Source organism: Chamaea fasciata, unplaced genomic scaffold (assembly GCF_029207755.1).
Source record: "Chamaea fasciata isolate MVZ Bird 193981 ecotype frontalis unplaced genomic scaffold, bChaFas1.0.hap1 SCAF_1, whole genome shotgun sequence".
NCBI classification, from domain to species: domain Eukaryota; kingdom Metazoa; phylum Chordata; class Aves; order Passeriformes; family Sylviidae; genus Chamaea; species Chamaea fasciata.
In genome coordinates this window covers 85,259,012-85,331,100 of record NW_027094086.1, presented here as the reverse complement: position 1 = coordinate 85,331,100, position 72,089 = coordinate 85,259,012, and the positions used below count along the sequence as shown (strand labels likewise).

The following is a 72,089-nucleotide window of genomic DNA, read 5'->3' as shown; positions in this document are numbered from 1 at the left end:
GTACAGCCATGAACGAGTCTCATGTTGCTTTTAGCCCAAGAAATAGCTGGAAGAAAGCCCCACTATCAAATTGTACTTGGATAGGGACACCAGATTAACTCACAAATCCCAACAATATTGATAAATTCAAATAATCAGATTCCTATCCAGCATTTAAATCTTACCTTAATAGTATGGTTAATAAGTTAAGCTTCCAGTCAGCTGTAAAGTAAGCAAGCTTCTAGTTTGCCACGGTGTCAGATAAACCATTAATACACCTACCCTTGCTTTTGCATTACACAGCCTTGTAAATCCATTCAAACCCCGCCCAATCTCACCACATAAAATGCTGTGACCTAGGTTAGTTGCTTTTCCTTCCAAGTGAAACAAAGAACCCACAGCTCTTCTTCTCCTCTTTGCCCTACACCACACAAGTCTACATTTTCTTCCTATTCCCAGCTTTCAAGTGAAATTCATGGGCTGCAATGCCATTAATTCCACCTACCTTTCCCATGTGTATCTCTCTTGATCTGCAGTATTCCTCACTACATGATGACCTTCCAAATCCTGATATAAGGGAGGTGAGGGGCTTGCTTTCTTCAGCAGCAGTGACAGGGGTGAAGCCATGAAAAAAAACCTGATGTTTTCTTCCCATGCTGATCTGTCTTTGGAAAGTAGAGATCATAAGAAGCCTTCTTCCTCTTTCCTCTGAGAATATTTCTTAGAAAATGCCATAAGAAATCCAACACTGGTCATAAGGATAAACAGAAGTTTGAGAATTACCAGAAAGGGTGTAAAGAATGTAATAGAAAGCAGTTTCATGCTCCTATACGAATGCATGGTGCACTCACAGCCTAAAGAGTAAATGTATTTCTGATCATTCTAACCCATACATATTATAGTAGAATCAGACAAGGAATAGTACATGACAGAAAAGATGATAAAAACATTGAAAGGCTTTGCTCAGGCATAGACTGAGGCCCTTCAATCCAGAAAAAAGTACAATCCAAGGAGATTAGTAGATAAGTAAACTATCTTGAGTGGCAAGCAGAAGAACTATTCACTGTTTCTCAGAAAAAGAAGAAAGCAAGAGGCTCCCAGTGAAAATCACCAAGCCTCAGGATTCAGAAATCACAAAGGGAAGCGTTTACCATGGTCTGCAGAATGAAGCAGTGGGACTCACTGACACAGCATATAATGAAGGTCAAAAGGAAAATGGCTAAAAAGGACTAGTTCACTTCATAGAACAGTCTACTGAGTCCTGTTAAATGTGATGGCATGAATGTAAGACACAAATCTAAAAATCTCTCATCAGCTATTCTTAGAAAATAGAAAGGAAGACCACAGGAAGAGCATATTTACCTTGTTTATTATGTTTCCCTAAACATCCATTACCAGACTTTCTAATAGGCTGAAAGGTCACCTTGTGTGATTGGCCTTTCTTTCTTTCTTTCTTTCTTTCTTTCTTTCTTTCTTTCTTTCTTTCTTTCTGCCTGCCTGCCTGCCTGCCTGCCTGCCTTCCTGCCTTCCTGCCTTCCTGCCTTCCTGCCTTCCTGCCTTCCTTCCTTCCTTCCTTCCTTCCTTCCTTCCTTCCTTCCCCCCTTCCTTCCCCCTTTCCTTCCCCCTTTCCGACTAAAACTGGAAGATGTGGCAGAAGCTTCCTTTACTTAGTTTCCCAGAGGAAGGCATGCCAGTGGGACACTTTGGAGCAGAGCACTTGCTCTGAGAAGCTAGCAAACACTCTGCCTCATGACATGTGAAGGATGAATCCCAGAATATATAGGCTGCTGTCTCAGCTTTGCCCTTGGCCTGCTGCATGCCTCACTCAGTGATTATCCCAAAGCTTAGTATATTCTGTGTAACAGGGATTTACAAAAGAAAAAACACACCTATGTAACCAAGAAAATATGGATTGCCTATCATGGATGTCAGTACCTTGGGAGATTCCCAAGTAGAAGACTAATCCAGAGATTTAGGTTGATAACCTAAACACAGATGATTTTGTTACTTTGGAGTCACCCACTTCTGTGCCTAGGTTTTCAATCTAGAAGACAACAACAATTTTGGGCTGGGTGGTTTTTTTTTGTTATTGTTTTCTTTCCTTTTGCTTTTTAATCCTATAAAGGTTTTCTGTGGCCAAATATGTCAGATGTTTTGATAAAAACTGAGACAGAAACCATAAAAATACCTGAACTTATACTACATGTCTACAAATGGAGCTGATGTCCAGCTCTGACATTTCCAAATGGCTTTTGCTCTCCCCAATTTAATGCACAAAGCCTTTTTAAAAATAAAAGTGAAATCTAGCATGGTTCAGTAAGAGTACTTCTTTAGAAGCTAGAGGGTGGATTTGCCCCACTTCATATCAAACCGTTCATACCAGATGGTTGCAATGTCAATGTAAGGACAAAGTCAATGCAGATTTTAGAAAATAGCAATGTTGTGGAAAAAGTGCTCCCTCTGGTTATTTTGCTGGAGAATTATTTGCTTACAGCAGAAGAGAAGTAGGGCAGAGGGCAGTTGGGTTTACCTGCATTGTTTTCGCCATTACGGTCAGGACTAGAGTTGTTTGTCAAACGGGGTTTTGTTTCCCCCCCACGCCCCAGGGGCACACGTTTCTGACACGCTGTGTTAGTTTCCTGAAGAGGTGAGGGCTCTTTCCCAGAGGCCGTGCATTTTCTGGATGCAGTAGGGAGGGGAAGGACACGGATTCGTTACCAGTGTGGGTTTCAGTCATTCTTTTTACCTGCTACGCCATCCATGTTGTTTAGAAGCAGAGAGACCCAAAATGACAGACGTGACTGAGGCAGCTGCTGGAGCCGGCACAGCCTCCTTCAAACCCCCCTGATCCGACACAACAACAGTGCAGCGTGCTGGCAGCCCTGGAGGATTACAGCATCACCGCTGGCTCGCTGTTAACCCTTTGGAGCTCACAGCCAGCTGGACTATGGCATGAGCTGGCAGGTGACAAACATCGACGGCACCCAGCACCTGAAGGCAAAGCGCCTCTCCAGAGACAGGACCCTGAATAGCAACACACTTGCACAGTATTGCTGGTGTGGCACAGTCAGCTCTTACCTGCCTTAAATCAGTAACAAATCAGAAAACTGTCTTCCAAAATTTTGCAAATGGAAAGAAAAAACACAAACACGTCATTGTCAAGACATTGTGAGGAGGTAGCAGCAGTAACTTCAAGGGTTATCACTTCAGGAGGAGAGTTAGAATAAATTATTTGTGCATCCACACAGGGAAGTAGCATGGGCATGTTCTGGGCAATGTCATTTAGTCTGAGTCAGCAGATACAAAATATTCCAGTGTACTGTTCTTGATTGCTGAGGAGACCACACAAACTAGCGGTTGCTGTGTTGAAAAAAAAAAAAAAAAGTAGCGTCCATAAGAAGTGCTGAACTGAAACCCACAGATATTAAGAATAATTTCAAAATATGTCTTTGGGAGAGTGAAAAGTCTGGAGACCTCTGCACCACAACTATGTCATGATTGCAATTTGCCTTTCCAAGCTAGTGGATACCAAAGGGTATCATTATGATCCCTCCTAGTTCATGGCAATCACACCTCTGACCGCAATACTATTGCAGTCCAGAGCAAATGCAGAATGGCAGTGCTATGTCTACATTTTGTAGGGGTTAACACACTTCCCTGTAATGACAGTTTCTAACAGCAATACTCTACTGGCAACCTGAGCAAGGACCAGCAAGATGGACTTTTGCCTATAGCAAACCTGAGCTGCTTTTGGCTTTGACAGGATAGGCTGTTTTTCTCTTAATATGTGTTAATCATTGTATCCTCTATGCTATGCAGTGCAATAGAAAAATCATGGCCTTTTGTTACAGGCTGCACCTGTAACAATCTGCAATTCGTGATCAGGGAAAAAATGGCTGTTTTCTTGACAACCCATAGTGGATTTACAGATAACTAACATGGAAAGTCAAGACTATCCTACTGTCAGTCCTAGAACCTGTTTGGTTTCAGAATGTGAAATGTGATTTAACTGATACCTTTATTACTGTTTATTTGCTTGTCATCCTCTTTCTTCCTCCTTCTGCACCTAAATATCTACATATCAGCTGGTCCTTTTAAGTCTGTCATTCAACATCTTACCCCTTCTTTCTGTTCTTTGAGAAATTGTCTCCTCTTCCCTCTTTTTAGGGATGAGAGCTCAGTTCATTCCCCCTGCAAGGTTTGGTGGTTTTTTTTGTGGGTTTTTTTTTTTGGGTTTTTTTTGTTGTTTTTTTGTTGGTTTTTTTTTTTTTTTTTTTTTGCTTCTGGTCTGAAACTACTGGTAAAGATGACACAAATGATGTTGGGTAATGCTGGTTGAATAATATCATAGTACTAATTTGTCATAGGCCATCTGACATCCAAAACTTTTTTTTCCTTACATTTTTATTTGAAAAAGAAGACCTTTTCCCCAAACTCCCAAATGCACTAATCCATGAAGCATTCCAACAATAAGGAAATGAATATTTAATTACTTTAATTCTACTATCTTATTGGAAGTGCAATTTCAAACAAGTTCATTTTATGTGTGGTGATATTGAGGCAGTGAGTTTCAGTCCCCAGGTCTTGTCACAAGTGCTGAAGCCAAGAATAGATCTGGGTGTAAGTTGCATTGTTCTGGTACATTGAAATTCTGACTGTGTCTAGTTAGCATTGTTCCTAACAAGTGAAAACCAAAGCTCATCCTGTCCCTCAGAAAGAAAGAAAGAAAGAAAGAAAGAAAGAAAGAAAGAAAGAAAGAAAGAAAGAAAGAAAGAAAGAAAGAAAAGGCTTTGCACATTTTTGTTACAAACAAACTATATTGCAGTACATGCAGAGCACATCTACTGATTCTATATTCTGTCCAACCAAAATAGGTCAGTTAGGAAGCACTCCAAAGTTGCACAGAAGTTGGCATTTCTGATTATTCGGGCTGAACGATTCCAACGGGCCAGTTGTCAAGCACAATTTGCAAAGGCTCCTGGCACTTTGGCCAGGGGGGAGTTCCCCAATTTATGTTGTAACACAGACAACAGCAGTAACATTTTAATCAGACAGTCAAGCCTGCTGAGAAGCTCTGTTATAATCCATTGTTATGCCCAAAAGGACTGCAGTTAGATATGGATGGGGACTCTACAGTGGGCTGTGGTTCCTTAGCGCAGCCACCATGGATGTCAATGCAAAATTAAAGAAAAGATGTTTCCCCTCTCCCTTGACACACACTACAGTAAGCGACTGTAGTAAATTATTCCTTCTGCGCACTACTCTAAGCTATTTTAAGAGCTATCTGCTCTGCAATTAGATCAGGGAATACCTTGTATGTTAACAGGGGAAGTCACAATTAGAAAGCAGAGACAGAGATCTTTATCTGGAGGACTCATAAGACATTGGTGAAAGACAGATCCCAAGAGCTCACTTTGGGCAGTTAAATGCCTGTTAAACATGAGTTCTTCATCCATACCAAACTTCTAAGGTATGTTAGTCAATACATTATTGCAATCAAGACTTTAAAATCAAAATAAGGTTTTTGATTTGCTGTAATGTCAAAACCATTCTGTCTTTTAAAGATACTAAAGAATGGAAGGGCAACAATATCAGCCTTCACCTCATGGTCCACTTGAGGAGGCCTCAGTATAAAACCAAAATTCTTCAAGGAAAAGAGAGGAGGAGCAAGAAGAAAGAACTATATGACTATGGATTTTGCAGAAAAAGAAGTAGTGTATTTAAGAAAAAAAAAAACAACAAAACACTGTTCAAATGAAATTAAAAAATATATAACCTTGAAATTTGAATACTATAAGTACAATAGTTCCTAAGTTTATGTTTTAATTACATGAACTAGTATCTTTCTTGAAGCAATTATATTATGCCTAATTAAATTGTGGGTCTTTTACAGTAATATCAATTATCTCTTTAAAAACCACATTATTAATTTATCAAGAAGACAACTTGATAACATAGCAAAGGCAATGAAATAGATCAGTCTGTAACAACCATTGCTAGAGGGAACAGACTTCATTCAAAAGTAAATGGACAGTGAATCTCCACTAACTTCTGAGGACCTGCATAGATTCACCCCTCTCAGAATCAGATTTGCATTGTTAACATCACAACTTTCTTCTTTATCTGTTTTTTTTTTTGCCTGTTTTCTATACACACAAATATGGAGAAAATCATATTGTCACAGCTTATGGCGTGTAATGAGGCTGTATCATACTGGGTTTTTCTTTGCTGGAAAATGCATCTTACTGTGTCTGGGAGGAAGAAAGGTTTGGAGGGAGAATGAGAACTGAAATTAAAACAAACCAACCAAAACAAAATAAGAACTTCTTCACTGAAAAGTATTTTAGTTACTGACAACAAAGTTTCCAGATGATCCAGAAAATAAAGCAGTATGAGAAACACCTCTGGAAAGTATTTCTGAATAGCACAGAGATGTTTGCGATGGATTGTGTGTGTTTGACAGCAGCTACTCTTTGGAGTAATAAAGGAATACTAGACAAGCGTTTGATCTGCTGGTGGGTTTGGATGGCAGAGATGTGCACTCAGTGTGGCACTACTTTATGGGAAGGAAAAGATACAAATCCTCTGAAGAAGAGGAATACAAACAAACAGTGCAGAGGGAGAAGCATTAAAATCTTCCCCCAGTTCCACAGAATTATGCAGCTCCTTGCTTACCAAGCTATTACACCGGCAACTGTGTTGAGATAGATATAAATATAGATATAGATGTAGATAGAGATATAGATGTTAGTATTTCTCTCAGTTCTGTTTGCTACATGTCACCAATTTCATTACTCCTTTCTCTTTCTTCTTTCAACCAAATTTCTAACATCATTTCCTCTAAGCATTCTTCTAGAGACAATTTCTTCATCAGGGCCCCACAAACATCTTCCTGATTTGCGAAAGTGCCATCTGTATTTACATACATGTTTGTGGGTCAAAAACCAAGCTCCCAATCACTTCAGCATGTGCCTGCAAGGACTTGCTGATGTCGACATACATCTGCTTTGAGCCATGCACACAGAAAGTGCAACACAGAGCTCCATCTGCTGCTGGAGGGGCCTCTTGCTTGGATCATCACCACACAGTTTCCAGAAAATGCATGTAGGGAGGACACAAAGTCTGTGCCACTGAATGGTCTTTGGGAGTTCTACACAGTCTGCTATTCATGTAGACTTCCGCATGAGCCTTTCTGCTTTGTTCCCATGCCCAGGACACTTGGGCAACATTAAAAACACTGTAGAGGAACTCATTCTCTACCAAATGAAATGTCTGGAGCCACAGAATTCATATTTTCTGCAGGAAAACATCTGCATCACTGGAAAATCAATGAGAAAATTTCTCATTAATTTTAACAAAAAATTAAAGGTTTTGGAAAAAAACCACCTGAATCTTCTGTAATACAATGTAGGAAAATGATTCCCACTCTTCCAAATCTCTTTGAAAGAAAGAGGGGTATGCAGGCTAAAGTTAAAGTGGTAACTAGATATCTAGTTACTAGTGGTAACCAGATATCAGAGATCCATAAAATATTACTGCAGAAGCAAGACAAAAATAGACAGAAATTTAAAATATAATTTTTCTTTGTTAAAATTTTCTCACAGAACATTGTCTTTTTTTTACAAGGCATCATCTACCTCACAAGACTATTCCTGTTCTATTACAGATATCTGAAGAGAATGAAAATAAAACTATAAAAGCTGGAAGTACATATTTGGGAGCAAGGTTTTTGTACTCTAAATAGTCAAAGCAATAATATTGAGGAAACTAGATAAAAATTTTCAAGAAGAACAGATTTTTTACAAGACTTATCAAGAACTGTGCCTTCTAAATGATAGTAATAATAAAGAAATACAGCATGCTTAGGTAGAAAATTGTTTTCCTACTTTAAATTTGAAAATAATCACAATGTGGAACAATGACTTCAATACGGCTGATACTGTTTGTTGTTGTCCATTGTAGCATTCCAGATAATCAGATAAACTTCAAAGAGTTATGGGTTTGTATGAAAACTACCATTTCTGACAGGTTTGACCTATAAAACTCTGTATCTTCAGCCCATGTATCAAAAATTATGCATTTAATCTATCTTGTTTTGCAGTTAAGTCCCCAAATGTGACTTCTCATGCAACAGGATCAGGAGGCTGTAAGACTGTGAAAGACCTCTTGGGCAGCACAGGGCCAGCCTCTATCACAGTGCAGGGGATTGCAACACAATCTTGTGCAATACACCAAGAAGGGTGATAAAAAGAGGAGAAAGACCTACTAAGCTGAAATAAATGGGATAAGTACATAAATCAAATGCTCATTGCCAAACCATTTTTAACCAGATCCAGGAAAGATGGAAACAATTTTGCAAATGGCAGGCCTCCAAAACAGTGATACCTTACATATGGTACAGGGAATGTTGCCTTTGAAGTTAAAAGGCAGCCAAGTGTGAAATCTGTGATCAATAAAGGAAGCAGAAGGAAAAAGCTAACCAGACACAAACAAAAATTCCTGATGGCATTTTAATTTCACATGCGTTAGACAGTTCCCAGGGAAAAGACCAATAACTGTATATACTTTAAATAAACTGCATGCAAACTATGCAGTGTTCATCCTTAACAGTATACCTGCTTCCTTTACCAGTTAAGAGCTCCCTCATTTCCATTTTCTTTTGATTCTCTGAAATTTTGAAAGAATGAGATTTTATAAAATAAAATAAATTTATTCTTCTTTGCTAAGGAATATTGCTGATATTTTTTAGGAACATTCAGGAGATTGATGAAGGTACAAACAGTGATACAAATGCTCTTAAAGCATTTAGCAACTTTAGGAAGTATCATTAGCACTTAGAAGAAGAATGCATTAAATCTGGAATTAGATTAAACTTTGTACTATTCCCACTGAAATTTCTTGTGGTGTAATATCGGCTGCATGATTTCAAGAAGGCCTGGCTTCCAGTAATACAAATAATCCAGTTAGGGAATGCTTGGTGGATTGTCTGAAAACTTCCTAAAACAAATTTTCCCTCTGCTATGTCTTTCAGAAATGAAGTACTCTCAGCTTTGACTAGAGACAGATCTAAGGAACAAAGCTGGGCTCCAAAGATCAATTTTCCTCAAAACATGGCAAAAATTTCAGTTTGTTTTTCTGATTTGTTTTCTGAAAATGAGATACAAAATTTTTTAATATATCTTCTAGCTAATACCTGTGGTGTTGCCATTTAAAATGGGAGTGCTTCAGCAGCTCAACTGAACACATATTTAATATCCTGTCCATTTTTAAACAGGTGAACAGTATTATTGATATCCACAGTATCTCATATGTCTTTTAACAAGACAGAGAACAGAAGAATAGCTGACCCTCCCAGGGCGAACTCAAAACATACATAGCAGTTCTTTCTAATGTGCATTAAGCTGGAGTAGGCTGGGTAGGCATGGCAGGAGGCTGTTTTGGCAAATGTCACTCCCGTTTGATAAAGAAAGATTTGGGAAGCTACAGGCTGGTCAGTCTTGTCTCATTTCCTGAGAAGAAAAGGCAGCAAATCTTCCTGAACATCATTTTTGGACAAATGAAGGAGACAAAGGTGATGAGATTACTCATTCAGTAAATAAGGGTATGAAAGTGAATGTCATTTACCTTGCCTTTAGTAAAGGCTCCCAGAGAATCATTTCATCCTACCTGGAAAGGTATGGCTTATGAGCATGGAAAAGTAATTGGACTGCCAGCCTCACAGAGCTCAAAATCAAAGGGTAGTCAGTCACTAGCAATGCTTCTAAGTGTTGATCTTGGTACTGGTATTGCTTAACATCTGCCTTAAGAAACAGGGCACAACCAGTCACTGTCTGCTACCAACACACTGCTGGCAGTAGGAATAGTCTTGGCCACAGAGCCTCAAGGCTGCATGGAGATGGACACCATCTGAGTATAATGCTGTTGACTGGAGCAGCTAGTAGGCATATACAATAATTGCATAAAGAAACATAACAGCACACACCCAATCTGTAAAACTTACTTCATATTGACCTTGATTTATTTTCTTTTCATCTGCTTAGGCACATCACAGCAGGGAACAAAACTACCTTTTACTTTTTTGAAAACCAGCAGCAAGTGTCTGTTGTGACTGAGATCTTGGGGAAGTATCAGGAGCATGTTAAAGTACTTACAGCCGCAAATCAGGAATCCTTTCTCATTTTCATAAAATGGCCTCCTTGATTTAAGATTAGAAATTCAGGATGGGATTTTTTATGGCTAGGCAGGCTCATCAAAAATGTTTCAGATCTCTCAAATTTATAATATGTAATTTAATTTTCATGGATTTAATGCACTGTTTAGACACTTTTCTGTTGCAGAAGTAAATCCTGAATAAGCTAGATGAAAATCATCACTTTTCCTTTGTCTTCCTTTCACTCTTTCTTTCTCTGTCTTTTGGGTAACTATACGTGTCCTGAACATTTCCTAAATATGAGCTGGCACTGTGCTGTGCAAGTCAGGGCATCATATTTAGTTTTTTTAGCTTCTCTATTCTCAAGTGACCAAACACATTTGTCTAAGAATGTATACTGTACATATGAATATATATATGAAAATATGAAGGATTTATTGCGATTTTTCCATTTCTTTAAATATGTGAATAGTATCCTAAGATATCCTATCAAGTGTTAGTAGAAGCATTGGGAAGGAATTCTTTTTAGCAAAGTTCTTTCTTTAAAAACTAGAAAACAATTGATCTGGGAATACTCTTCATTACTCTTAGGGAAGAATAAAGCATTTACAAAAAGCCTAACAACCCCAAAAGAGACTTCATGCCTCCTGCTAGTGTCTGCCATGACTGAATAGAAGTTGTATGAGACACTGCTCCATGACAGATGATGTTGGCCATCCCTCTGGACACATACCTCTTCAGCCTCAGACTATTGTAAGAGACCTACAAGGGCTTGTAGCCTATTGATTTGTGTAGGTCTGTTTGGTGGTGCAGGAACATTGCAGGTTTTGTTTGCTCTCTTTGTATCTGCCCTAAGCCTTCACAAAAACACATTGTGAGTATTGGATTAGCAGCTTCTCTATGCTACAAGTATCCAGACAGCCTTGAGGTGTATGCAACTCATCCTAATGACCTCCTTCATGCCAAATATAATCATCTACAAGAAAAGAACAAACAGCTTTTGAGATTGATGGGAGACTGCTGTGGAGGGCACCGTATTTGAGAAGTATGGCATTCATATCCAGTTTTAGGTCTGCTTGCTGACTTTGTATTACAGGTTTGCACTAATGCCCTTATTGATGAGAAAAACCTTGGACATAAACCATAAAGCATCTCCTGCTGAATTCTACTGGAATGGAGCTCCCTTAAACTATAAAATAGCAACCCTCCTAATTTTCCTATCTCGTTTTAATTTGAATTCATTCTTTCAGGAAGGAATTGAGTCTGATCATGGTTAATGCAAATAAAAGACTCCTGCAACTTACCACTAACAGCAAAAAGCCAAAGCAAAAGTAAACTGCCCAGAAAAAACAATTATACCACCTTTGTGGTGTACTGAGCAATACAGGACTGTAAACTACAGATTACCAAGCTTGTGCAATGAATCTCCAGATTCCTCCTAAGGACTGTCAAAAGCAGTTGCTAATACCACTATCATCCATTGACTTCAGAAGTGTAATCAGGACAAAACGAAGCACATCTAAACAAGTGTATATTGTCTTTTAAGAGCATGACTACATCTAGACCAGAAACAATGCACTGAACTTCTAATCCAAAGAATAGAAAGTATAATTTGTTCCTGTTTTGTTCTTTTCTAAGTAAATATTAAGTAGGAGTACAAATAGTTAAACAACAACATATACTAATATAACAGGTTTTGAGAGTTCCCCTCAAAATATAACTATACATTTTTATCCATGTAAACAATATCTTATGATAAAACTTTAAAGTGAGGTTCCTTCAAAAAGAAGACCTGGACTTCAGCTGGCAGAGAAAACTTCCCAATAAAACTGAGGGAGTATCAAATTTTGGATCCTGTACAAGGCTGTAGATTTATCTTTACAAAATACACAATGGACTGACTGAAGTCCCTCCCTTATTAATGAACATCAGACTTTGCAATTATAGGTGGGAGATTTCTTTCAGCCTCTGAAGTTTGTTTTCAGAACAATGTCCTTTCAAATTAGTAATTTACAAAATATTAGTACACTTGACTTTTAGGGACTGAAGTACACGATGCTTTTGTTAGGGGCATTCTCTGCCAACTATTGATTGGGGAGACAAAATAACATGCATTTGAAGTTTACCATACTTTAAACATGTTGCAGTTGGCTTAAGGGAAGTCACAAATACATCTCCAATACTCCATTTCTTATTTTCTCAAAAAAGGATGCAAGGGCACAAACTGGATTATGATTTGTTCATAGAATTATTCATATAAAATACAATTATTTGAGGTTTCAGTAGCTGAGCTGAGTACAAGCTGTTCTGTTTAGTTGCATTTATATGATCTTACTGGAGGGGAAGTCAAAGAACTGAGGAAGCTAAAGAATTCAGCCTTAAATTGATCAAAAATATTAATACTCCTGGAAAGCTAAATGGTAATTTGATTGCAACCATGGGACAATGTACAATAAAGCCTTCTGGCTCTCACAGTCTTGGCCCTGATTATACTTCTACCAGCAGCAGTGATGTGTAATTCAACTGGAGGCAGTGTAAAATGAGCAGGTGAGACCACAATCATGACTTTTGAGTCCAGTATTAACCTCTCCATACTTTAATTTCAAACAAAAGTTTTTTCCTTTTGATTCATATTACACTTTTCTTCCTAGATATCCTGGCAGAAAACCAGTCTCTCTTTCTCTCTCTTTTTTTTTTTTTTTCCAAGGTACATGGAAATTACACAGCACATGAAGAAGCTGCCAAGGACAGTTCAGCTCTAAGTGTCATAACAAGCATCATATTTCATGCATTTCTTAACCAGCCATGATGTATTGCAGGAATGATTAAATGACCTTGGGCATGTACAAGTGAAGGACACACCAATATACCATGTCAAAGCTACAGCAGGAGGAAGCTGGTATGAATGCAAGGAGCTTACTTTCTGGGAAATATTTCAGCCTTTAAACTCACCAAAAACTCTCAGAAAGAGTTTCAAATCTCAGAAAACAAGACAGGGAGCTGAATACTTACATCTTTTACTCCTCCTATTTCTCTCTGTGGGTGGTGCCCCTTCCAACCTTAACCATTCAATGTTTCTGTGGGATTTACTTCCAAACTTGCACTGACTGGGTTACTACATATCAGACTGACTCCTTGGTTTTGCCTCATACCTTCTCATGTACAGGCTGTAGAACAAGAGCCCCTAGGAATCAGTAGGCCTGCAAATAGGACAAGAGTGTATTAGAGGCCAGGTTGCTGGGTTTCCAGGCAGGCACAACAGAGAACCATGGTCAGTAACAAAAAGGAAACTGGGAAATGTCTGTGACCCCTATTACAAGACAGAGCACCTTCAAGTCTTCGTAATGCTGAGTTACTGACTGGAAAAGTGAGCATAAGTGTCTGGAGAAATACTGGTTAAAATAAAGTACAAACCATCTGAGCCCAGTGTTTTGCCTCATCACCACTCAGAAAGCTGGACTGGATCCTGTACCCCATTGCTTCCTCTGTGCTTTTCAGACACAGCTCCATCCAAACTGTACCTGAGGTAAAAGTGGATGAATCCCACATTTAAGAACAGCATCAGTTTGCATTGGTGTGTTAAGGAGACCTCCTTGTCATTCCAGGAAGTAGCAATTATTACTTTCATGAGAACAACCTCAACAATTTTACAGAAAATGTCAAAGGAGAGTGAATAAATAAGGAAAGGACATTTTAAACTTTGGTCTGTAAAAACCTGAGCCAAAACATACCCAAGACAACGGGAAAACCTGGTGCAGAACCTCTGCTGGTGCAGCTACACAGCTAATGTCTGTACTCTAGATGCAGCCTGCAGACAAGAGTGGCTCAAGGGACTAATTTGGAGATTGCTTTGTTGTTATCTGTGATATCAGCAAGCTACAGACACAGATGGATTTTTGAAACAGCATTTTTCTGCCACAGTGGTAGTCAGTTGACAACAGCAGTTTTTTCCAGGAAACCTTAGGAGAATTCAGGAAAAAATAGGACTGTCCTTATATTGATCTATTTGCAACACACATCCCACAGCTTTTTTAGCATCTCCTCCCACTATAGATCTTACTTATTCATGTATCCAGCCTCACTTTACTGCATCTCAGATTCCTATAAAGTCTTTTGCATCTTCTTAACTTTCATAATTCTAAAAACAGCTTTGAGGAAAAATAAGGTTTTGGTCTGCTCACAAGGACCTTCCTACATGACATAAGATTTTTAAAGTACTTAAAGTCCTGCAAATTTTATTTAAATAAAATGTAGAGACAGGAAGAGCAAGTTCCAGCTAGAGCAGCAGAGAGGTTTCAGTGGTCATATGAAGGGAGGGAGGGAAGGAAGAAAATTAAGAAAGAGGACCACTATTTTTTGAGATGGAAGGAGGGTAATAAACTCTCATCTCCTTTAGCAAAAAACACAGGACCAGATGGAACATCATAAGTTAATGTGTTCAAATGCCCTTGAAGTCCTGCTAACCGCAAGGTTATTCTACTGATGGCGAATTTATGGCCATTTGTTCATTGGGCAAGACTGGGAAGATGTATTGCCTCTCCCTTATTTAAAACTCAGTGCTTGTTTGTTCATAATAAAGGCAGAAAAATATGTCTGTTTCATTCTTACTTAAGTAACCCTTTTATCTAGTTAAATCCAGTTCATGTGCTTTCCTTCCTCCCTCCCTCCCTCAAAATCTTTAGACAAAACCAACATAGTGAAGACCTTCTTTTCACTTTCATTTTGTTAAAAATGGTGATTTGAAAAAAAACATTCCTTCAAGTGTCACTGAAAGTTTAAAATAGGAAGGTATCAGAAAAGCCTTTCATAGTGCAATCATAACAGTACCACATCACTGTTGAGCACCACAATTAAAATGATCCATTGTGACAGTGATGTGATACATCTCTGCATTTGGTCTTTCAGGAAGCAGAAAAAGAAGTAGTGCAATCTTTGTTCTGTCAACCAATTTTTCAAATTGAATACTCATATACTTTGAGATGCTAAAGTATTCTTTCCTTTAGATGTTGTGTTATAGGTATACTTTAAACACATTTTTGAGATGTTAAAGTAACATAATTACATAGCCACCAAATCTGCTAAGACAAGAAAAGAAAATCTAAGACTCTAGAGAACATAGTACTTGTAGCTGGATCCAAGAGCCACAGTTTGTTTAGAAGACTGTGGCCAGGATAGTTACGTTGCCTTTTGTGAATTAGGTAAGAGTTGCAGGTGTGAAATTATATTTGGTATTTAGATAATTAAATTAATTTAGGAGACAAATTCATGATGACATTTATAAATGTGGATGCTGCTACAGTTCAGACTGAAAATGAAATGTGAAAACCCTTTAAAGGTGAAGCATCTGAAGAGGCATTTCTGAACTATATGAATATTGTGAATATAATATATACTATATGAATACTGTGTTTTCTTTACAGTGAAGGGCCATCAGAAGAGAAGTGTTTTCTTCAAAAAACAATCCTGTTACATAATGCATAAATGATTACAAGGGTCCACAGTACACTACAGTTTAAGTAAGTTAATCTTAATTTATAATCAGCTTCAATAAGATATTCATGAATACTTTATTCCTTTATTCTATGTGAATTAAGATCAAGGAAAATTGTGAACTTAAAGGAATTTTAGATGCATTTATTAAGTAGATAAAAGGAAAAAGATTTACCATTGCACCAAATCTTGAATATGCAAGGAATTACACTAATAAATACAAACCTAAGTTTAAGCCCTTATAGATATTTGAAGTACTGTGTTAAAAACTGGGGAGACCCCCGTGGCCAGCCTTTAAAACCCACGCTCCTGAAGCTCCCCTCTAAGCTGACTTGGACACAGAATCATCTTTTTGTGATATGAATGTCATGTACTCCAAAGCATTTGGTCAGTACTTTTTTGCAGAGAGGGCTTTGAGAAACTGCAGCTTCTTTTCTAATAGTTCTTTTTGCCAATACAGATGGCACAAACTTGCATTCAACAAGATCAAGGTGTCTACCTCAGTACAACACCAGTGGAAAAACCGGTGTAGGGAAAAATTAACCTCAGGGGGTAAGAGTTTAATTACTGCTTAAGCAACACAGCAGTTCTCAGAAGAGCATGCTACCAATGTGATGCACGAATCAACACTGAGTGGAACCAGCATATATAATAATGACATTTAACTTAGCAAGAAGGCAAAGGGGTAAAAAAACCCAAAAAAAACCAAAAAAAACCCACACCAAAAAAAAAACACCAAAAAACCCAAACAAAAACAAAGAAAAAACCCCAAAACAACCCCACAGCTATCTATAGTATGGCACATGAGGAGGGATGACTTGTTTGCCAGGGCAGAGTAGACTACTTCATATCATTACATCTGAAATGGAACATTTGAAGAAAAAAATAAATTCCCGATGTTAATTGTGGAGGCAGGAATAACTGGAATATGGAATAGTATAAAGGCCGTTTGAAGAAGGTATACTACTGGAAACACCCAAAAATTGACTGAAGAATTAACTGAAACCATTAGAATTTTCAGTTTTTCTACCACCTGGACTGGGCAGAACACCGTGACCTGAACAGAAAAGAGTTGTGCAAGACTTTGTCATCCTGCTGAAGTCAAAGCTGACAACATCCATTGCTCCTTCCTCATTCATAGGTCATAGTCATTTCATTATAAGATGAATTGGGTTGGTCAAGCACATCACCCTTGACAAATCCACCACTGTCTGCTCTCAGTGACCTTCTCCTCATTCATGTGGTGAGGACTGTCTTCCAAAGGGACTTGAGCTATAATTTCCAAAAGATGTAAGCAAGGTTGGCCCATCTGGTCCCACGTATTTTTACGGGTTGAGATTTCTCAAGTGAACTCTCACTTGGCCATCCAACACTCTCCCTCCTATTCTGGTCTCTGCCCACAAGACTTGGGAAATGCTGATAAAGACAGAAGCATTTTTATATCTTCTGCCACTAATTTACCCAGCACTTTCAGCCATGGGACATTTCCATCATTTGTTCATTTTGCTGCTGAATTGTCTGTTTCAGATCTAGCTGAACCTTTGTTTCCCTAATGCCACCCATGCCATCAAGGGCAGCCTCTATATTCTTTTTTTGTAGTCTGCTTCTGCCTCTTTATATTTGTTCTTTTTGCCTTGGAACTGGGCCACATGTTCCCTTGTCAAGGCATGATACGTATACTCTTTCCCAAGTCCTGGCATGGACAACATTTTGCTCCTTATGAGTAATAACTTGACCATCTCTGCTCTTCAGTGATGCCTTCTACAGGATCTCACCCACCAGCTCGCCATGAATAAGCCAAAGTCTACTCTACTGAAGTTGAGTCTCTCCCTTGTTCTTTGCCTACCTCACTCCACTCAGGATCTTGAACATTGCTGCTCTATGGTCACTGGAGACAAGGACCCTGTCAAGAAACTTCATCATCTCAGATCATAGTACTCAAACGGTTGAGATACTCAGTCCTACAACACTGGTAGTAAAGTTCAGTCCTGTAAGGCTGAAGTCCCAGGGCTCAGAATACATACAGAGGAAGGAGCAGAAAATGTGTTCATTTTCTCTTCCTTCCTAAAAAATGGAAGAAATAGCAAAGGCTGTACAGTGTGTTTGTATGGATTTCATTGTTTAGGGGAATTTATATCAGCTCTTGCAAGATAGAGTTATCAGTTCTGGCATGTCACATAAATGTATTTATTCTTGATAGAATAGGGCACTGGAGAATTTGAAGCCATCCTCTTATCCACTTCCCTTTAAATACCCAGTAATGACAACTGTACCAGTCTCCTATGAATTCACTGGCAGCTGTTTATTTCTTTATGCCTCACTGTCTTTCTTCACCCTGTTGTCTCTTAAATTGTAAGCTCTTTGTGGCAGAAAAGCTCTTTGTTCATTGTTTTGTGGTGGGTTTTTCTGGACAGCACCCAGAACAACAAGGAATGAGGTTCCTAAGCTTTACCATAATACTAAGCAACACATGTTCATATTTTTTTCTATTTTTATATCTTTACAGGTGACATTTTAGACCCTTTTTATCCAGCTCAGCTAGACTTCAGAAACTGCTCGATTCACATCTTCACAAAGATAGTGGTTTCATCCACAGTAAGCAGAAGACTGATCCAAATAATCTTCCTGGAATATGTGTAGTGTAAATACTGCCCAATATGTCATCTACAGATATAATCAGCTTTCTGAAGAGAGACAGAGGCACAAAAATATGACTATGATATGGGCTGCTTTTGCCAGAGGAAGCAATCTGATCTTTGTTACACTGAGTGGTTTTATTCAAAAATAACAGAAAAACAAATGTTGTTCTTCATGATAGAGGAAGATGGTTCTTATAAACTTCCACTGAAGAATTGACATACTTGTACTTCAGTTTTTACAGTAGGTGCTTGGACCCAGAGAAATGTTATTTTTCATTTCTGAAAACTTGGAACACGGGAACACCAGTGTTTCATCATGCTTTCAGTGGTACACAGTGATATAGAACAAACCTCACCTTTAAAAAAATTATGCACTCTCCACAAGCGTAGGTACGCAATTTCATGGATGATGAAGAAAGCAAAAACAGTTTGTCTCTAAAGGCCTCTGTTTCTCTTTTCACAGGTTTTCACAAACTGTTTCTTCTACAATTATTTGCTAAGTTGAGTTCCTTCCAAAGCTTAGCAAGAGCTACCTTAAATGCCACTACATTTTGTGGTATTTTAGAAGAGAAGCAACAAAATAATTCTTGCCTCTGGAGATAAGACAACTCAGGTCACCAGAGAGGTATTCCAATAGTACTGACTGTCTCTCTTATCCCAAATGCTTCAGTGTTTAAGAAAATGGTCTACAGCTATGAGATCTATTCAAGCATAATCCAAATAACCCAGGATTGCAAGAATACTGCTGAATGACTCTGTTCTCATCTGTGTCTCTATGTCAGACCCACTTTTTTATGGGGGTACTTTGAATGGAACATCTTTGTGTTCCAGCAGTAACTATTCTGAGCAAGATTTGAATAAATTAGTCTCTCCTTTCACCTATGTGAATAAATTTGCCAGCATTTTTAAGCATTTGCAAATAAATAAAAAGAAAAATGACCTTTCATGAAGTCTGACTTGCATAATATTTTGTACTTTGTGTACAATTTTTCTGGAAAGAATCTCTAATACTCTGAAACCTGTATGTATTCCTCAAGACTCTGTCAAAATTTAAACAATTTAGCCCTGTATTAAATATGTATGTAATAAGCACCTGAAGCAAATTCACCACATTCACCTTACACCATGACATTCTATCAAAGATCTAAGAACCAAGAAACAAGTATCGTAAATGAAAATCAGCTACAAAGCTCTTGTAGCTTGCACATGCAAAACATTTAAGGTGTGCCTCTCAGAATTTGTTTTCATAATTTCATATTTTGTTCCCAGGTTTTTTTGAGATGTTCATAGAAAACATTTTACTTTAAGACACGATTTCTTTTTAATGCTAAAATACACAACTTCTTTTAGTGAAAAAGAAATAGCTAGATAATTTGAGTTCATTTTTAGAGGATTCTGGAAACAGCAAAAGATTCTTGAGCATCATCTAACAAGGCTGGCTTTTCATGTTTGTTTTGCACTGAGAGTAGAGTCCCTCACATCTCTACTACCTTGTAGTACTCTAGCTGTTTTAGCTGAGGACTCACAAGGGGAAAGAGACTAATGGACTGACAATTTTCTACCTCACCCCATCAGTCCTGGCTGTACCAGGACATCATGTGAGACAGAAGACTGTGCTGCCTTTTCACAGCCAAGATCAAGTCCCTTACAGTGATAAAAATCACCAGTGGTGACAAGTCTATTTATAAGGGTGATCAGAGGCTTATGCTGTACAGAGTGGCTTTTCTGTACGAGCAGCTTCTTTGAGATGGTCACCAAAATTGATAAAGTCAGTGTTTTTCCTGCACCTACTGGCACTGCAATTATTTCCATAACACTAACAAGTAATTGATGCTGTTTACAATAGTATTGAATGCAGGTTTGTAGGGTAAGTGCCAAAGGCATGGAAATAGAAACAAAAGAAGACCTAGTGCATGCCATTCAAAATGAGAATATGCAACATAAAATCCACACAGCTTCAGAAGATCCAGGTGTCCACCTAGTGTTCCTCCAAAGCATAAATTTATAGGATGCTCTCTGAAGAGCTCACAGAGCTTTAATCACATTGCAAATTCACATGTAGCCTGAACATCTGAACTAGTCTTAAATAAAACAGATTCAATAAAGTACTGCACCCCTATTTTCAGTGAAAAGATGTTCAAATATCATCGTGTCAAAAGAGCAAGGCAGCTCCAATTCCAGTTAAGAATAAATTTCTAGGAAGTGACAAATTTCATGTGAAACAACAACACAGAGACAGAATATTTCTTTTTGTCAGACAAGAAACAGAAGCTTCAAGGCACAAAGGAATCATGAAGGATTAATTACTTCACTGATACTGTCTTCCTGAAGTGGGCACTTCAGGGAATCAGCAGTACTTATGATGACATCTACCAAGAAAAATGTAATACCACCTTTCAGAATTATTCATTTTCACAGATCATGTTTACTGAGGCATTCTTTGTTTACTCATGAGACTGTGGCTAGGAAACCTAATATTTTTGACATTTCTTCTTGCTATAATGCCCATCATGACCGTATGAGTAGAGGCATCTAATAAAAGGAACCGGGTACTACGAGTGTAATCCTGAGAGGGCCACACAAGCTGAACTATCCAGGATATCTGTTTGTCTACAATGAGCATACAATAACTTTGTTGGCTAGACACCCAGTTGCCTAAATGCATTGAAATCAAAGATTTTGGTTCAGACTATATTTCAAAGCCCTTTTGAAAGTACTCTCTTAGTCCAGGTGGTAAATAAGGTTTCTCAGACTTTAGGGGATTTTAAAGGGTTTAGTTTTATAAGAGGATAAGCGTCACAGAATTGCTGACACCAGAGAACTTGTATAAAGACATTTGGATAAACACAAGACAACTGGATAATTATGAACTCTTGCAGATGACAGAGGTTTGGGATTCAAAGAGATCGAGTGGATGTTGGGATCTTGTTCAAAATACTCAAGAACAACTGGATGGATCCAGCAAACAGTGATCAGGCAGTTGTCAGCCTGTGAAACTAGTCCTGCCATTTTTATTCAGAGCAAGAAGACAGCTTCCAGATCTGCCTAAAAAGAAAAGAAAAATGTCAGAGTAAAACACCTACTAGAACTTTACAAGGGTTTGGACTTCATCTGAAAGAAAAGGGGCAGGACTCTCAGGAAATAATGCTATCATCAAACAAGACAGATTTGTTTGGACCATGTTAAGTGTTGCTGTAATGTCCTTTTTATTGCTTCAAGAACTGCTCTCCTCCTCCCACAGTAGGCTCAATTTCTACAGATTGAAGACCCAGAATGAATCAGCCTCAGGAAAAGAAGCAGAAAAGAATGCAAGTTGTGCTAAACCCAGTCCCTGGCCAGGTTGGTATTACAGCTGGCCTAAGTTTGAGCCAAAGAACAAATATTGTTAATAGTAAATTGTAGAGCGTGCGGAGAGGTCATTGGCAAATCAAAACAGTACGAAAACCTAGAATTGATGTGGTAATCCATACATGCTGGGGCACAGCAATAAAATTAGCTGACAGGTACCACAGAGACTTACGAAAATGTTTGTTTTCAGAACACATCTAGAGATCACAGTATGATAGATGAATACTTTTTTGCAGAGCTTCATTAATAAACTGCATTTACTTGAATGCTTGACCAAAAACAACAATTAAAAAGATATTACAAGCATAAGCATGACAAAGGTATCTGTAACACTTCTATGATACTTAAAGTAGTTCCTGTGCTTTATGGTAGCCAAAGAACACTGTGAGGAAGCCTAACTCCTCGAATTATTTGTGGAAGAGAGATGTATGCCTGTTAATTTGCTCTCAGTAGGTATAAAAAAATCAGTCACTTCTGAAGACACTCCATCAAGAGAAGTATAGGAATGAAATCCCATATATAATACCAGAAAAAGATGGAGCAAAGGAAAAACTAAACCAAAGTATAATAACAAAGTGTGCTTGCTTGTAATAAATACTTGCAAAGCAGTGACCAGCCTTTGCAGTATTCTTGTTTACAAATTTCATCAGCAGAGCAAGGGAAAAATGAAAACACTTTAGTCTTGGCAAGCATGTGAATTTTTCAGCAGACCTCTTCTGGGCTTCAGCAAATCAGGATTTTCCTCAGTTTTGCCTCAGAATTTTCAGGAATTCTCATGGCATATATATTGTTGGGTCATAGAATAGTTAGGTTGGGAGAGGCCTTGCAAATCATCCAGTTCCAAACTCCCTAGTAGGGACACCTCCCACTAGGTCAGGTTGCTCAGAGCCCCATCCAACCTGGCCTTGAATACTTCCAGGGATGAGGCATCCACAACTTCTCTGAGCAACATGTTCCAGTGCCTCACACCCTCATATTAAAAAAATTTCTTCCTAAAGTGTAATCTCAATGCAGCATTTTTCAGTCTGAAGCCATTTTACTACAAGTGCAACAACTGATAAAAGTGAAAGCCATTAGCAATTCTTCTGCTCCAGAAATTTTCCAGTTCAATCCAGACACCTCCTGCTCTGCAAAAGCCATCTATATCAGCTTGCACCCTATGCAAAAGTAAAGCTGGACTTGTGTCATTTCTGCAGTATTGGCCCATGGTCTCAGACAGCTGGCTGGGTTGCAGTAAATTACCTAGAACACAGAGCTGTATTGGCTATAAACTTACACTGTTCAAATAAACAGTGAAGTAAAGGGTGCTAAAAATAATTTCAAGGTTGACTGGTGGAAAGAAAATTATTAGGTTGTCTCAAGCTTACATTTAATTCCTTATAATTAACTTAGAGTACACCTAATGGCCTTACTCCAAGAAGACGGCTACTGTGTTTATTTGTAAAACAATGGATATGTGTTATATTTCTTAAATTGTGTTAAGAATCTTTAGTTACTAAAGAAGTGTGGCTTAAGCATTACAGCTTGTGTTTGTCAGTAGGGATAAGGGGAATGATATTATAAATACTCATCGATGCTGCTATGTTCCAGTTTACCAAAGACTACTAAACCCTGGATGTAGAGTTAAGCATCATTAGAATTCATGTTTCAAATGTGACTGATTGCTAACATTTCTGATCTTACTTCATTTACTTACTCGGATTGCACTGCATCTTGCAATCTGAAAACTGTTCTACAGGAAAGTAAGCATCTACAACACTCTCGTTTATCTGTACTCAGCTTAATTATTTGACAGAGCATGAATCCTTCGATGAGGTTTGTTTCATATGGGTTTTATATTGTATTTGATTATTTGTGCTGGTCCAGTACAAAGGATGCCGCCTCAACGTCTTCCTTGTCCTCGTTTTCCAGTGCTTTAACACAAGGAGGAGCTGTAGGGAGCCTTGTAATGAAACAGAAAACTGGAAAATTTGTCTTTGGACACACCCGCAGCAAGCACTTGCTCCGGACTCGGCCACTGCTGATACAAGTATTTCAGACAACTGGTTACAACAACTCTTATGATCAGGATAAAGGCTGCACTAGGGTCTTGTCCTCTAAAATTATCCAGTGTGATTTCTATTTAAAAAAAACCCCACAACAACAACAACAACAACAAAAAAACCCCAACCAAACAAAAAAAAAACCCCACAATTTTAGGTCACTACTAAATAGACTAAGGTATTTTTCCTAGCTTTTACTCTTTCTCCCAAATGCAGAATAAATGAAACTGTGAGTGCCAGGATTCATGCATAGTCACATGTGTGTGCATGCAAAGGTCCCTTCTGTATGGGAGGTGGGATTTTTTTCCAAGCAGGAAAGTCTATCAGAAGCTGAAATCTATATTTGAACTGGCTGAGTTCTCTCCAGAGAAGAAGTAAAAAATGAATTAGCATATATTACACTCTAGTGTCTTCTAAAAATTTAGTGCACACATTATTTATAAATCCCAAGGGAGAAATTAGTAAAGAATTTCATTTGAAGCCTATAGAATTTTATGTTATTTCCCACTCAGTTTTACAGCAGCTTTACTATTTAGTTATAAAGATGTAAAACACCAACAGCATACTGTGAACATGCTCCTCAAAGCAATAACTATGACAAATATTTTACAAGCCAACCATGCCCTGAAATGTTTTAACTTTTATTATTAACCCAGATTAATGGCACATTTCTTTATGAAGGAGAAAAGGATGAGAAAATCGCCACAAGTTTTTCACCTGTTTACAGGACATATATATATATTAAATAATGCCACTATATCCTTCTTTTAATTCTATTTCTGTGTTTCATCATTTAGCCTCCTCTTTCATAGAATGAGATACTCTGGTTATTTCCTGATATCTCTTCTTTCCCTACCTTTTCTATAATTCTCTTTTTCCAATACATGAGCAGTAGAAATCATCTCACTCTTCATATCTATTCATCCTTTTCCTTCTCTGCTGCCTTCTGCTGTCTACCAGCATAACAACTGGTGCCAGTGACTGGTATGATCTGGACACCTACTCACTAGGAATTAGAAATGAGCTTGCTACAATTTCATTGCATGCCTCTTTAGGATTGCACTTAACTTTGCCAAAGAAATTCCTATTTCCCAGCTTAACATGTTCAAAAATATCATCCCAGCATATTCAGTCAAAGATAAAGTTTAATTTTAATTGCAAGGACTTTACAACTTTGTTTTCAGTGATATAATAAACAGGATAATTTGGAGCACTGAGGTGTTCCATTAATAGCTGTCATCACTGAAAGCAATGAATCACTCAGGGTCTCTAGGCCATCACAGGAATTGGAGCCTACTTTTTTGGAATAAAAAAAGCTGTTGTCATGGCCATAACTGCATACATCAGGTACTCTCCCCATAAAAAAAACCACTCCATTTTCTTTGTGTACTGCCAAAACAGATACAAAATCAACAACAGACATATTTAGAGTCTTCAAAGATAAACCAGTTCAAATCTTCTGAGAGGCAAACTACAGCTCTGCACCTTCCAAGTAATTAATATTTTAATATTAAGGAAATATCTGCAAACTAAAAGCACTGGACAATTAAGGGGTATAAATATTCATTGCATACTGGAGGAAGAGAATCATTATCCTCTCCTTGACAGAGCATTTCCACCACAACAGAGACAATAAAGTTCTATTGACTTACTGCAGCAACACAAAATTCTTTGTCAGGCACAGTTTTCCCCTTTAAGCATGAGGCAACATTTGTGGCTCACAGGGCTTATAGCACTGTTGGGATGCACAGATAAAGTGCATATATGCAGGAAGGAGGCATCATGTTTTTCAACAAACTTTACCTTGTTGTTCAAGAAACTATTTTATTTATTGCTACAAAATGGGTGCCGTTAGACTGAAGGATGAGAACAACTTAAACTCTTTATGCCAAATCCATCTTAAACAGCTTGGGTTTCTTTTTTGAGCAAAAACAGTCTTGACTTTCATTTCATCTACAGTTCAAGGTCATTTACTGATTATGCTCAGGTTCTCTCCATGGGAAGTATAGGGCCCCAGGACAGCCCCAGTTAATTCTGTAATCAACCCAGAGAGCAAGATCTCACTTCACTCATAGTAATAAAATTCCTGATTTCCTTAGTGGTGATTCCATGCAACAGAAATGGAAAATGCTATGGTCTCCATTACAGTAACATAATTTAAAGGTTTTCTTTGTGAGTTTAATGGCTAGGGACTTGCATGGAAACAAAAACATTCTAAAATCTAATTGGGAAATGGCATTTCTATAAACACTCTCCTCTAAGAGAAGCATCTCAGCTATGTGGATTAACCTGACTTAGATAAATATTAAATGAAATTATTTAAAGCAACTAGCAACACACGAGCAAGTCTGAGGTTGGTTTGGTGGGGAGCAGGGGAGAGGCAGGAGAATAGACATTTAGGCGTAATTTGAGAAAAGGAAATAAGAGGTAGAGAAGAAAAACTTACAGGAAGAAGGGAGATAATTTACTTAAGAAGAAACAAGGAGCACTAGATTTTAAATATCAGGATTTCAAAATTTTGACCAAGTAGAATAAATAAGTTTTCACTTAAATCGACTCTCAAGTTGCAAGACTCCTTAAGGGGTATGTGGGGATGTGTGTGGGGGTGATTTCCCCCAGGAAAGTACTCCTGTTATTCTAATGATTAATAGATTCCTTTATATGACCTGCTTATTCATCCAATTTAAAGCAAAAAATTATGACTTTAAAACAAATCAAATAAATCAGTCAGGTTAGTTCACATCATTTCAAAGCAATATGCCTCTAGTATCAAAGCATCTAGGTAGCAGGTCTACTTTCTTAACCTCATAACATTTATATTATATAAAGGCACTTTTATTCAATTCATACAGACGTGGACAAAGATGCAAAGAGTCATCTCTGTTTTAATTGCTATTGAGCACAAAAATTATGTTATCACAGAATGATTAAAGCTCAATACTTTAGCATATCTATTAAAAATAGAATGGATATCATATAAAATTCTGTAGACCAAATTCATCTGAGTTTTTATCATCCAGTCACTCAATATCATGATGTCCTTATGCACATCTTTGCCATTGACATGTACCATTCCTTCTGTGTTCCTACTGCTTCTACTCCACCAAGAGATGCTAGGCCAGTGGAAGAGGAAAGAGCAGTGCATGAAATATGTTGTCCTGGTTTCAACTGGAATAGAGTTGATTTTCTTCCTTCTGCTGAGGTTTGGATTGAGGTTGAGACAAATTTTTGTAACACACTGATGTTTGTTGCTAAGTAGTGTTTACCCAGAGTTAAGGATTTTTCAGATTCCCATGCTCTGCTAGGGAGGATGTACACAAGAAGCTGGGAGGAAGCATAGCCAGGACAGCTGTCCTGAGGCGGCCAAAAGGATATTCCATACCACAGACATTATGCTGATTATCGAAACTGAGGGGAATTGTCCAGGAGAGGCCAATCACTGGTTGGGGCTGGATACTGGTCAGTGGGACATGAGCAAATGTATTCTGCTCTGGCTCATGTGTTTTGCCTCTCTTGTTGTTTTCTCCATTATCCCCATCATCATTGTTATTAGCTTCAGTTATTAAGCTGTTCTTACCTCAGCCTGAGGGTTTTACTATTTTTCCAATTCTCCTTGCCATCCTATCAGTTTATCTGTGTGTGTGCTGAGTGAGAGGCTGTGTGTTACCTAGTTGCCAGCTGGGGTTAAACCAAGACATACATGCTGACCAAAATTGACCGCAATTTCAAAACTAAACTTGCCTAAAACAGAAACAATGCAAATAAGAATTACAAAGGAAAAATGTTATGCATTAGAGTAGCTCCCAAGAACATCATCAACACCCCATAAAATCACCAGCTCAAATTTAAAGTGGAATCACCAGCCTTTAACACCTGAGTTGTGCAAGCAGCTCAAGCAAAGCCCTGGGATGGACCTACACTATAGCCTTGTCAACAGATTTATGGTGGCCTGGAGTCTGCTAGGTCATCCAAGCCCTGAGCTGTGGGAGGAAACAAATCAGCAGTCTCCAAACTACACTGGGTACAAGCAGAATGCCCTGCTGCACTTAACTCCAACCCAACTGTGATTTACTGCTAAAACTCCTTTGTTGACACTGGTCACTGCTTGGAAGTGTGAAGTAATGAAGAAACTAAGTGTCACTAAACATGGTGATGCAGACCAAATGTAAATGTTTCAGTAATCATGCCATCTCAAAGAGTGACTGTGCTCTGAGCTGTGTCAGCTCCACTATTTTTGTGGAGAGAGTAAATCAAAATGGGGATCTGGTCCAGGTAATGGGTTCTCCTCTGTGGGTTATTTTTTAACTGCATCAGTTCTCTGATCTGGTTCACTGAACGCCCACACTAATACCGGTGTCAGCACTGCACAGTGGGCTGCACAAGGGTGATCACAAACAAGCAGAAGCAGAGAATGCTGCTGCTTACAACACATCAAGGCCCAGAGAATCTCACACATGATAAAATGTTTACTACAACAATTGTTTCACAGGGTACAAAGCTTGTGATGCAGTGTTTTGCTTACTGGAACCATTAATAGTTTCACTTTCTTCTGTCAACAAAAAAAATGTGTAGGGATTTAATATCTTCCCCTAGCTCTCTGTCAAGTTTCATTTTAACACGCTAATTGATGCAGATAACTGACACTTTAAAATATGCTTCCTAGAGGAGCCAGGTAACAGCCCCATTTGTACCTACTTATAGGTATAGTGCTTCCTGCAAAATAAAACATTTTAGCAATACAAACAGACCAAGACAGAAAGCATACCAAATCCCTCAAGACTGTGACAGAAACTGAAACAAATCCCCGAGAGGCAGTGCGTTAATGCTTTAATATCATAAGCTGATGTAACTGCTGCTGAAAGCAGCAATCCCAGTGCCTGTCAGGCCCCCTCACATCCTCCTCCCGGGCACCACCATGAGCATGCATTCACGTGTGTGGCAAAAAGGATAAGTTGTTTGATCTGGGTCACAATTAACCATTATTCACATACTTACTGGGTTTTGCCTGGTTAATTGTAACTCAGATCAATTCCCTGAGCCGGGTCAATGTGCAGCCATGAAAACAGCCCTGTCAGCAGAAAACATGGCATGGGAGTGAACTGGGAGGGACTGAGGAAAATAGAAAAACTGCTCCTTTCAGTAGTGTGTTTGCTTATTTTGGCTTAAAGTTTAAACTGTGAAATGATGGCCCAAAATACATTTGGTTTTTTATTTCAAGTGAAAGCATAAAAATAGGAGTACCAGTTCTTTGGCAAAAGGGTCTGATGAGCCCACAGCCAACACCTGCATCATTAAGGGTTCAGGAAACTAAAAGGAAACTCCAGCTTAAGAAGATTTCAATTCCTTTAATTAACAACAATTCTGCCATTTGTTGATTCATATGAATGACTCCTGTAACTGCATCTCCTGACTGAACTCTGGGCAATAATGTTTCTTTTCCAGGTGCTCTTAGTGTGAAAAAAATAGCAGAATCCAACATATCATTTTACATGCATTCAAACAGGATTTTCTCATTTCCTGCATTTGCAGATTAATTTTAATGGATTTCTTGCCAAAGTACTGGCAAATGAGATATGATATGTAACCTTTCACAAATACTTGTAGCACTTCAGAACAGGAGGATGAGAATGGATACATTCCTCAGATTGTGAATAGGGGTTGCAAATCTTCAACATATTTGAAAACATACACCTCCTTCAAAACCTAACTACAAAGATTTGCTAGTTACCATGTAAAGCTCCACAAAGTATCTTTGAGATTGCTTTCCATGTTATTTCCTGAAAAAAACCCCCATTATTTGCAATTGCACTTTTGTTTCTGTTCTGGTTAAACATCTAGAATAATATTCCTATGCAGTTTAAATGTTCATTCAATAAACCAAGCAAGATGATGAGGAAACTGTAGCAATTTCTGAACACCAATACACTGGTTAGAGAAAGAGGCCTCTAAACAAGATTGCCAAGTAGTTTGTTTAAACCTGAAACTGACTTGTAAGAGTAGCTAAGTGCGATGATAAGAAGCACAAAAGTTATTATTATGTTGACTACAGAGTAAACACCTTCTCCAGTGTCTGTAAGTAAACAGTGGATGACCAAAGTAAATAGGAATCTGCCCACATTCTGCCTACAGAATTGTACTAGACCATGCACAACACAGGCACCTCCTGCAACTGTATTGTAAAGGGATCAGAAAGACTGTACAGTGACATTCTGGAAGAAAATATTGAGAGACATTACAGGACACAGAGAGAAGAACTAAGCAATAAAATACAATGCGACAGCTCACTTTATGGTACACTTGAGGTTAGTCCTTCAGCAGCAGCATAGTGCCTACCTAATTACAGTTGTTTCCAGACAGGAGGCTTAGCTCCTCAAATACTCCTTTGTGGAAGTATTTCTGTGAGAGAGGCCTAAACTTATAGTCCAGTACATAAGGTCTTGGGAAAAATGATGTATTGTCCAACCTTACTGAATGCTGAGAGTTTTGGCAAGATTGACAATTCAAGAGAGAAGAGATTATATTTTTATTAGATGAGGATAATCTGCAGCTAGATGGGATACATTAATTTACATTCATGGTAAAAGAACTGCGATGGTTTGGAGTAACAGGGATGTTTTTGAATGGAACATTAGGGCAAAGTGTAAGAAGACAGAGACAGCTCAGGACATGCACCACGTGGTCAGTGGAGGTGACTGCTGAGAACTGTGGACCAAGAACTTGGTTCTTTAGATCTAAAGCAAACACAATGCTGCAAAAAGTCAATTCTTTCAGAATTAGTGATTGCATGAGAATGAACCAGCAATCCAGCCAAGAAAAATGGAGTATAATCTGTCAGCTTCTGATTAAGTCTCATGTTTATATTTCTCTGTTGATAAAAAACTCTGCTTAAGCAAATAAGTCCAAGCCTAATTCCTTCTTGAGTGTCAGGAAGTGAGCATACCTTCCACTAAGGATAAAACAGGGCCCCCCACGTAAACAGGAGGTTCCAAAGACATCAGTGATTAATGCCCTTTGCTAATATTGTAGTTTTCTACACTGTAGCAGCAAAACTCTGAAAACCTCTCTCGCAGCATGTCTGAAACAGGTTGTCATCATCAATGCAAAAACCATGCTAATATCATCACAAAGTAAGTCTTGCAGGATTTATTGGACTAGTTTTCAAGGGGAAAACCATTTGTCATGGAAATCAAGTTCTGAATAATAAAGTACACAACACATCCGCTTTCTGGATAAACATTTCCATCAAAGAGAGAACAGCTGCCTTGTCATGGTAAAGAATCGCAAATATTCAACTCCTTAATACTGAGTTCAGTCCAGTAACATTACAAAAAGCTTCTTTTAGAAAATCTACAGGAAAAACAATCAAACACCCAACACAAAGACTACAGAAATTATTGCAAAGATGCAAGAATTATCATCACAGAGAAAGAAAAAAAAGATCATTGTGCTGGTCAAACTGTAGAATATTGCACAACTGAAGAAGAAGAAACTGGTGATACAAATGATAGAGTGATCACCTCAGTGTGCCAAAATCAGCTCTGGTTGTGTCAACACCATTCCGCCCTTCCACCATGAAGTTACGCAAAACATTTCTTGTTCAGGCTTGTATCAACATATCAGAGAACCTGCAATTATGCTGAAACACAGAGCATGTAAGTACAGATTACAACAGGCAATCATTCTGCAAACAAAACATCAGGATCTGGTGGTCTGAAAACTTAGTGCATGATTTATTGTTTCATAAGAAGGGCCCAGTGTTTTCTCTAGCACACATATATGTGTCCATAAATGAAGGGACAGAACAAAAGTCTATAACATTGAGCCACACTGAAAACTGTAAGGTCTGTGACCTTGCTCTCCCAAGATCACAATTCCAGGAATAAGAATACATCGCAAAGAAGAAACAGTTAAAAACATGCTAAGAAAATAAACCATATTGCATATGTAAGGAAAAAGTAACCCCAACTATAGGACAGAAAGAGGTTTATGTGATGAGCTATTCATAAAATGGGGGATTGGTTACATTTTAGCTCACCTGAGCAGTGAGATAAATGCTAGGAAGTTGAAAGAAAAACTAGAGAAGAAAGAAAAAATGAAGGAGGACACCTGGAGGTACAGGTTTCTAGAGACAGACACATACAGCAAATTTCATTCTTGTAGACACAATGCATGGATTGTGATCTGTACCTTAGAGAGGTGATGAGAGAAAGAAGTCGCTGAGGTTATGATTTTTCTATGCCCCTCTCTGTAAGCACAGAATTCTGCTGCTGTCTGTATTTAATCCTATAGTATGCAATCCATCTTTGAATGCAAAGATGCCTTTTTGCAGTCTTCAGGCAAAACTGAAAAATGTTCATGCATTTTCAGAAGTTCCAGTGTGACTTTATTAAAAAGCCTAGCCTATTTAAACTGACATGCATTCAGCATGAAGAAATTAAGCGAAATTAAACTTAAGAAGTTTTGTTTACTGCCTAGAGGCAGTAGCAGAAAATGTGAAGATGAACTAAAGGAAAGAACATGAGAATTTCACCCAAGGATAAAAGTGCAGCCAGGAAAAAATCTTCATCTTACCATTAATAATAAAATGCTAGAGAGGGTATTGCCATGAGGGACTTGTTTGTCAAACAATAAATCTGAAGCAGCTTACTAAATGAGTTCTCCAGGGAGCCCTCTCTAGATTCATTACTTTAGTGCTAACAATACTGCTACAGTAAACTTTCAATTGATATTCATTACATTACATTTCTGTAGTGATTTTTCTGGCCTTTACAAACAACAAGTTACAAATAACTAAAATTGTTGTGTTCATAAGGTTTTGGTTAAAAAAAAAAGTATTCCTATAACTTGACAAAACAAATGCTAACATTTTAGAGCCAAATTCCTCTCTTATTCAAAGAAAAAGCCTTGATCTATATCTCAGAGCAAAACTTAAGCCACAGTTTGTCTTCACATGTTCAAAATACTGTCTCTAACAAGCTACATACTTGTAAGCCATGAGTCTTGCTTGATTAGGGGAAAATAAGGATATAGATCAACAGAAGCAATTACTACAACACCTGCAGGAGAGTGCTTTTAAAGCCTTCTGAAGATGTGAAACAATTCCACATCACAGTCTAGTTAGAAGAGATGGAAATTGCAACTGAGAGGCTAAAACACAAATAAATACCTGCTTTAACTAGGTCTGTCAGAACTGTAAACCAGTAAAGGTTGTTTCTGAAATTGAGAAATACTAGGCTTTTGGATTTGTAATTATGAGTAAAAGTCCTGTATCAAGTTCAAAGAACACCCATACTTGAAACTCAAGGCTACGTTAGAAAAAGCCAGCTACTTGTGATTTGACCCAGGTCACACATCATGACCTTCACAGTATGAGGGGGAAAATGTGCCATCCTAATTGTCAGTCTCCAAAAGTTACGTACTATTTGGAACCTGTAATCAAACACTTAAGGAAGGAGAACCCTGCAGGTCATTAGCTGCTTCAAAACTTTTTTTATCCTTGAGGAGAGTCTTAAATGCATTTATTTTGGGGGAGGAAGTGAGGGGAAAGCCCCAGGACTAAAAGGTGATTTTATTAGATGTCTTTTGAAAGGAAACTAACAATTCAGGAATGCCTGAATTGTGAGGATCTTCAGAGCACCCATGGAAACACAGAAACATCTTTCACAGAGCAGGTAACATCGGCAAGGGAAAATTAAATATACCTGCAGGAGCTGAAGATGAAAGAGCAAAAGTTGAGCAATAAATAGTGATATCTTTTAAGTTAGGTGGGGCAGGCACTAGTGTTTATTCTGGCCCTACACAGTGCCAGTGCCACTGAGGTACAGACACCAAGGCAACCAGCAGCCTGCCAGGTGATTTGTGTGTACAAACAACAACACAAACATTTTAGAAGCTTCCTAAATAGAAAGTTAGTACAATAAGTGGGTGTAATTAATGATGCAATGCCCACTACAAGCTGCTTTTGGGGGAACTGAGACAAGTTTATGACTTTTGCCCATGAAAGGATTCTGGTTTCATGTCAGCTCATTTTCCATTGACTGGTCTGGTGACCTTGTCCGACCAGCAGGTTTGTGCCACAGCTGGTTCCATTTCTGACCCGGTGAACTTCCAGCATGTAGAACTGCCTGGTCTTCTTGTTACCCCCGCTGTGAGTGAGTTCAGGGTCCTGAGCAGCTCCTAAAGCACTTTTAGACACTCACAGGTTTAAGGGACTGGATGGGATTTACCCAAGGGTACTGAGGGAGCTGGCTCCCTAAGCAGCTCTCCATCATTTACTATCAGTACTTGGGGAGCTAGAGGTGTTTAGCCTGGAGAGGAGGAGACTCAAGGGTGACCTTAACACTCCCTACAGCTGCCTGAAAGGAGGTTAAAGCCAGGTGGGATTGAGCTCTTCTCCCAGGCAACCAGTGACCGAATGAGAGGGTGTAGCCTCAAGCTGCACTAAGAAAGCTTCAAGTTGGACATTACGAAGCATTTCTTCAAAGAAAAAGGTGAAGATATTGGAATGAGCTGTCCAGGGAGGTGGCGGCATCACCTTCCTGGACGCATTTAAGAAACAACTGCACGAAGTTCAGCTAGCTCACTTGGTGCCATGGTCTAGCTGACAAGGTGGTGCTGGGTCATAGGTTGGACCCGGTGATCTCAGAGGTCTTTTTCGACTTAAACGATTCTGCGATTGCCGGGCCCAGCAGCGAAAAACCACCACCCGCACTGCCCGCCTGTTTCTAGCCCCGGGCCGACCTCGGCCGCAGCCCCGCCCTCAGGCCGCCCTCCCCGCGGCCGTGGAGGCGGCGACGCATCCCCGGGGCGGGGACGGGCGGCCCCGGCGGGGCGGCCTTTGCCGTCTCCTCCCCCCTCCCGCCTTCTTTTCCCCCGGTTATGGCGTCCCCGGCCCTGACCTTCGTCCGGAGACTGTGCTGGCGGTCGCCCTGCGGGACAAGGTGAGTGCCGATCGGGGCTGCCCGGCGGGGCCCCTCCCGGAGCGGGCCGGCCGGGGGCTCGGCAGTCCCGGCTGTCTCCCGCCGGGGCTCGGCGTGCGGAGCGGGTGCTGCCCTGCCCGTGCCGCTGGGTGAGCCGGGCTGGCCTTCCCTGGATGACGGCCCCGGCGTTCGTGCGCCGGCCCGGGCGCTGCTCTCATCCCAGAAACGGGGGAGGTCGCTTTCTGCTAAAGTTGGGGACCCCTCCGGCCGTAGTAACCACCTTTAAGTGTTTGAACACAGCGTGGGAGTGGGAATTTGTGTTTGATGCCTTCCTGAGGCGAATATTTCGCTACCAGAGAAACTGTTGGTTCGGCTGGGGGTGAGGTATCCAAAACAGTACTGAAATGTGTAAGAGAGAGCGTGTGTTTGGGCCTCTTCTTGTTTTCTATGGTTTATTTTATCAGTCCCATAGATCATATAATTATAAATGGTTTGGGTTAGGAGGGACCTTAAAGTTCATCTAATTCCAACTGTCCTGCCAAGAGCTGGGCCACCTTCCAGTGGACCAGGTTACTCAGAGCCCCATCCAGCCTGGCCTTGACTAAACCAAGTCTGATTGTGTGTCCAGCTAATTGGGGCTTCTTACTGGGACTGTTCTGGCTTTCCAAATAATCACACAGTATCTTTTACATCTCTATTTGTTACATATTGCCTTTAAGCTGTTTCCAGGTAAAATGTCACGTGCAGGAGCGTGTGCTGCAGCAGCTATGCACCTTCAGGGTTAGCTGGGCAGTGGAAAGCAGAAGGGATGGCTTGAGTTCCAATTACACTTGAAATTGTGTGATATACATTTCTATTGAAAATGGCTAAATTGGAAATTCCACTATGAAGTTGCTTCTCTATGTTGCTTGTAAAGTTGTTTGTATATGAATAAGAATCACAAAGTAGGCCAAGTCATAGAATTGCCTCTTCCAATCAAAAATAGCTTAATACTCAAGAAAAAGCAAGGTGTTAAGTATACTTGGTAAACAAGTTCCTAAACAGAATAGTGAAGCAGACGTTGTCATACCAGTAGATTTAAACACGTGTGATACTCTGGTTGGTGACAACATTCAGATTTATGTGTTATAATGCACACTTTCATAAGTGAAATGCTTTTACTCAAGTATCCAAGAATGTCTATTAGGCATGAGCACATCTTAACCAGAAGACATTTATGCGTTAAATTATAATATTTTTCACCCAAAGCTTTGTAAAAAAAATATTTGAAGTAAGTACATGAACATCATAAGACAGAGGGAGAAACAAAGACAGTTGTGTGACTTCTGCCCTCATTTCAAAAAAAGAACTCTTTAGACAAGCTTTCTCAGCTAAATAATATTAATTTAATGTAGCTAAGTTGCTACAATGAGAGTGAGGGAAAGCAGTTCTAAATTGGGAAAACGTGTAAAAGACTGGCCTGCTGATCATCATTAGGCTGGTGGAATCAGATGTATTTGAAATGGCAAGATTCTGTATGAGACAGCAGTTCATAAATCAGTATTAATAATGGGTTCATGTTTTTGGTATTTAATCAGACATAATAAAGAAAAGTAGTGCAATTTTTCTAATGCTTGAGCACCAGAAAGATGACCTTTATTTTCTGTATTAGCAGTATGCAAGCAGAATTTTATCAAAGACACTGGCAACATTAGGAATTTAGGAAGAATTTTTTCTTGGAAAAACTTGGTCTAAACTTGGAAAAAAAAGTTGTATCCTTGGAGCACTGAAAGAGAATGACTTATACAAATATGAAGGCAAAATGCAAGAATTGCTCTTACTTTGTTTTGATTTGTATGTTTTTCTAAGCAGGACGTTCATAGTTCTTTCAGACATGGAATTCTAAGTTCCACAGGCTCTTCTTGTCCTGCCCTGTTGCAATATTTCAAGTTTAAATTTGTCTGAGGAGGATGCTGACACAAATGCACATTCAGAAGAGTCTTACTGGGGCTGTATGCATTTGACAGTCTTTGCATTCAGATCTTTTAGGTTGAAGCCCGACAGCACTACTGCTGGGAAGATATTTCTGCACTTAGGGCAGGTCAGACCAGTGGGCACCGAATGTTTGCTGCTGGGAAACCACCATCTGTGCTGTCCTTGCTTGGGGGGTTTCCTTTGGGCTAGTTGTAGTGCGATCCCAGTGCTGAATGCCTGTCAGTGGCTGGAGGACATCTCCCAGTTTTATGTAGTCCAGAAGGGATCTGGCTTGTATGAGCCAAGCGCAGCCTGGGGGAGTGGAGCTGGCAGCAGCTCAGAGACTTTCTCCAAGAGCACTCTCCTGGTCAAACCAAGACAATAACGTAGGCACATCCAAACTTCCTAGTGTGTTCCTTGGTACAGGTATTTCAGCAACTTTAAAGGAGGTCAGATCTTGTCAAAGACCAATTTCCTATGAGCTGCTCTTTTATTTCTCAGAAAAGCCTTTTTCATAGGAGCAGTATTAAATGCTGGTCTTTAAGTAAAGTGAATTGAAAGCAAATTAATTTTCTCTTACACTGCTGGCTTCTCCTTGCTTCTGTAGCCTTGTTGGTCTCTCCCTGTGCCTGGAATACTTCCTGCTCACACAGTAAATCTCTACTGCAGTATCTGGTTTTCAGCTTGGGAGGCAGCAGCCTTAAGAGTTCAAGTTCACTTCCATCTGTCTCTTGAGCAGCATTCCAGATCCCTTTTTGGCATTCCCTCATCATCTCATGACATAAAACATTTGGATGTTTGCAGCCCACCCATATGGCTGGAGCTCAGGTGTTCCAGCACAATACACAACAGTCCTTATTCAGCCTTTTTGTACTTCTGCCTGGGAGTTAATTGATCCTGCTCCCTGCATTGCTTACTCTTGGTAGTACAGTTGCATTTGTTGGTCATTATATCAAGCACCCTTTAACAGATTTATGGCAAAGCAGGACATTATAACCCTTCCATTTTTTCCTTTACATCTCTCTGACTGCAGACCTATATATAGAGCCACAGAAAAGCTCTATGGCACTTTTCTGCCTTGCCTCCCATTAAGCCAGTCACATGTAAAGTCCTGGGTCTTTAGGGCCCAGAGGCTTTGCTTTGCCATGAAACTGTGCTTTTATGAGGGAGTTGCTCCACTGAGGGCAGAGGAAGAACTGATCTCTTGCAGCTGAGAGATTATTTCTTGCTTCATCAAAAGACTGTGCTCAGGGGCCTCCTTTGATTAGAAGCAGTTCAGTATTCCGGGTCATTCCCTTAAAAGACTTCTTGATTGCTGTTAATGATGTATCACCTGCATCACAGGTTTTTGTTTGCCTCTTTTTGATATGTGAGGAGTGTGTAAATACATGTTTCCACTGCTACACACATGCAATAAAGTTTCCTGCATTTGAGGAGAACTGTGGATGCCAGCACACCCAGAGGACATGTAAGCCTTGCCTTGTGGAAAACCTCTTTGAGGCTACTGCCATCCTGGAGGTGACTAGTAAGTCTGGTGGTGTCCCCTTTTCCCTTCTGTTTCTTTTTTCTGGGTTTGGCAATGAGGGTCTAATTGGCCTAAGAGAGAGTCTGCCTTGTATCCCTGTGGTGGGAAATGTCTGTTCCTTTCTGTCAGTCCTATTCAGATAGTTGTGGTTGGTTACGAACAGACAAATTTTAGGAGCTTTGTTCTGATGTTCTCATGCTGGCTGAGCAAAAAGGGCTCTATTGCCTCTTCACCCACTAGGCCCTATTTCTGTATTGTCGCAGCTTTCCTTTTCTTTCCTACTGTCTGCTGTCATCCCTAATCCAATTTCCTTTACAAGGAGGAAGACTGGATTTTTGTAGTATTGTTCTCAAATAATAGATCAGACCATATTCTTAAAAACCCTGTTTGCAAATGCTCCTGAGTCTCCTGGGGGTCTGTACCAAAACCTCTGGTGCTGGCAGTAGAAGTTGCTTTTATGCCTGAAGCTTTTCCCCAGATGCAGGCAAGTTGGGTCTTGTTTCCCCCCCCCGATCTCAGTGAGGTGCAGGCAGCAGATGTCCTGCAGCCTCCTGAACATCTGCCTGCCAACTTCTCCCACCTCTGGCAGTTGGACGGGAATGCATCCTGGCTCACTGATACAGGAAATGTGTCCACATACAAGGGTTGTGTCTTATCCACAGTACAAAGCACAGACCTTGACCCTATACCAGGGAAGCCCTGGGGAGTATGTTTTTTACTGTGTGATGCTGTCTTACACAGGCTCTTGTATTTTGGTTTCTGACTCTCTGAAAGTTGTGCCTCTTGGTGCTGTATTTCAGGCTGCACTAATGCACCTTGCTCAGCTCTTTGCTACTCCCCATCAAGCAACACCTTTCTCTGTGACAGATTTCCATTTATCAGCTCTCCTTGGCTTGTCCTGGATTCTGTAGTGCTCACGTACTCTGCCCTGCTCCTCCTGGTCAAGATAACCATGCTTATCTTTGCAAACTTCCCTCTGGTAGGTCAGATCTGTAGTTCTAGTTGGTGTTCATGATCTAAGTTATGTGGGTCACAGACCCTTGCCTGGCCTCCAGAAAAGCAAGCAGAGCACCTATCTGCCTTGAATTTAAACCTATTTTTTCCCTAAGCTTAGTCTTTTCTGTCTTGATGCAAGTCAGTGGGAAGGTCAGAGAGCTCATCATAGTTTCCTTACCTTTCAAATAGTAAATTTTTTTTTTGTTTGCTTTATATATTAAAGAAACCACCTTCTTTCCTTTCTTGAAACCTTGTACCATTTGACTTTTGCAGTAAGTTTTGCGAAATACTGTTAAAATCAGCTTCCCCATGCATTTGTAACTTTCAAAGTTCTTCATACCACCAATGGATCTTGAATTTCTCTTTTTCTTTAAGGGCCCGGATTCTGAAACATAGCCATTGGAATAAACTAATCCACTGTGTTTTGAATATTGGGCTTAACTAGTCAAAGGAATGAACAAAATGAACAAGTAAATCTCTTAATGGGAGGCTTTCTCTGCAAATGTTCATGTTAATTGCAGGGGATACTACATCTTGTTTGCTCATGCTGGTTTAGCAACACGACTGAAAAGGTAGTGGTGAGATGATGGGATAGTTTCCCATAAAAGTGTCTTGGTAAACTTACATCCTTATTTAAGCATACTCTTAAACTGTCTTGAATGAAAATACACGCAGCAGTTCAAATCAATAAAATGTAATCCAGAGCAGCAAGCTGTTTGTAATTGAGCTGGATTTCACAGTTCATAGCTACTGTCAAGCCAAGGTGTCTGGAAGTCCTGACCATGGATTGTCATGGAACATAGCTTTCTGAACAATCCCAGTTCTCTAGGACTCTCTTCATATGTGAGATGCTCCATCTTCATGGTTCTTTTCTGGTCTCTTTCCAGTATGACCATGTCTTGTGTACTGTGGAATTTAGGACTGGATGCAGTAACGCAGGTGCCTCACCAGTGTTAAGTAGAAGAGATTCCGTTCTTAATTGTGAATAAAAATTATTTGTTGAGGATTAGAAATATTGTGTTGTATGGATTCTTTGCTGATTCTTTGGGCTTCCAAAAGAGTGGCTACTGTTTTTCTGGTAAGGTGTTCTGATAACACTTCTTCTGGTAGAAGGCCTGGTGTAAGAGGTACGTAGCTTATAGAATGGCCAATAATTCTTGAATAATTTGGTCCTTAGAAGCTAACCATTAAACAGGGTAAGTTTTTAATTTCAAATATGCTGTCATTTCATACCATGATACATGTGCTTGTAAAATGCTTACTGCCTCAAACATGTCAGTATAATCAGCCTGTGTCTGAAACAAAAGAATCTGTTTGGTTTTGTGTTGATATTCTTAGTTGCCAGTATGATGCCAGATGAAACACACTTTTATTCAGAGAAAGACTTCCAAGTTATGTGGGTTGTCCACCTCTTTCCCAGATCAATAATTCTTCATGATCTCTACAATGATAGCAGAAGCCAGTTTGACTCTGCCTGTGTTGCATCCCCAGTTATAACTGGCACAATTCAACACAACCCTCTGACTTCTGTCTTGGGAGCTGCTGCTTTAGGTGCAGCCTTTTAAATGCTATAATTTAAGCTTTTTACACTGTCTTAGTGAGACATGATGTGAAGTCCCTTGGTATGTGTGTAATTTCCATTTCGTATTATCAAATTTTTTTTGAGTAAATTGCCCCAGGTCTTTAAAGGCAGCCTGTTGGTCTGTTTGATTGTGGGTGCTAGAAATACTGACAAAACCAAGAGCGTTGTGCTACTTTGTTTTTAGACCTAAAGTGTTTAATTCTAAACTGTCCGAAAGAGATCTAGATTTGGGCAGGATAAGCCATTGCCAAATACTGCTTTGTTACTGTTTTGTTCAGTATTCTTTTTGTCCACCCCTGTTGTATCTAGGTGTCATGGATTCGGGAGAGAAAGTAAGCCTCAGACAAAATTTTTGTTTCCTTTCACTGATTCAGCTGGACTATGAGGAGTGTCAGTGGGTGTTCCGAGGTGGGTGGGAGCTGCAGGAGCTGGTTGTATCCTTGTCAAGAAACCTACCTATTTTGGCCATAAGCCATTATATTTTAAAGTATATGTTTTCTTGCTTTCCCTGCAGCCAACAAGATTTGTCCCTGCAAGCCAAATCAAAATGGCTTTTTCCTTTCTCCATTAGCAGCAAAATGATTTCGAGTATTTGCTCATAACTTTTTGTTAAGTCACCTTGGATAGGGATGTGTAAGGAATATATTTGAGTTTTCCTGCTCTCCAAATGCTGCAGTAAACTCTCAGTGATTCTCAGCAAATGTCACATGGATGTGTATTGCAGCTCTATATTTTTTCTGCTAATGTTCCTATTTTATTAACTTTAGAATGTGTTTCAGAGGATATCTGTCTGTAAATCTTCCTGTTTTAGAGATGTCTTACATGGACTGAGCATATCCAGGAGGCTCTCTCATGATTTAGTCATTCACCATGTCCAGTCAACTTAAGTCTGCTGGAAAGAGAGCGTTCTTGTGGAGATTTCAGGAGATGATACTAGTGTCCCTCCCAGCTGCTGTGATGAGAGCATAAATAAAATTAAACTGCATGCACAGAGCACAAAGATCAGACCATTTCATCTCTCAGTGAATGGCCATCTAGAGCTTTCATTCTTTGCTATTCTGTAGTATTGGAAAAGGAGCTATCAAGCACAGCTGGGCCACTTGCACTAAACAATAGTGATTCAGCACTTCAATTTGCCAACAGACACATAATTATCCTCTAGTTTTTATATGTCAAAACAGTGTAGGAGTGTAATATAGTAAAAGCTGATAAGGATTTATACACCAAACTTGTGTTTAGAACAACTCTTGAAACATTCTAATGTAAAGGGGAAAATAATTTGACTTTCATTTCTTTCTGTTTGTAAAGTAGCAGTAAGTAAATTTATAGAGTATTTGAATGTTTTCTACTAGTTAGATACCTTGGAAATATGAGAACACTAGAAACATTCTTATTGCCTAATAGCAATAAATTTTAGTTAATCCATACTGTGGTATAGTGAGCTATTGCCAGGGACTATGCTGGTGGAACAGGAACAGGTTGTTTCCTTACATCTTGGGGAATATTTTAGGAAGGCTGGAGTCCTGTCTGAGTCATCAACTCATTCATGGTGTTCCCACAGTTAATAAAACTTGGTATTTCCCCAAATGAACCAAATGCGTTGATTTCCAGAGAATAACTTTGATGCTGATAAGACCCCATGGATGGAGCAGGGACTGTGAGCAACATGAAGGAACTCTGAGCAAACAGAACAGCATTGTAACCAGCAATTATTAAACTAATTTATTAAATGCTTTCAACAAATTTGTTCTAACATGTTTTGGTCAGATCTGTTGTTATCTCAACCCTTTGTGCCCCACATTGGACTGTTGGGGTTTAACCCCAGCTGGAGTACTGTGCAGTCACTCGCTCACCACCTCCCTTCTCCTAGTGGTTACTCCGCATTTCCCACTATAAGAGAAGAAACTTGAAAGGACAGACCTAGAAATAAAAACCTGAAGCAATTTGCCTTTATTAGTGTAAGAATTGTCAAGCTGAGGTTTCTTTTAATATTATAATGTCACTGCCTACTACACAACTCCTATTTGTAAGAAAATCTGTCTATACAACTTAAAGGAAGAGTGCTTTGCAGCTACAAGTCTAACAGTAGCAGCAGGCATCATTGATTTGATAGGCACACATGACAAAGTAATTCAGTAGCAAGAAAAGAAAAAAACCAACCTGAAAAAGTATATGGCGAGAAGTGTATATAGTTAAATGATCTGAATTTCTTTGGGGATAGCCTGTAATAAGATGGCATAAAGAAAGAAAGGTGTGCTTTTCTTCTACAGCCAGATGAAATTACCCAGAATTTATCTGTAAATCTACCATCTACACTCTCCATAGCTGTCCTTTTTTTTTTCTTTTTCCATCAGCAAAGGAGCAATGAGTGTTCCAAACATGCCACAGGATGCTCAGTTTGCTTTAGCATTTTCAGGTGCCTATTCTTTTTCCCAGCTCAGGTCTAGGTAGCTTGTGTGGGGAGAATAACTGGAGAGATGCAGCAGAAATGAGCCCTCTCTCTACTTTGAGCAGTGTGGGAAAAGCTCTTATATTGCTGTAGAAGCGCCTGGGCTATGTAAAAAAGAAAGAGTCCTTCATGTTACATTATTATCTGTATGTTTTCACTAGAATATAACCAATGGCATGATGAGTGATAACCTGGGGAACCTGCAGATTAAAATTTTCTTATCATTTTTATGTTAACAGCATAGACAACAGCTCCCTCATGTCAGCAAGATAAAGTGAAGTACAAATTTAAATTTACTATGTGCAGAAAATACTGCAAGTGAATATGGAAAATGATAAATATTTTCCTGGTTACCAGGGAAGCGTGGTACTGCTAATGCTTTGCTCCTTGTCATTATTTGGTAATTAAACTGTCTTTTTTTAAATCTTGTTAGAGCTTCTGATATGAAGGCTGGGGCGGTGGAGGGTGGAATGAGAGAAGTTGGTGTGTCATGTTAAATTTTCTTTTTCAAATGGTGTACTCATTTTATCGTGGTTACAGTTTAAATACAGGTTTCTATTGCTTTTACACTTCTCATTTCCTAACAGTTGCTACAATTGCCAGCGGTGAGAAGCTTTCCCACCAGCTCTGCTCCTGCACCCCTCGATGTAGCTGAACTAATGATCTGAAGTTGCTATTCCTTCTCCAGATCCCTTTTCCACTGCAGGGAGAAAAAACAGGATAATTTTAAGGGAGGATCAAAGTGAGAGAAATGCTGCTGAAAGAAGGGGAATGAAGCCTGAAAGTGGTTGGTGTGGTACTCTCCAGGCATAAGCAGGCAAGGATGGCCCCAGTGACCTTGGCAGGGGGCAGGTGTGGTCCCTCACTGTGGATGGATATGTTCCCACAGCAGGAGGACCAGGAGCAAGGAGGTCTCATTTGGTTGCTCTCTTCCTGTGTGACTTCACAGCAACCTCTTAAGAGCAGCACTTGCTGGTGGTGGGGCAGGTGAAGCTCCTGGGATATATTTTAGGCTCCTGAACCTTGTAGAAAAATTGGAGATCTGGCTGACACCTGCAAATCAAGTGTGGGCTGGGCTGGGCAATGTGTGCTGTCTCTTCTTTGCAGGGATTCAGGAGAAGCATGCAATCAGAAGCTTGTTTTAGGTTATAACCAAACACTGAGCACCTTGAGGTTTGTGGAAGTTGATTGCTTTGTGTCATAACTAAAAAAAAACCCAACAAAAACCATTCCATACAACTCTTTAAACAGCAGCAGCAATCCAATACTTAATTTAATTTTTTCTTAAGATGGAAAGAACATCAGCAGAAATACTGGCACTTTATGATGCTGTAAAACTCTTTGTATGTGGGAAATGGCAAGGGTTGGTTACCGTGCCCTTTGCTGTTCTGCATGAGAAATGTGTGGAAAGAGCAGTGGGAGAAAAGACAGCACCCTGAGATAGTGATCATGACAAAGAAAGGACGTTGTACACATCTGAAGTTTTACACATAATGGACTAAAGATGTTGCAGGATTCATCCAAGTGACAGTTTAATGTGCTTCTTGCTTCTGTCTAACAACACTTACTGTTCTTTTCTTTGCTTGTCTCCCTAAAGCTACTTAAAATAATGTAAAAAGAGTGTTTTCCATTTCTGTCAGGAGTTTTAAACCCATGTGTATCTAGCACTACCTACTGCTTTTAATCCTAATAGGATTTTTAATTGCTTTTCTATGTGCTTTATCTTCCTGGGGTCTACTAATGTTTAAAAGAAAACTTGTGCTAAATAAAGGGAAGATGGATTTCAGGTATATCCATCCCTTTCTTTTGCTGAGCGTGTCTGATGTTTCCTGTACAATGAGATCTTTTGACTTCTGTTCAGTCTATGAGTAAACTGCTATGTTGCTTTAAAAGTTAGAAAGTGTGCAGTCAGTATTTTGCAAAGTGTTGGCATTTTTAACTCTTTTGAAGTCCTTATGCAAGTGATTGAACTACACAGAAGTGAGAGGCCTGCCTTTAACAGGCTTTGCAGTCTTTTTGTGAATAATATAAACAGTGAGAAATTACTTTGTGTAATTGCAAACCTTAATTTAAGAGACATTTGAATGTTTATCGGGATAAGAGATGTTTCAGTGAATGGGTAGAGTGAATAGGATGAATGATGAGCCTCCAAGATATCCTGAACAACTGAATGGCAACAAAGAGATGTCTGAACCAAAGGAATAAAAACAAAATGATTGTCAGCCTGGATGTTTCAGGTTCAGACAGTGATGCCCAGGATTTATTTCTTCTTTCAGAGTGTACAACTTGCGAAGTCCCCAGTGCCTGGTCTTGCAGGACAGCGCAGGCATTTGTCATGGACTCTGACTGCACTGCCAAGTTGTGACTCCTCTTGCTTCTGTCTCTCTGGTGGGAGTTGGCTTTTTACACAGCTGGGGGAGGTTGCCCAGCCCTCACCACTCTTCTGTGGGTGCCGCTACAGCGAAGGTAATTTGTAGCAGTGGGGCAGTGGCAGCTAATTGGTCAGGGTACAAGGCAATAAACAGGAAGCTTTGTGAAGGAAATGATTTTGCTTTGTTGTAGTGAGTAGATGAGAAAGAGAAATACAGAGGGGTTTTTGATTGCCTTTCCTAGGCTTCTTTTTCTGCTTGGGTTAAAAGCTTGTATGTCTGGTTCCAGGCTCTCTGCCTGCGTCGAGTGGTTTCCACAAAGTCTTGTGCGGCCACTAAAGTGGGGCATGGATTTGCTCAGTGACTGAGAAGGACTCAGTGTCACAGCAAGGGAGCAAAAGATGGAGGGAGCAAGTTGCTGCACACCGTATGCAGCAGCCTCTCCTGTTCCTCTGTCCTTGGGACTGTGGCATGGCACCACTGTGCAGTGCCAGAGGTGGCAGCGCTGCTGTGCGGGCTGAGAAGTGTTAAGTCATCTCCTCATTCTATGTGATCTACTTGGGATCAAGGAGCTTTCCTGCTGCTACTCGTGTGTGCCTCTGAAGAAAGAAGTCCTGCCCAAGATGAATTAATTGTGAAACAATTTTTCCTTTTTGTTTTCATCCTTTGTTGTTATTTTAATAGAGAAATAGTAATCAGTTTAGCTGTAGCACGTCAAGAATTGATGAGCATCTCTGATGTATAGGAAGTGTCTGTAGAGATCAGAAGGCAGAAGGAATGGGGTGAATCATCAGTGTCCCGCAGAGAATTGAGCTACAAGCAGCAAGGAAGATTGAAAGATAAAAACCATTTTCTTATAAACAGACTTTAATAAACACCTAGGTTGCACAATTTCCTATTATAAATCAGTAGGTAATGAGGAAAAGAAGAATGGAAGAGGAATGATTTGAAGTGGATAGATAACAATTTTACCCAAACATTTAAGTAAGAAGCAAAAAGTGAATATAACCAAACAGCAAAGTTCCTCTCAGCCTGGACCTACTGAAAGATCATTCCACTTTTCCCCAGCCAAATTTTTTTGATTCGCCTAATTGTTTTCCTCTTCTAATTTGTCTACTTTGCATCCTTAATAAGGAAGAGAACTGTGATCTGCTAAATGCAAAGAAACTCAGACCAAACCAACCTTAACCATAGATATGTGTGTGTACATACCTTCAGACCAGCTGCTATGGCATCCTTCTCTCCTTAGCTGCTCACCCTCAGCTTTTGTTAATTTTTGATCATTTTCAAAGTGTATATAAAAGAGATTCTTAAAGACTTTTTTATGATACTGATCACAGCCAGGCTAGAATGAAATCCATATTGTCAGACATGGTGTAAACCCAAATCTCCATTTTTAAACATGGGATCTTCCTCAGTCACTGCCTAGACTGACAGGAAAATTTGTGGCCGAGGCACAGATCATCTCGTGGACAGTAACATTCCAGTAATTCCAAAGATGGCTAGCAAAAGTGAAGGAAAAAAAAAAAGTCAAACCAAAAGAAACATCTACTCTTCCTGCACTCTCATTTCTTCTTCCTGTAAATGTGACTTTAAAAACACATTTGGGAATAGGAACTGAAAGTGTATTGTTCTGGGACTCCAGGATAGACTAATGAAAGAGATGCAGTGTTAAAAAGCTTGTATCCATATCCATTTAGATGCATGTTTTCCTGTTGAAGGTATTTTTTTGATGCTGGGAACGGAGTCCATAAGTTGGCTAAATAACCTCCCAGCTGTTAAAGGGATGAACTTGTTACACTCTGACAGAGTCTTCTGAACACACCAGCTTGAATGTTGGTTACAGTGGGAGTTGTTTACCTTGTGTTTGTCTGGGTGCGCTGCTATCTGAATAAAGGCTTACAGCTGTTCAGTTTAAGTGAAAGGACTTTCTCTTCCTGCAACCTTTTCTGATAACCTATTCCATTTTGTGTTTTTCAGATAGGTTTCTTGCTGCTGTTATCAGATTTTGAAGCAAATTCTGAAATCCTTTCACTTTGAAAGAAATTCTGTGTATAACAAAAATATTCTTTCCATATCTTTCATTTAAACTTGGTACCTCCAAAATATCAGAATTTAGATTTTATTAACAAAGAAGGGCTGTAATAAGACACAAAACTGATGAGTCTTAAAAATATTTTTACAAGACATCATATATCTACATAAAATGAAAGAGAAATAAAGTTAATGGAGGACAGTTCACATTATTCACACTTTCTATCTACAAGTTTAAGGCTTTCAGCAGAAAATAAATTTTCTTCAGGAAATAAGAGCAATGAGGATATTTTTGAGGTAGGCAGTAGAACATCTTTTAAATTCTCATTAGGCGTGTATAAAAAGGCAGAGTTTCTATGATTTTTAAATTATTGTCCTGTAACTGAAATATTAACGTTAAATTGATTAAGCATTCTCACAGTCTTCGCTTGAGATACCCATTAATTTCTCAAATGAGACTGATTATAAAATATATCATATATGATGTTCTAACATGACAGGTGTGTCTGTAAGTTAGAACAGGGAAAGTTGGGTCTTTTTTCATTTTACTAGAATAGAGAAGGAAGGTTCATACATAAACTGCAAACATGTTAAAAATAGTTAAAAATGCTTAACATATATTGCATTTTAACAAAAAAAAATCCCAAAACAAAAAAAAAGCCCCACAAAACCAAAAAACCTGTAACAACATGCTTTTGCCCTCTTAAATCAAAATTGGAAGACTTCTTTACTTTTGATTCCAAACTTTACTGAAGTAAACCTGCTTCTATGAAGTATTATGGAATTGGGTTAGGTTTGCCAGCTTTGGGGGGGGTTTTGATGGAATTGCCTTTTTGTGGTGGGAAGTTGTTCTCCCAGAATATTTTGACTTTTTTTTTTTTTTTTCTGAAGTGTCTACAAGCTGGTTTACTGACAGGCCTTTTCCAAAGTACATTTTGAAATTAGTCTTCACTTGTGCTACCCTGAAAGGAGAACCAGACTTTCAAATTTAAATGTTTCTAGCTAGAACCACACACACTTGAAACGATCAGGAAGAGCAGACAAGCTGCATACTCATTCATGGACATAAAAAGCTGCTAATCATAGAACCATTAAGATTGGAAAGGACCTTTGAGATTACGAAGTCCAACCATTAGCCCAGTACTAAGTCCACAACTCAGCCATGTCCCCAGATGCCACATACATGCCATATCTTTAAAATACCTCCTGGCATGGTGACTCCACTTCCCTGGGCAGCCTCTTCCAATGCCTGACCATCTGTCTGGATATTAGGAAGATCTTCTTTGCCAATCTAAACTTCTGCTGGTGCAACTTGAAGCTGTTCACTCTCATCCTGTCAGTTGTTACTTGTGAGAAGAGATTGACCCCCACCCAGCTACAGCCTCCTTTCAGGCAGGTGTAGAGGCTGACAAGGTCCCTCTGAGCATCCTTTTCTGCAGGCTGAAAAACCCCAGCTCCCTCAGCTGCTCCTCATAGGATTTGTGCTCCAGACCCTTCACCAGCCTTGTTCCCTTCTTTGGACACATTCCAGCACCAAAATGTCTGTCCTGTAGTGAGGGGCACAAACCTGAATGCATTATTCAAGGTGCTGAGTACAAGGGGATGAGATTTAAATAATTAATAAAAATTAATAATTTCCGAAGGTTAATTATATCACAGCAAAAGCAAACTTCTAAAGCAACTTTCTTGTGACTTTTAATATCTTTCTTCTTGTTGTTTTGATTAGTGTTGTACATAATGTTTCACATTTACTTTAAATGTCTTAAAAAGCAGTGTATTTGTTTCTCCTCTAGTCTTTCACAAAAATCAAGTAATGGAATTTTTCTTCCCCACTTACTCCCAGGACAACACAAGCTGTTTGTGTTCCAGCAATTCACCTGCACATGACTGCAGCCACCATGCAGGTCAGCCAGAAGGATTTCCAGAAGGCTCAAGAACAGCTGAAGCTTTTGAAAAAGGATCCTGGGAATGAAGCTAAGTTGAAACTCTATGCCCTGTTTAAACAGGTAGGCTTGACTTGACTTATTTTGTTTGGTAAGGAGCATTTATAACCTGAGAGAATGGGCCTGTAAAATTTATTTAAAATACGGTCTCTTCAAATGTATTGTGTGTTAACAGGCTCTTCCTTTTATGTCCTCAGATTTTGTTCCTGAAATGTCAGGCCCTTAAAATGCCTAAATTCTGAGGGAAGCCAAACCTATTTTTTCATGCTTTGAATAGAAACCTTTATTCAAAGAAATAGAGCAAAATTACATCCATTGTGTAATGCCTTCTATATAATAATACAGATTCAGCCTTGCAAAATGGCTTATGCCTAGGAAAAAAAGAGTAGGCTGAATGCTTCCTTTTAAATTTCCTGTATCTACAGTCATCTGAGCCTGTAATATAATGGTGTTGGCATTTGAAAGTTGATTTCTGGAGTTTTTTCCTCTCTCTCTCTCTCTTTTTTTTTTTTTTTTTTTTTTTTTTTTTTTTTTTTTTTTTTTGGTATGGTCATTGTAGGCTTTGTTTGGGGTTTTTTGTTTGTTTATTTTGAATTCAAGGCTGTTCCTCCACAGTTCGAATGAAGGTTATTCTTTACCACAGCATGAAAGGAGACCTTTGCAGAAATAGCTTTATGTCCATAGCAGGGCTTGTATTGGTATTTTGGGAACTATTTGTAGATCAGGATCAACTGCAGGGTCAGTACAGGCTGTGATTTGTTATGTTGAGGAAGGCAATCAGTAACTCATTAAAAAGAACTTAAAGACAGCTGATAGTTCCCGGTAGCTTTATTGAATAATAATATTGAGCTCATAAATGCATTTTTTCTTTTTTTCCTGCCTTCCACTTGAAATATTTCTTTCCAATAGTTTGATTTTCTTCAGGAAAACAGATCATAGAATACTTCAGGATAACTCGGACTCTTGCAGTTCAGCTGGTCCAGTGTTCTTGCTCGTAGCAGGGGCAACTTTGAAGTAAGATCCAGATTAATAGATCCTATTCAATGGTGTCTTCACACAGCTAACAAGCCTTTAACATTTTTTAAAAGTATAAAATTTCCACAGTTTTTGAGGCAGGAGAACTTTAAATGCATGGGTGTTTTGGAAACCAGTCTCTCATATTGGTTACGTCCTTCTGGAAGCCCAATACAGCATTAGAAATAGCAGACACTGAAAGCCTCATGGTATGTGAATTGTCAGAATATTGTTCAACCAGTATTCCTTCTCTCTCAGAGTTGAATTCTGTATCCTGATCAGATAAGCATTCAGAACAGTCATTATCTTTTCCACCAAATCATCTGAACTTTAATCAGAGGTTTAAATAAGTCTGTTTTTCTCTCTTTTTAGGCTACTGAAGGTCCCTGCAATGCTCCAAAACCAGGTATGCTGGACTTTGTCAAGAAAGCCAAGTGGGATGCATGGAACTCTCTTGGTAATTTGTCTCAGGTGATAAAACCCATTATTTCATTTAGATACTTTTTAGATTACTGTACCTTGAAGTACCTGGTCTGTAAATGAGTGGCTGATGACTAAAAATGTTACACGCTAGCTGAGCATCTCTCCTTCAGCCATCAAAATGTTTCCTACTGTATTCCTCAATCACTTCACTGCTTCAGTTTTTTGAGATTTTTTTTTTTTTTTTAGTGTGTAAGCCAAGTTCTACATTATTGCCAGCTTGTATCTGTGTAAGAGATCCTACGTGGTGACTTCCAATGAAAATAGTGGTTTTTTGCATTATGGTCCATTCTGCGCTTCTCTTTAAGAAAGATGGATTGATCTTCTCAGTTCTTACAACAAAACACAAGTGTCTGAATTCAGCATATTCATAACTTTGCCATTCTAAAAAGTCAGTCCCTTATGCTGTAGACTAAAAGACTAGAAAAAATGGTATATTGAGAGCCTCTCTTCATTCCTTCTTTCTCAATATATCTTGATATTTTTAGTATCTTTCATAACCTTTAGAAAAGTCTGGTGAAGCAAGCAGGGGGAATCAAGATGCAGAGATACATAAGCATTCCTTTCTCATGCAGGCTTTAGTAAGTCTGACTGCATAGACCTACCATGGTTTCCTCAGCTGCTATTAAATGAAGGAAACAAAATTTTCAAATCAGCTGTGTCAGTGCTGCATTAGGCCTGCTGCTCAGTAGTAGCTGCTGAGCTCAGTCAAAAAGATTCTTTAATATAGAGGAGGGGGGTTGTATTTTTCTTTTTTTTTTTTTTTTAAAGAAAACACAGTTGCATAATTTCATTAATATAAGATACTGTTCTGCTTTAGGTTTTTTGGTGTGCATTTTGATCATTTGTTCAGTTTGGGGTTCAGGGTTATTTTTGAGATGGCCCTGCAGCTTTTAGTAGTAGTCAAGAAATACTTAAGGAAAAGAATCAGCTCCTCAAGTTAGAGTGGAGAATGGATAGACAATTCCATGTGCTACTCATTATGGATTATGGAATTGTTCAAAGTGTATTATCCTTTCAAGCCAATAAGTTGAAACAACCAAGTACTTAATTTTTTTTTTTAAATCACTGCTAGGAAGACAAGATTCTTTAGGCTTCTGTGTGTCATGTTAGTGCTAAATGAAAACTATTGTCTTCAAGCAATTTTGAAATGCCATAAGATCCATTTCAGTGCTCTTATTTTCAGCAACACATATTCTAAAATAAAAACTTTTGTTGGAGAAATGTCTGACTGGAAACCAGAAACAAAGGATCCATAGAAGCGTGTAAATTCTGGGAATATGACAAAGGTCTCTCTGGTAATCCTAATTGTGGATGGGGGCCCTCTTCCAGCAAAGTAAATGTCATCATCCCAGCATCTGTGTACTTTTATTTTGTGAATCTGTTGCTGCTGCCTTTAAGGTGACTTGAAGCATGTTCTGCAGTGCTCAAATACATGCTCCCCTCCTCTCCCCCATAACTGGAATATCCTGTAATGTAGGTTTTAATTTTCTTTTGTCCTGAAGCAGTCACCTTCCCCTCCCCCTCCATTCAGGTACCCATTTTATTAGTACTGTAACTGATTTCCATTTCAACTTTTCATAATCTTTTGTGTGTTATTTTCTTCTTACTTTTTAAAGTTCTTTTTCTTCTCTGTTTTTAATTTCATTTCTTTTATTGCAGGATGATGCCAGACAGAAATATGCTGACCTTGTCTCAAGTCTGGTCTCTGCAGAATCTGTTAGCCAGAAGAAAGAGGCTTCTCCAGAAGAGGGCAGACACGATGGCTATGAAACATTAATAGTTACTACCAAAAACAATATCACAAAGATAGTGTTTAACCGACCTGATAGGAAAAATGCCATCAACCATCAGGTAAAGAAATTAACTTGGGGGGATTAATAATTTTTTTCTTTCTGGACAAGCTACTTGAATCTTTAAAGAGTCCTTACTATGGGTTCAACAGAACTGGCTGAGGCGCGGTGGTCTGAACTTTGTGAGGGATCCAACAACAACCTAAGGAATAAATATCCAGTACTAAATGAAATCATTCAGCTACAATTTTATAGATGAGGCTTTTCGGTGTCTCTTGATTTCTCCTACACTAAATTAAAATGGGAAACTGCAGGAAGACTGGCCTGTGTTTGGGTGCAAGATGTGGCTGCCATGTTGATTATGACAAAGCATTTGTGCAGCCTTTGGTTCAGCACTGCTGCATGTATGTGTAGGTGATCCTCTGTTTCCCACAGTTATCTTCATGAGTACGTCTGTGCTGTTGAAAGCATCACAATCATCCTGATTCACAACTGCAGAGACACCAGAGCAGGGTCATTGGAATTTTGGAAACTTAGATTTTTAAATTTTGGGATCTAGTAATGTGTGTGAAGCAACATGGAGGATTTGAGGCGTTGTCTAAGTCCTTTTTCTTCACGTTTTTCTTCCTTCTTCTTCCATGGGTTTTGGTGGTTTTCTGTAATTGGTTGATGGAATCCACATTGCAGACTTCAAGTAGTTAGTTACTAGGTTTAAAGTAAAAATAATTTAGGTGGCATTTCATAATTGGACGGATTGTCCTTGGAAAGACCTGGAAGAGATAGAGAAGTACTTCATTGTACCTCATTTCTCTAATTTGCTAGGTAGAGCTCACAGCTCGTGAGTCTGTAAATAGATAAGAAATAATAAACATTCAAGTCCGGACACGAATTTCGACTCCCTTGTATTAATCCCGATCCTGGCAGGGAAAAAGAATCAAGAGCCACTGCAAATGGTGCCTTGTGTGAGGATCGAGCTCACAACCTTCAGATTATGAGACTGACGGGGTCCCACAGAAATAGATTAAAAAGCACTTCTGCATCTGCTTTTGGGAACTATTCTCCTACCCAGCATAGGAGATCTTTTAACTGATCTCTTGAGATAGAGATAGGGTGGCTTTTTACCATGGACTCTAGGTGATCCACTGCTTCCTTTTGTGTTTTAGACATTATGTTTTCCATATTTACACTAGATTGGCCCTGAAGGAGAATTTAAAGAACTCCTACCTGACTTTAGATGTCAGCTTATCTCTTTGGTTTCCCATTCCTGTGGCTGGCCAGCAGACACGAGTCTAAGAAGCTGTTTTTTCTTTTCCCCAGGGATTTTTTTCTTCCTTTCTTCCAGCTTTCTGCTGCTTAGTTTTTTTCTCTTATTCTTCAGGGAGGTCCCAAACCTGGCAGGTGTAGTCCTCACACCATTCGCGGTGGTTCTTGCTTCTTTTTCACTGCCAGGATCAGGATTAATACAAGGGAGTCGAAATTCGTGTCCAGACTTGAATGTTTATTATTCCTTATCTATTTACAGACTCACGAGCTGTGAGCTCTACCTAGCAAATTAGAGAAATGAGGTACAATGAAGTACTTCTCTATCTCTTCCAGGTCTTTCCAAGGACAATCCGTCCAATTATGAAATGCCACCTAAATTATTTTTACTTTAAACCTAGTAACTAACTACTTGAAGTCTGCAATGTGGATTCCATCAACCAATTACAGAAAACCACCAAAACCCATGGAAGAAGGAAGAAAAACGTGAAGAAAAAGGACTTAGACAACGCCTCAAATCCTCCATGTTGCTTCAGACACATTACTAGATCCTAAAATTCAAAAATCTAAGTTTCCAGAATTCCAACACAGGATCTTCACCCCTCTGCTGCTAATTCTTTAGTATGTTATTTTGTCCACTTAAACTGCTGTATTGAAATCAGCTGTTTTCACGTCAGTGCTTGTTTCCAAAGGACCTTATTTTGTCCTTCAGGTTTGCACTGCAAGTTTTGAGTATTGCAAGCATGTGTCATTATGGTCAGAACTACTTCGTGTGTAATACCAAGCTTTCTGTGCATGACTAGTTTTTCAGTGCTCAAAAGGATCATAGCTAATATATCTCTTGAGTTCCTTGTTGGCCTTGTCAATCTCATTTTTATGTTCTTTTGCAGCATCACTTTTGTACTTTGTTGATTTTCCTTTTATGCAGATGTACAGAGAAATTATCAAAGCGCTTGAAGAAGCTGGAAAAAATGATTCTACCATAGCAGTTATTACTGGTATGTTTTATATTATACCAAGGTATAGTACTGACATGAAATACCTACCTGTGTTTAGACTAAGGTAAAATTAAGTGAGAAAGTTCTTTCCTCTGTTATAGACCAAAGATTTTTCCAAAGTGTTTTGGCAGATTTCTCTTCAAGTTGGTGTTTTAAATTCTTAAGCAAGCTTGCTGTTACATCAAAACATCTTTCTCAGCTGAGAAGTTGGACATAGAATACTCCTAGGGGCTTTATTGCTTTTGAGTAGCTGCCTGTCTGGCCCATCCTCATCGCAGTAGAGTGTCTTTTTAGGAAATTAGCCAAAACTTGAGTTTTGACTGGCAGCTAAGTAGTGTGAATTCAGAGTGAATTTGGGCTTGAACTTGTTTACTCTGAGGTAATTGCTTGCAAATTCTTCTCCCTGTCTGCTTTACCAACACCTGGTTCCCATTCCCAGGATGCTGGATTTCCTCTCTGTAGCAGTGACTGTGCAGCACAGCCCTTACAAGATAAGAAAGGCGATTCACACAACTGAAGCTGGAAAGTCTAACACATTATATGGCTGTGAGTCAACAGCAAACACCTCTGCAAAACCTTTCTGTTCCTTTTCACACAGTGAATAAGAGCACTGCAGTGTAAAGCAGGTCCCTTCCTGTGAATGTCCTCATGGAACATAGGCTGATTTGGGCAATTGAGTCATGCAGTCGACTTTTAAATGCTTCTTGCTTTTTTGGTGGTGCCTCAAACTGACTTATACATTGAATTCCAGCCTATCTGTTTCTTACTGAAGAATCCATCTTCCAGTACAGTGATGTCAACACAGTGCTGTCAGTCTTATTCTTAGACTGCTATGCCTTTTTCTAAATAGATGATAAAAAATGTGAAACTCTACCACATATGTTATTTTGATTTCTTCGTCAGTTTTTGAAAGTGGGTGAAGGGAGATGCATCAACTTTCATTTTCTTTGTCCTGTTTAAAAAAAAAAAAAGGTCCTTGTATCTATTGTTTGAATGGTTGCAAACTGAGAGAAAAGAAACCCTGAGGAAGTGTGCAGGGGAAGAAATAAAACATTTTTTCCATCTGACAGTTACAGAAAAAAAAAAGAAGAATTAATTTTCCCCATCAAATATTTCACAGCTAACATTCTTTGGCTTGTTACTGATTTTTTTTTTTCAACTATTTGACAGTCAAAGCTTACTTTTAAACCCTAGATGTCCTTTAAGGTACTGTGTATACTTTGAGAAAATCCCTCTAATTACTTAACATTATTAGACACTCGGGATGACATTCTTTTGTAAATGTAATAAATGAAAGTTTCTCTTTCCTGCTCAGAAACCATTGGTGCATTTACTCCTATGTGTTCTCTGCAGGTATTGGAGACTACTATAGTAGTGGAAATGATCTGAATAATTTTGCTAATGTCCAGCCTGGTGACATGGAGAAGATGGCAAAAGATGGAGCAGTATTACTCAAGTAGAGCATCTTGGTTTCATATATACATAATGGGAAAAATGTAATTTGCAGGCATTGTTAGAAAACACAACAGCAGAGACCCAGTTATGCTACAATACATCTATTTAGGTGACTGTGTCTAAGGGCTCACCAAGTGCATAAACACAAAGGTCATGTGGGAGGAAGTGGTATTAATTGTATGAAACAAATAGATTAATATTAGAAATCTTTTTAAGTACTGTGATGCTAAAGACTTGATTTCCTTGTTTAGTCCCCAGAGTACATACAGGTATGACAAAAACATTGTTTTAACTGTATATAAAAAAATTGTGGGGTTTTTGAAATCCAGCCGTGTCTACAGTAGCAGGAAATGCCAAAATACCTTTACTGGCAGAGTTCTTTGAACAGAGACATGTGTACTGAGCTTGTTCAAAATTGTTCAGTACTTCTGGGATTTTGGTTCTGTCTTTAAGCTTTCATTTACCTGTGAAATGAATTTATTTTCTAAGGCCAAGTAGAACAGGGATATCATCTCACATAAGTGTCTGTTTCTTTTTTTCCCTTCCTTGCCACTTGCCATTGGTGGAAACTGCAGAACAAAGTCTGTGAAGGGAATTGCTATCCCATGGGTGGAGTTGGGATGGATGTGAGGGCAGATCTCGTCAGTGAGCTGTATTCAGCAACTGTAGCTGAAGAGGAAAACACTTCCATAACTTGATCACAGGAACTAGGAGAGCTCTGCTGACATGTACATGTTTGATTCTTAGTTGCTAAGGAAATACAGCTGTTTCAAATGGTTCTTATTTTGTCAGAATTCATTTCTGAAAGGCTCAAAACCCATACATTACATGTTTCTACCTAGCTCATGGGTTTTGTTACAAAGCGTCTAATTACATGGCTTGCAATTTGTTTATATTGGATGAAAAACACTTGAGATGTGTCTCTCACATCTTGCATCTTCTGTTTTCCCTTCTCTCTAGAGACTTTGTGGGTCATTTTATCGATTTTCCTAAGCCACTGATTGCAGTGGTAAATGGCCCAGCTATTGGAATCTGTGTAACTGTCCTTGGTTTGTGTGACCTTGTCTATGCTTCTGACAGGGTAAGTACATCACGTGGCCCATCCCAAGACAGTCTTAAAGTCTGCATTAAATATTATTTGATTTGGGGTAATCTGAAAGAAAAGAACACTTTAGAAAAGTCTAAAGGCTTTGTATATCATATCAAGGAACACCTGCCTGTATTAATAACCAGCACAGGGGTGCATCAGCCAGTGATTAACATACATGAAATTTCCTGTGCTGTAGTTATGCTTATCAAGCTTAGAGGCTCTTTTTTAAGAGCCCCTCTTCTAATCTGGTGTGATGTTTGTAAGGCCCCTTTTAGGTGTGAAAGGGGGAGCAAAAGTTTATTGTGGAATGGAAGTTCAGTAACTGGCTGAAGTAATTCATTACAGATCACTGATGACTGTGTCACTCCTGACATATGCTTGTATAATGTGCATGATTTATTCAGTCAGTTATGGCCCATAGATCTCTTTTTTTACTAGAAAAATGTTGGATTCTCCCTCTTTCACCCCTCTCATCTGATCTTTTTTTATGTTACAGGGTGAACCTATTTTTCCTTGTTCCTCAGTTTAAAGAACAGTCTATATTCAACCTCCCTTAGAATAACCTTAGCCATCAGTGTACTTAGCCTATTAGCTATATCTCAGGTTTACCTTCTCTTCTCAGTCTTTTCCTTTGTTTGAGCAGAACCGCTGCCATTTGTTCAGCTTTTCCTCATTTGGCCTGCAGTCACATTCCTCAGGATTCCTTCCATTTGCTCTGTGTCTCTTTAAGCACAGAGGTACAAGCTGGACGCGTCACTCCAGCTCATGTCTTACTGATATGAAATAGAGCAGAATTTCTCCACATTCTGCAGGCTGTATTTCTGATTTGACATCCCACTGTGTTGATTTACATATTTGTGATCTGATCTAACACCTGGATCCCTCACTGCAGAGTTGCTACTAAAACAGTTTTCCCTTTTGTGTATCACGTGCTACATACCAAGTTGTTCCTCACAAACTTTAACTTGTCCATCAGTAGTATCTTCTTACTCATGCCTCTCAATTTGATTAAGACTGTTTGGAAGTCTGGTCACTGGCCCTCATCTCCTTATGGCCATGAGTTAGTATAGATGTAGTTGAAGTTTAATCCAAATACTCATGAAATGTTTTGTCCTGTTAACATAATCGTTCTTTCTTGAATGGCTTGAAATTCATACTTGAATTTCTTTTTACTGGTTGTATATATAATCATTGATAAAGGCATCTTAATTTTGCCTTGTGGGGTTTTTTTAAAAATCTCTGCATGCTTATATTAGTTGCATACTTATCGTCTGACATGGTTTTCACTTGCTGTATATTTGTGTTGAAAGTCCATGGCAAGCTCATTATTTAGAGTCTGCTAGTACCTTCCTGCCTGCACTGGGACAGCTTTTGCTTGAACCCTTGGTAACAGTTCTTGGAGGATTTCTGTAGGATTTAACCTAGCCTTTCACTTCCTTTGTGACAGTTTTCCTATTACCTTCAAGTTTACTGAAACCTTCTCAAAGTTGATTGTTCTCAGTTCTAACAGATTGTTCACTGTTCAGTTCTAACTTGCAATTATGGTATTATTTTGTATGACTCCTTGCTGTATTTCTGGCACACGCTCTTTTTAGATTTGCTTAAAATTTGGTGAAAGAAGATTTCAGGGACTTGAATTTTCCAGGAAAAGAAAAAACTTCGGGTGCCTTCAGAAAGGCAAAAATGCTTTTTGCCTCCTAAGTTATTTGGAATGTGTATTTAATAACTTTTAAGGCAAATGTGCATTAACATCCTTTCTGTAAAGATTTTGCACATACACATTAGTTTCTCTAAGTGCTGTATTCAAATAATGTAAATTCATCCACAGGGTTGTTGGATGTGGGAATGGAATTATACAAAATTGGCTCTAGGGTGCATTGAGAGGATGACGCAATGTTACCAGATGGTATCTGAAGCCTGTTATGGTAACAATAGGTGGTCTGTGTTCAGATGTGTTTTGTGACGTGAACTCTGTCTCAGTAAAAGATTTCAAATGAAAATTAGACGGTAGTACTTCAATTCCATGTTCTGATGGAAGGTTTCCTTTATTTTGTTGCTGTTGTTTTTTGATTTTTTTCCAGGCTACGTTTCACACCCCATTTAGTCAGCTTGGGCAGAGCCCAGAAGGGTGCTCCACTTACCTGTTTCCAAAACTGATGGGTGTAGCCAAGGTAACAATGTCTGCACTGCCTGTGAGATCATCTGACCTTTGTGTGTTGGTATCCTCTGACCATGAGAGCAAGTGTGGTCTTCTGTCCATACTCTTAATTTCTCTGTCTATTCTAGAAATAAGGAAACTAAATAATAGTTAAAAAGAAAAAAAAAAAGGAAAATTAAGAGCAGATTTTTTTTTTTTTTTCTCAGAAGAGCATAAATCCTTTTTGCTTCTTTTGATATCCCACGGAAAATAATCTGGGTAGTTTTAAATACTTATCTGATATTTCATGCATTAATATAATGTATTTTTTTGAGCAGAGTTTAAATCTATAAAGAGCAGAGCAAGTGCTTCATAGATATCCAAGTACCAAGAGTAGTCTGTTCAGTGAGACACAGCCTGCCAGTACATGTTCTAGAAATCTTGGAGTCACTGCAAAAGTGAACAAATACAGTAATGATGAGGTAATTTCAGATTGCAACCTTGGAGCTCTGCTCAAAAAGACATGTACAGTCCTAGTGAACACCAGGAACTGTAGGCCAGTCCCTAGTGATGAAGCCCAGGAGTTGATTCTGGATGTGAAACTTTCTTAACCTCTTCATTATGGCCTGGATGATGGGACTGAGTACCCTGCTCAAGCAGGGCGTTTGAAGTAGATAGTATCTGGAAGTTCCTTAATAACAACAACAACAATAATAATAATAGTAATAATCTATTCTGTGTTCTTTTCAGAGGGCAGATATTAACAAGCAAGAGAGTAAAATGAATGTGATGTGGAAGCATGCAGCTTCCCTGTCAGATAACTCAAGTCTTGTGTCTTGTTGAATCACACTTTTTTTTATATAGGCCAGTGAGATGTTGCTTTTCAATAAAAAGCTGACTGCAGCAGAAGCCTGTGCCCAGGGACTTGTGACCGAAGTCTTCCCTGACAGCAGTTTTCAGAAGGAAGTTTGGGCAAGATTAGAAGCTTATGCAAGCCTCCCCAAAAATGTCAGTATTTTTAATTTTTCTTCACCTTGTAAGCCTGTAGTGTTCCCAATTCTTCTGCCAGACCTATCCTGTCACTTGGTTTCACTTCATCCTTAATCGAAATAATGAGACTCAGTATATTTTCCTGCAAGCACAGATCTGTCCCTCTGCTGCTGGGAAACAGATCCTTCTACTCTGTCTGCATCTAAGACAGTGAACTGTCCCCAGAGATGCAGTGGCTGAAAATCCTTACAAATTAACTGATTAGTCCGCCTGTGCAGTGTCTCTGTGAGTGCCTTGGGTGGCTCCTCTTAGGTTTTTATTTTGGCAAGAGTTTATATTGAAGAATCTTACCACTGGTTTTGCAATACTTCTACAGTGTGTGCACTCTGGGTAACTCAAGATGACACTGGGTGGCTTTAATTTTTGCTGCACTCAGCAAAATCCTGCTCCCTAGTTTAGAATTTGCAAGACTACTGAAGTCGTGGTGGTCTTGTGTTACCTTGGACAGGAGACAGCTGTGCCAGCTGCTGGTAATGTGGGTGGCATTTGACACTGCAGACAGTTGAATGGGTTTTGTTTCTTTTGCCCATCTACTCTGATTCTGAGCACTTAGGGGACTGCTGGTTTGCTTCCCATGAGACTTCTCCACCTTACAAGCAGTCTGGGGAATTAAATGCAATAAATACTTCCAGCAAAAAGGTTGACTAAAAGCTATGAGATCTGATGTTAATGCAGTTTCCTGAAGCATTAAAGTATAGAAAACTTACCTTCCTAATGTTCCTCTCTTTCTCCTCCAGTCCTTGGCAGTGTCCAAGCAGCTGTTACGAAGCATGGAAAAGGAGAAGCTCCATGCGGTCAACAGCAGAGAGTGTGAAGTGCTGACAGAGAGGTGGTTGTCTGATGAATGTGTAAATGCTATTGTCAGCTTCTTCCAGAAGAAGTCAAAACTCTGATCTTCATCAATAGAGTAATCCACCACCTGGAAGTAGCCTAATCTGCCCTCATCATTAATAAATTTTCTCTTCAAGTATTAATTTTTATACCTTTTCCTGTGGTATTTCTCTGTTCTGAGTACTAGATTAAACCTGGTTCCCAAAATTTTCACACTGCTTTGTGCCTTGGATCCAGTATGGATATTTAGGCTAGGGAAAAAGGTTTATTATTCTGTAGGCATCAGTGCTGTTTCTAAATAATACTAAAGCAGATTGTCTTCCAAAAGAAGCAAGAGATTCTATAGCACTCTATTTTGATAGCTCTTCAATAAATATCTTTAATTTGTCTGTGGGGAAAGAACTATTGTATGAATGAAAAAATAAATGGAAATATTTAATTACTGTTGTGGTGATTCTTATTCTTTCTGTGACACATCTTAAGTGAGAGTGCAAGTAGTTCCTGTTATTGAACTAGTGGGGTAAGAGCCCTATTATTGTAATAATCCTACAAAAAAGCATTCAGTTGACTTCACATTCAACTCAAAAGTTTGTTTTGAGCTTTGTGGGTCTAATCTCCAATGTATTTTTCCATTAATTGCTTCATATGACACTTTTTCTGTGGAAAAGTGTGATGTGTTTGCTTTCCTCATGGGAAAATGCAGCCCATGATAACCTGTTGGTAGATGAAATAGCAGAAACAGGGATGCCTTGATCAGTACATGCCAGCATACCCCTTACAGGAAAGGGAGATAAACACTGCTCTCTGTGAGTAATGGGGATAAATCAATATTACCTCTAGGGAATGGAACTCCTGTGTGGTTTTGGTTAACTTTTGGAAAAGTTAAATCAGTGTCTCAGATCACTTAGAGAGTTCATAACTTTTATGTTCACAAAATGTTTGTTTCAAATTAGCATCTTTAGTAATTTATACACATTTTATAGGTGTCTGGTATTAAGAACAATGAAGTCTGATTAATCTCTTAAGACAATTTCTATTTACTCCATACAACAAAGCCGCAACTTCGGATAATTTCTTCTGAAATACAGTTACTTACTAGTTCTATCTATTATAATTAGATCGTAAGAATTACATCAGTGTTCCTGATTGTTCCAAGGCATCACTGTTGGATGGTGCCCATTTTCCTAAGAGGGGTGAAATGTACAGAATAGGATTCAGGTCCTGCTTGGCACAGTTATACACACACCTACTATCTGCCTCGGTGTTTACGGAATCACAGGTAAATAATCAAATGGACCACATGAATGCCAGAGGCAAGATACCTGCACCAAGTTTCAGAAAATAAGGCGTTCTAGGCTTACACTGATTAGACCTGCAACATTCATTGATTATGTCTATTATAGTTACTGCTAATACAACACCTGTTTGACATTTGAGACCAACAATTAGAAATCCAAAGTCTGTCAGAACCCATAAAACTCTGCCGCTAAGTGATAGACTCAGTATTTCCAGGCTGCATTATGAAGCCAGCTTTCGTGTTTCTGACATTGAATTTACAATGAAATCCATAACAACTGTGCTGTGTTGTTCCAACTGGATGTGAACACTTCCATAAAGGCAATGTAAATAGATCTCTGATCTGAACAAGAACAGAATTTATGATGAAAAGCTAAACTGTGGTCGTTGTTAAAAGGTTTCCTGCACCTAGAAACTCTCCTGGGTACTTACAATTATGCACATTATATTATCTTGTAGAAATCAAGAAAAATGTTTCCATTTGCAAGATTCTCTTTGAAGATTATTTTTCTTCGATTTGCAAGTGAGAAAACATTAAAATGCACTCTGTATTGCCTGTAACATATATGTAATGTCAATGTCAATTGGTATAAATACATTTTAGCCATAAGGAGGTAGAGTAGGTTTAGAATGAAACATGTAAAACCTGGGGAGGAAAAAGCAGGCCAAAACCTTTGTCCCCTCCTACAATCCCCATCTTGTTCATGCACACCCAACACCTGAGGTATGTTAAAAGCCAAGTTCAGCTCACTGAAACTAAGTTACACACTTGTAGCAGGTTAAAATTTTCTAGTAAAAGGAAAAAGGCAAGTCGATAATTTCTAAGAAGTGTTTTCACATGCTCTATTATCTCAAATTGGTTTTCTTTTTTTTGCAGGACTCTTGTGGACCTTTTGCTAAATTTGAAGTTATCTGAACATCAGTGTAGCATAACAGAGGTGAACTTTGTTGGCCAAATAAATTAGGTACCCTGTTTCATATTTCTTATGCTTATTGAGACACAAATTTCTGATACTTGAACAAAATTACTTTAACTAACTCAAAATATCAAAAAGAATGAATGTTTTATGCCTGGAAGAAGACAAATGAAGGTAAAATTGTTCTGAGCAGGTAAAATAATGTTTTAATAATTATATCAAGTTAAATTGAGTAGTTCATGTCATAGGCACCCACCCAGGCCAAAGAGGGGTGAGCAATGCATGTAAAGACATGTTAGCACTCTGGAATTAAATGTGAACAGGTAATTATGTTCATGTGCTTTCTAATTGGAGCACTCAACATATTTTTATTAATTGATGGTCAAGTTTTTTGTCATTAATGTTAAGGAAGGGCATTTGGGAGGTAAAAACCAATATGTTCCATAATAGCCTTGAGTCTTCTCTTGAGCATGTTAGTCTGTTGCACCCTGAAGATGCTTGTAGACATCTAAATATACAATTCATTAACCCCATTATTAGTATAATTTCTTCAGTAGATAATCTTTATTCTCTGTCTTATTGTTGGTTTTAGTTAGTGATGAAGTAGGATACAGCAGGAAGGGAGGTCTTGGCTTGACTGTTTGTCTCTTACTGGTACTGGGCTTTCTCTTCCAATTTATTTAAGATCCTAGAACTGCGAGAACCATGTCAGTACTTTCAATTTCAAACATTTCTCGTGCACCATGTATTCTAATTCACAGGAAATGTTTATGCAGATTGAGAACTCCAACCTGAACTTTGAATAATCACTTACCTTTTTTTCCCTGAATGTACACACAAATGATATCTCCAATTTGTATCCCTCATGATAATGAGGGATATGAAATGTATTTACCTAATTAACATTTAGTGATGTGTAGAGTTTTGTGTTTTTCAGCCAGTAAAATATCTATTACAAATGTATTTTTTGCCTTGTCTTTTAGTTAAGAGTAGTGTAACTAATTTACAGATATGAATCAGGGAAATCTTTATTTATTGATATGGATGTTAATTTAAAAATCTGTAAAAGATTTGCATAGTTTAAAAAAACAGGAATTAAAATACTGACAGAAATTCCATGGAGTTTGTAACAGTACACCTAAAAGAAGATAACAAAACAATTTCTCAGTTGCTGCAATTTGCATTGAAGGAATATTTTTGCTGTCTCACAGCACTGCTGAATGTTGTTCTATTTCATTTTGACATTTAAAGTGATGACTATGGAACATTTTAAAACTTTTTTTTTTAAGCATCTGAGCAACAAAAGCCAACTTCTGATCATATTGTTCCATTAGTCCTGATCTTTTGAAAATGTGTGACTTTACACTTCTTTTGTGATACAAGTACAGAATGCCAGGTTTTTTTATCAAGGTCTGCCATTGAAAAAGAAGTAAAAGAAGGTACAGGTAAGTACACAAAATTAGTGGAGAGAATTTCTTGGAAATCTCCAAGCAGTAATAGAATCTACAGTAACAGAACAAAACATTTTGTCAAGGACAAACAGTATCAAATTGGTCTAATTTCCTTTATTAGTGTGACCTGCTTGGTGTTTAAGTGAATGTCATTTAAGTTTAGTAAGGATTTTGTGCTGTTTTGCTATGCAGCTGCAATAAACAATTCCAGGAAATGGGATCTAAATTAAATCACAGTTGTAGGGTTGTAGAATTGGCTGAAACACTCAACTAAACAGCAGTCATCAAATTATCAAAGTGAGAGGGCATAGATTGGGATCTGCAGGAATTACAGAACAGTTTTGGCTGGAAGTGATCTTTAAAATAATAATCTAGTTCTAACCTCCCTGCAATGAGAACAACACCTTTGACTAGATCAGGTTGCCCAGAGCCCCATCTAACATCCCCTTGAATTTTCCAGACGTAGGGCATCCCCCACATCTCTGGGCAACCTGTTCCAGTGTTTCATCACCCTGACTGTAAAAGACTTGGTTCTTAATATCCAATCTAAACCTGCTCTCCCCTTCAGTTTAAAACCATTAGCCCCTGCAGATCGCAACAGGTTCTGCTAAAAAAATCCAAGTGTGGTAGTGGCATGTATCTTCACGTGTACTTTTTCCTGGAAAAGCACACAGAAAGAATTTGCTGCTGCTGCTTTTGCTGATTGTTTGTAAATGAGTTGGATGTCAGAAGAAAACGTTATTTTATTAAATGCATGGCTAACACCAAGTTTTAACAATCATGAAATGGATTTTTCATAATCAAAAGGACAAATTCCAATGAACAGAAGCACCTTTCCACTCTTACCACTATTGCTGTATTTTCTTTTGATGATTCTAACAAATTATTGTCTAGCAATGGTGCAATTAAATACCCCAAGAATGAAAATAAGTGCTCTAAAATGTTACCTCTGAACAATTTCAATGATTAACCTTTAAACAAACCTTAAATAGGTTTTGTTTCAAATTTAGTTCTTGCTAATCTACCCATTGAGGACAAACAAATTCTGCAATATGAAGTAAGAGCCCCAAAACCTCTTCTATTAAACATTTCCCTTACCCAAACCCTTCCCTTACCTCATAGTTTTTCATCTCTGGGGATGTGTTCTCCCTTTGCTTTTGCTGGAAAACATAGAGAAAGGTGATACTGATGGGGTGGAGGAGGCAATTTTCCCAAGTTTTGCTACTATGGGCTATAGCTCGCAGAACTAGCAATGTTGCCAGGTTTTGGAACAGTTGTTCTTTTCAATATGCTTTTGCAAGTTTTTTGCAAACTCTGTATTTCAAAAGATTTAGGAAGAATGTCTGTGTTATTACATTTCCTGTTACAGGACAATCTTGCAACAGGTGTGTCTTCTTCTACAGTAAATCAGGAAAGCAATGGATCTATGTGAGATTGCATCTGCTCAGTCAACTAGAAACTGGGACAACCATAATGGGGGCTTCTGCCACTCTCTCCTTCCCTACTCCATAAAGCCCCGTGGAAGTCCAATGGTTTAAGGAGTGCTCAGCAAAGGGAGATAATATTTTACGTCTGTGTTGGACATCAAACCAAGAAACCACAAAAAATTTTTTAAACTCCTGCCCCTTGCATTCAAAATCAGCTTAAACCAAACCACAGTTTCCCTTGTGCCTTTCAAGCTTAATTTGCTTTTATCATTCCTATTGCAGATAAAGACCCTGATAACATTTTATTTTCTTCTGGACAATGAACATCACAGGATATTCATCACAGGGCACTGGGCTGCTCATAATTATGGGAAAAATGAAATTGGAGCTAGAACTAATTTAGACCACAACCAGACTGTGGTTTGTGATTTTTGGTTTATTTATTTATTTCACCTGGCATCTAGCTGTGTTATGGACGTTTGGATAGCTTTTAATTCAGAACATTGCCGCACATACTCTGAAACAAAGACTGCTTTGCCACAGTAAAATTTCTGTCACTGAGGGCCAGCTGGGAAACAGGAGGGAAGCCTAAAAGTTACTTGTTTTTGATGTCTTGGTTTATGTAATTGTTCTGTTCTGTGATCAGTGTACTAGAAAATCAAAAACATGTTGTGAATCCAGTAGGAACAGTAAAGAAAAAGTCCTCAGCCTCCCCCTGGCCCTAGCAGCATGAGAAGGTAAAGTGGGTGTGCACCTTCTTGTGGGAGTCTGGAACAAATCGGGAAGTCAGTTACACAGGATTAGTTGCAGTCTTTGGAGCAGATCGTCTGTGAGATGTCTTAATTGCTCTCAACTTCATGTATTCAACTACTCTGTAATTTACTACAGGAAATGAGGATTTCTTGAGTTATTTTTAAAGAAAACCCACAAGAAAAAAAGGGCGTTGATCTAGGCATTATATGGGATTTTCATGTAAGCACATCTCAGGTTTTTTATTAAGGCCTTATAAATAGATTGCAAATAAGAATGGACATGTTATATTAGTTTTAATGAGCTACAGAGCAATTTGGGTCAACTTGTGAAACCACCCATTTCCTACCCTGTCAGAGACTGCTGGATGTTCTCTGTAAAAGAGGAAGGAACCTCTATGCCTAAATTTGCCAGATTTAATTAAGACTCCTAGCAGGAGAAAAACGATGGGCATTCTGTGCATTTCAGATTTAACTTAAAAACTCACAGTGACCAAATTGTCATGACTCTGTGTGAAGATCACCCAAAGGAACAACACTGGTTGCAGGCAGTCCTCATGTTCTGCCATGATGCTGCATCTTCACTTAAGAGTCTGAAAGGAATACACCTTTTAACAGTTTAACCCAGCTGGCCTGATCTGTCTGGATATTAAATCCAGACTAAATTTTATGAAATTATTTACAGAATTCTGTGTGTTGCCTTCCTAGTTGTCTAGTAGATACACAGGTAACCATGGTATGGATGTCAGCTTGGCTTTAGTTGAGCAAAACCTTGTTCTTTCCCATGGAAAAGCTGCAGCCCAAATGTCAGGTTGTTTTACATGGAGTATGTCATCTGGGTAACATTTTTAGGATGAGCTTTGTTTTAACAGAGGAGAAAGATTTGTAGAATATCGGAGCTGTCCCCTTCAGACAAGGAGTTTTGCAATCAGTAAAGAGCTGTTTGAAAAGTGAATATGCAGAATGTCAAACCCAGACTACTAAATACCCTTTTTTGCTAAAACAGATTCCTTAAGGTGGTTACGTGTCTTTTCACCAATGAATTCAACTGCATCCTCTAAAGAATTATGCTTTTGCCTGATCTTGTGTAATTCTGTGACAGATCTGCCTCTCCAAAGGGAAAGGTCGAGTGTAGCTGCAGGTTTAAACTGGCTCTCAAAGACTTGAACGTCAGAGTTTCACTAGGAGTCTCTGAAAAGGTCCATTTCTTCTAACAATACAGAATTAGGTTTTTAACACGTTACTGGCAATCAAGAGTGCTTTCTTCTCTGCCTTCTTGTCCCCAGTAACCATTGTTAACAACTCCTTTCTTTTTAAAGCTGTACAGACTTTCTTTGCTTATTAGTCTTGGTAGCTACTATCAGTCCCATTCTTCAGACTGGGTGCACTTCAGGTATCTTCACGGACCGCCCTCCTAGGTTTTTTTTGTTGTTGTTGTTGCAGTCTCACTTAAAAAGTCACTTCCGAGACTGAACCATCAACAGCTACTCTATCAGATATAGCCTATTTGTTTATACCTGTCCATAAGAAGCTTTAGTTTCTCAGTAACTTAAGCCAAATGCTGAATCTTTGTAAAAATTCATGTCTTTTCATTATTTTGTACAGAATTAGCTCATACCTACTTTATAGAAATATCCAGGCCACAATCATCAGAATCAATGTTTGTGACGAAATAATTAAGACAGTGAAGAATTCATTAGATTGACAGTGGAAGGAAGGCCAAGGTTTTACATTTAGAGTAAGTACTGTCATAAGTTAAAATTAAGTTTTAATTATCTACAGACTTAGATGAACAAAACGACAACACAGAAGTGTAGAACACACGTGGTAGTCTCACTTCTGTACCCACACACAAATATACTTAACGTGATTCATCATTTCCAAGTAAATAAATGAAAACACGCATTCCCTCCCACTTCGCCATGCTGCTACTCCCCATCTATTTTTTTCCCTTATAAAGATTAATCTGTCAGTATATGTGGCTCCCCTTCACTGCAATACAATGCAATTCTTTCATCCCCTGACTTAATACAGTTTAATACCTTGCTATAAAAGACAAAAAAAGGGACAGTGAATGTAAAAAAGAATTCACATTTGATCTTTGGTGCTGATGGGGCTTCCAAAACTATGGGAGAGGTGAGTCAACAAAAGCTCCATTTTACATGTTCAGGAAGACTTTTCCCAAAGATTCTCTAATGCCTCTGATATCTAAGGAGACAACCCCACTCAAAGAACTAAACACTTAATTTCTAGTGCATTTAAAAATTGGTTCATATATTTCACAGCTTTGCAGTAGGACATGTAGGCACAACAGAAGACAGGATGAAGGCAAGTTTTAAGCATAGTTTATTAATTTCAAGCAATTGCCACTTCTCAACATCCTCCACCCACATTACAATTTTACACATGCTGTAGAAGATCCCTCTATCTCCAGCAGTATCACAGTCTGGTCTGCCTTCTGTAGGGGGGTCAATATACACATAAAGGGTCTTCAGAGGTTTAATGCCACTTACCCTATGTATGGAGATAAAGTATTATTAAAAAGGTTTTAAAGGAATCATTATCTTCTATTAAAAACTCTTGAACAGTAATAATTTTTAAAGTAAGCAGTATACACCAAGGTAATAAAAAACACACTCTAACTCCACAGGGGTGGAATCTTGTTTTTTCTGAAGGCTTGAAAAACTGAGTATGTTAAATGTGAAGCTCCTTGTCACCATGGGGGAGAAGGAAACAGAAATCAGCACAGTAGATTTAGCCAAACCTTCTGTGGGTAGGATCTCTAGCAAAGACATAAATTAAAAACTTGTGCTCAGGAGGAAAAGATAATTTATCCTCCCTATTTATTAGATGAGCTGAGAAATTGTTCACTCTGTTGCACAGCTGTTCTGTTTGCACCCAGCCACAACCATGAGAATTCAGCTGACTGTAGTGGCAGCTGCAGCTACTCTCCTCAGAGACCTCAGTGGCTACAGGGACAGGCACTGCCCAAAACTGGAGAGGGGCCTTAATTGTGTCAAAAAATCCTCCAGTCCAGAGGTTTTTGAAGCCAGAACTAAAGTTTTCTACTGTTGTCAACAAGCAGTATCAGCTGGATGGGGGACTGAAATCCACTTTCTTCAAATAATTCCTGCCAGCTATTCTCTGTATGGATAATTAAGTTTGACAGAATTGAAAATAATGAAGCTACTGAAGGTTAAAGAAAAAAGTGCATCACTTGCTTAAAAGTTTACTGGTCAACATGTTTATTTTAAAAAAAATAATGGCCCAGTTTTCTATCTAAATGTAATAGATTTTGTACTACTCATTCTATCATTTTAAGAAAACTACATTTAAAGAGTAATGCTCGTTTACCTACATTTAATTACAATAAAAGAATCTCTTCAGCCAGAAACAAAACAATCTATGTAACAAATTTTAATACAGCAAGTACGTTTCAGGAATTATCAGTAATGCAGCAGTGTTAATTCTAAATTGAAACGCTGGAAACTAAAAGATTAAGACAGAACTAGATGAAGAGTATTTTTCATATCTTTTATAGGACAGAAACCTTTGTTCATGTCTTCTGGTAGCCTTCATCTTCTTTTGAGCTGCACCTACAACACAAAGAACAAGTAAACGAGCAACTTTATGTTTCTCCAGAACAGCTTAAAACAATTCTGTAGGCATTAAGGGGCATCTTTTCTACTGCTTTGTTTCTGTACCACCAACTCATTTCATTGTTTCATATTCCTATATTAATAAAGTACAAAGCAACAGAAAGAATAAGCTATTACTACATCTGTGTAATAGTGCCCTCAGAAGTGCTGCCTATGTTGTAAAAGTGCAAGTTACACTTGCTGTATTTAACTAGCAAGCAACTAGTGTTTCACTAAGCATGAAAGCTAACTTCTTTCATTTCCTGTATGAAAAAGATACCTCAAAATGTGGAAATAGGAAGAGATTGTTTTTTATTAGGAATTTTACAATATAAATTGAGAAGAGACAGGTTGAAGGTTCCAAATAGGTAAAGAAAACCACCAGCAGAATGACCTGCTTTTGTGGCATTTTTCCTCATTCTTGAGTGCACTAGGAGTGCATGACTGTTGCCATTATGTACCTAGATGGATACAAAAATCCTTCTTAGTTCAAAGTATTACACGGTACGTGAAACCAGTGGGGTTTTCACAGCCTGTCAGAATATATTAATAAAAAATGAAAAGGTGAACTTCTTAACATGGTCAAAGAGAACATTAAAACAGCAGTATGGACCTGAAAAAGTTGTTTCTGTTTTCCTCACCCTGTATAACCAACTCAATTGTCTCAAGCTCTTTTAACTTGTTGCTAAATGTTTATCTACACATGCTGTCAGAAATAACCTTGTTAGGAAGGTGAAGTTGGTGTCTCAGCAAATCAGACCCATGGAGTAGGCGTTGAGTGGCCTGTGACTCGCTTTCCTTTTTTCTCTTTCAGCACCATCAAAGGGAAAAGTGAGAAAAACAGCACAAACATTAGTTAAAGCCTGAATTTAATCCCATGTCCTACAGGAATAATTTCATTACAATGAAAGCAGACAGACAGTATCTGTAGGGGGTTTTGCTTTGTTTTTAAGCAGGGATAATTATATATCCAATTAATATAGCCTATAGCTCTCCCAAAGATCATAACATTTAATAATCCCTTTAATTAAATGATTAATAGGAAATGCAGGGGCGGGTCTTACAAATTACCTGATTTACCATCA

General features: G+C 38.7%; 1 protein-coding gene across 3 annotated transcripts; it reads left to right on the top strand.

The window, feature by feature from the left end:
- Positions 1–34,487: 34,487 nt before the first annotated feature.
- ECI2 (enoyl-CoA delta isomerase 2) lies at positions 34,488–61,962 on the top strand. 3 transcript variants are annotated; one of them, XM_066187547.1, is made up of 11 exons: positions 34,496–34,588; positions 45,349–45,398; positions 49,345–49,481; positions 50,805–50,903; positions 52,575–52,766; positions 54,894–54,963; positions 56,317–56,419; positions 57,379–57,499; positions 59,590–59,679; positions 60,510–60,653; positions 61,433–61,962. In XM_066187547.1, the coding sequence occupies exons 1-11, from the start codon at positions 34,527–34,529 to the stop codon at positions 61,586–61,588; spliced, it is 1,224 nt and encodes a 407-aa protein (XP_066043644.1). In that variant the 5' UTR covers positions 34,496–34,526; the 3' UTR covers positions 61,589–61,962. The 3 variants fall into 3 exon arrangements, with proteins under 3 accessions (XP_066043627.1, XP_066043644.1, XP_066043636.1); XM_066187530.1 differs by lacking the exon at positions 45,349–45,398 and having other exon boundaries at positions 34,488–34,588; positions 49,319–49,481; XM_066187539.1 differs by lacking the exons at positions 34,496–34,588; positions 45,349–45,398 and adding an exon at positions 45,423–45,538 and having other exon boundaries at positions 49,319–49,481.
- Positions 61,963–72,089: the final 10,127 nt, after the last annotated feature.

What these genes read in the sequence shown, in the direction of transcription:
- ECI2 (XM_066187547.1), top strand. Translation starts at nt 34,527, where the DNA reads ATGGCGTCCCCGGCCCTGACCTTCGTCCGGAGACTGTGCTGGCGGTCG. An exon ending in TCTATGCCCTGTTTAAACAG is followed by an intron (nt 49,482 to 50,804) that starts GTAGGCTTGACT and finishes CTCTCTTTTTAG; the next exon opens with GCTACTGAAGGTCCCTGCAA. An exon ending in TACCATAGCAGTTATTACTG is followed by an intron (nt 54,964 to 56,316) that starts GTATGTTTTATA and finishes TGTTCTCTGCAG; the next exon opens with GTATTGGAGACTACTATAGT.